We start from the raw sequence: 72,089 nt of genomic DNA, 5'->3' as shown, positions 1-72,089 counted from the left end.
GGGGGGTTGGGAGAAGGGGGGTGGGGTTATGGACATTGGGGAGGGTATGTGCTTTGGTGAGTGCTGTGAAGTGTGTAAACCTGGCGATTCACAGACCTGTACCCCTGGGGATAAAAATATATGTTTATAAATAATTTAAAAAATTATTAAAAAAATAAAATAAAAAATCTCTGAAAGCAGAAACCAAAGTAAGAGGACTTTGAAGGTAACAGAATATGTCATCCCAAAGTACACCATTCTGGCATAGGATTGTTTTGAGTGGATAAGGTGTTCTCAGGTAATAAAATTGCTATAGATAGCTTGGTGGTCAAAGAAGGAGTCTGTGCTATACCAAATACCTTCTGCTGCTCCTGGATCCACACTGGCTGATATTATAGAGACTCAAATATGATAAATTAACAAGCAAACCTTTTGGCTCAAACACACAATTAAGAACTGGTCTGGTTCATGGGAGTCCTGACTAAGAAGCATTCTCCTGATAGTGAGATACTGTCCCCAGTATTCTCCTGATAGTGTTCACTCAAGGGTCTCAAACAAACCCTCACAGCCATTAGCAGTATTTCAGATGGTCTCACTGAGCTTGGAGAGTTAAATATGACATGAACAGTGAGGTGCAAACACCTTTTTTTCCCTTACTGAGCATATATATAATAATATTTAATAAAATATTAGCAAATTAAATCTACAGTACATAGAAAAGAATAGTTAAGTACATCATGACAAAACAGGCTTTATGCCATGAGTGCAATATTGGTTCAACATATGAAAATCTAATGTAGTTTGACATACTAAGAATATAAAGATTAAGCCTGATGATTCATAGACCTGTACCCCTAGAGCAAATAATACATTATATGTCAACAAAAATAATTTTAAAAATATATATAAAGATGAAAAACAATATAGTCATGTCAATACAGGCAGAAAATGAATTTCTCAAAATTCATTTTTAAAAGAACAACCAGGGGAGCCTGGGTGGCTCAGTGGGTTAAAGCTTCTGCTTTCAGCTCAGGTCATGATCCCAGGGTCCTGGGATTGAGCCCCACATCGGGCTCTCTGCTCAGCAGGGAGCCTACTTCCCTCCTGTCTCTCTCTGCATGCCTCTCTGTCTACTTATGAGCTCTCTCTGTCAAATAAATAAATAAAATCTTTTAAAAAAAGAACAACCAGTGGAACACCTGGGTGGCTTGGTCATTAGGTGTTGGCCTTCAGCTTAGGTCGTGATCCCAGGGTCCTGGAATCAAGACCTGCATCGGGCTCCCTGTTCAGCGGGAAGCCTGCTTCTCCCTCTCCCACTCCCCCTGCTTGTGTTCCCTCTCTCACTGTCTCTCTCTCTCTCTCTCTGTCCAATAAATAAATAAAACCTTTTAAAAAATAAAAATAAAAGAACTACCAGCAACCAAAAGTAGAAGGTGACTTCCTCACTCTAATAAAGACATCTGTGTCAGTTTATTTCTAGATTTTCTAATCTGTTCCATTGGTCTATATATCAGGAAGTATGATGCCTCCCATTATGTTCTTCTTAAGGTTGTTCTGCATATTTAGGTTCATTGTGATTTCTATGAAAAACCCACAGCAAACATCATTATCAATGGGGAAAAGCTTCAGATTCCTTTAAGATCAGGAACATGACAGGGATGCCCACTCTCACCACAACTGTTCAACATAGTACTAGAAGTCCTAACCTCAGCAATCAGACAATGAAAAAAAATAGAAGAATATAAAAGAAAGAAAGAAAGAAAAGAAAGAAATAAGAAATAAATAAAAGAAATAAAAGGCATCCAAATTGGCAAAGAAGAAATCAAACCTTCTCTCTTCACAGATGACATGATACTTTATGTGGAGAACCTAAAAGACTCCACCCCCAAATTACTGGAACTCATACAGCAGTTTGCTGTGGGTTTGTCATAGATGGCTTTTATGATATTAAGGAATATACCCTATCCCTACCCTGTGAAATTTTAATCAAGAAAGGATGTTGCACTTTGTCAAATGCTTTTTCTGCATCTATTGAGAGGATCATATGGTCCTCGTCCTTTCTTTTATTAAATGTTGTGTATCACAATGATTGATTTGCGGATTTTGAACCAACCTTGCAGCCTAGGAATAAATCCCTCTTGGTTGTGGTGAATAACCCTTTTAATGTACTGTTGGATCCTAATGACACACAACAACACAACAATCCTATTGTTGGTGGGAATTTTTGCATCCATGTTCATCAGCGATATTGGTCTGTAGTTCTCTATTTTGGTGGGGTCTTTGTCTGGTTTTGGGATCAAGGTAATGCTGGCTTCACAAAACGAATTTGGAAGTTCTCCTCCCATTTCTATGTTTTGGAGCCATTTCAGAAGAAATATTAATTCTTCTTCAAATGTTTGGTAGAATTCCCCTGGGAAGCCATCTGGTTCTGGGATCTTTTTTTTTTTTAATAAACATATAGTGTATTATTAGCCCCAGGGGTACAGGTCTGTGAATCGCCAGGTTTACACACTCCACAGCACTCACCTTAGCACATACCCTCCCCAATGTCCATAACCCCATCATGCTCTCCCTACACCACTTCCCCCTTCCCCCCTCAGTTTGTTTTGTGATATTAAGAGTCTCTTTCGGTTTGTCTCCCTCCTGATCCCATCTTGTTTCATTTATTCTTTTCCTACCCCCCAGCTCCCCCACCAAATGTATCTCCACTTCCTCATATCAGGGATATCATATGATAGTTGTCTTTCTCCAACTGACTTATTTCACTAAGCATAATACCCTCTAGTTCCATCCACATTGTCGCAAACAGCAAGATTTCATTTATTTTAATGGCTGCATAGTATTCCATTTTATATATATATATATATATATATATATATATATATATATCACAACTTCTTTATCCATTTATCTGTTGATGGACATCAAAGTTCTTTCCATAGTTTGGCTATTGTAGACATTGCTACTATAAACATTCAAGTGCACGTGCCCCTTCAGATCACTATGTTTGTATCTTTAGGGTTCCTCAAAAAGTTGAAAATAGAGCTACCTTATGACCCAGCAATTGCACTACTGGGTATTTACCCTAAATATGTTGGGAGATTTTTCATTACTGCTTCAATTTCCTTGCTGGTTATGGGTCTGTTCAGGCTATCTATTTCTCTCTATTTCAGTTTTTACAGTCTATATATCTTTAGGAATGCATCCATTTCTTCTAGATTGTCTATTATGTTGGCATATAGTTGCTCATAATTGTTTGTATTTCTTCAGTGTTGTTTGTAATTTCTCCTCTTTCATTCATGATTTATTTGAGCCCTTTCCCTTTTCTTTTTGATAAGTCCAGCCAGGGGTTTATCAATCTTATTAATTCTTTCAATGAAAAACTCCTTGTTTCATTGATCTGTCCTACTGTTCTTTTGGTTTCTATTTCATTGATTTCTGCTTTATTTATTATTTATTATTTCTCTTCTCTTGCTGGGTTTAGGCTCTCTTTGCTGTTCTTTCTCCAGCACCTTTAGGTTGAGGGTTAGGTTGTATATTTGAGACTTTACTTGTCTCTTAAGAAAGGCTTGTGTTGTTATATACTTTCCTCCCAGGACCCCCTTTGATGCATCCCAAAGATTTTGAACAGTTGTGTTTTCATTTTCACTTGTTTCCGTGATTTTTTAAATTCTTTTTTAATTTCCTGGTTGACCCCATTCATTCTATAGTAGGATGCTCTTCAGCCTCCATGTATTTGAGTTTTTTCCAACTTTCCTCTTGTGATTGAGCTCCAGTTTCAGAGCATTGTGGTCCAAAAATATGCAGAGAATGATCCCAAGCTTTTGGTACCAGTTGAGACCCGATTTGTGACCAAGGATGTGAACTCTTCTGGAGAATGTTCCATGTGAAATAGAAAAGAATGTGTATTCTGTTGCTTTGGGATGGAACGTTCTGAATATATCAGTGATGTCCATCTGTTCCAGTGTGTCATTTAAATCACTTATTTTCTTGGTGATCTTTTGCTTAACTCATCTGTCCATTTCTGTGAGGGGGGGTATTAAAGTCCTGTTAGTGTTGATGTGTTTCTTTGATTTCGTTATTGCTTGGCTTATATTGTTGGCTGCTCCCACGTTAGAGACATAAATATTTACAATTGTTAGATCTTCTGGTTGGATTGACCCTCTATGATATAGTGTCCTTCCTCATCTCTTATTACAGTCTTTGGTTTAAAATCTAATTTCTCTTATACAAGGATTGCCACCTAAGCTTTCTTTTGATGTCCATTAGCATGATAAATGGTTTTCCACCCCTTCACTTTAAATCTGGAGGTGTCTTTGGGTCTAAAATGAGTCTCTTACAGACAGCGTATTGGTCTTAGTTTTTTAATCCAATCTCACATACTGTGTCTTTTGACTGGGGCATTTAGCCCATTTACATTCAGAGTAACTATTGAAAGATATGAATTTATTGTCATTGTATTGTCTGTAAGGTGACTATTACTCTATATTGTCTGTTTCTTTCCAGTTTATGTTACTTTTGGACTCTCTCTTTCCTTAGAGGACCCCTTTTCCTGGTTCAGTGATTGCAAATTCTTTTAGTTTCTGTTTATCTAGAAGGTTTTTATGATTCCTATTGTCAATGACATCTTAGCTTGATAAAGTATTCTTGGCTATATATTTTTCTCAATTATATCATGTCAGTCCTTTCTGGCCTGCCAGATTCCTGTGGATAGGTCGGCTTCCAACCTAATGTTTCTACCCTTATATGTTATGTACCTCTTGTCCTGAGCTGCTTTCAGGGTTTTCTCTTAATCTCTGAGATTTGTAAGTTTTACTATTAGATGTAGGAGTGTTGACCTAATTTTACTGATTTTGAGGGGATTCTCTGTAACTCTTGGATTTTGATTGTGTTTCCTTCCCCAAATTAAGGAAGTTCTCCACTATAATTTGCTCCAAAATACTTTCTACCCCTCTCTCTTTCCTCTTTTTCTGGGATCCCAATTATTCTAATATTGTTTTGCTTTATGGTATTACGTACCTCTTGAGTTCTCCCCTTATAATCCAGTAGTTGTTTATCTCTCTTTTTCTCAACTTCCTTATTCTCCATCATTTGGTCTTCTGTATCACTAATTCTCTCTCCTGCCTAATTCATCCTAGAAGTTAGAACCTCCATTTTTTATTGCACCTCATTAACAGCCTTTTTGATTTTGACTGTTATATTTTAGTTATCCAGAAAGGGATTCTCTAGTGTCTTCTATGCCTTTCTCAAGCCCAGCTAATATGTTTATATTCCTTATTCTGAACTCTAGCTCTGACATCTTACTAATGTCTGTATTGACTATGTCCCTGGCAGTCAATACTGCCTCCTATTCTTTTTTTTTTTTTTTCAGGTGAGTTTTTCCGTCTTGTCGTTCTGTCCAGAGAAGAATAGATGAACAAGAGAACAAAATACTAAAAGGGCAACCATGACCCCAGAGAAAGATACACTAAACAAATCAGAAGATACCCAAAACTTGGGGCGGGGGGCAGGGCAGAATATAGCAGGCAGAATATGTTCAGGCTGGTGAATAGAATAGAGCCGATTTTGGCTGTATTTTGGTCTGTTAGAAGAAACTGTATCCCAAAAATTTTAAAGAAAGAAAAACTTATACATATACAAAAATAAGGTTAAATACAATAAAGGGATGAAAATTAAAATTATTTCTAAAGAGGAATTAATAAGAAAAGAAGTTGGTTGAAAAAAGAAAAATTTTTTAAAAATGAAAATTTAAAAAATTAAAGTTGAAAAACTGAAGAATCATGGGGGAAAAGCTATGAATTCTATGTTCTGTATTCCCTTAGCACTGGTGTTTTGCAGTTCTCATTGATCAGTAAACTTGGTCTTGGCTGGATGTTCTTGCTGGTCTTCTGGAGGGAGGGGCTTGTTGGTGTTACATTAAACTGAGATGAAGGATCAGCAAACACAGAATTTCAACAAGGAGTTAGAAGATATAAGAAAGTACCAAATAGGGGCACCTGGGTGGCTCAATTATTTTACCTTCAGCCTTCAGCTCAATTGTGATCCCAGGATCCTGGGACCAAGCTCTGCATTGGGCTCCCTGCTCAGTGGAAAGTCTGCTTCCCAGTCTCCCTCTGCCTTTCACCTTGATCATGCTCTCTCTCTCTTCCTCTCTCTTTCTGTCTCTCTCTCTCTGATAAATAAATAAGAATCTTATTAAAAAAAAGAGGTAGAAAATAGAAGCTTTTTGTGCTCAGCATATTTTGGGGATTCATCCATGCTTTCACATCAATCATTTGTCCTATTTCATGAGGTGGCTATACCAATTTGTTTAATCATTCACCTATTGAGAAAATTAAGGCTATTCATAGTTTTTAATTATTACAAGTAAAGTTACTATAAACATTTACATATAGGGTTTTGTATGAATGTAAACATTCACTTTTCTTCCATAAGTGCCCAGTACTGCAGTCTCTGGATCATGTGGTAAGCATTCATTTTGGTTTTGTTTTGTTTTGTTTTGTTTTGTTTCAGGTTTTTGTTGTTGTTGTTGTTTAGGGTTTTTTTTTAATTTTTATTTAAAATCCAGTTAGTTAATATACAGTATATTAGTTTCAAGTGTACAAATTTATTGATTCAACACTTACAAACAACACCCATTGCTCATCACAAGAAGCATATCCCTTAATCCCCACTATGTATTTCACACATTCCCCCCTCACCCACCTTTTTTCGGGTAACCATCAGTTTGTTCTCTATAGTTAAACATCTGTTTCTTGGTTTGCCTCTTTCTTTTTTTTTTTTCCTATGCTTATCTGTTTTATTTCTTAAATACCACATAAGACTAAAACCATATGGAATTTGTCTTTCTGTGATTAACTTATTTCACCTAACATAATGCTCTCTACTTACTCACACCATTGCAATGTGGAAGATTTAATTCTTTTTATGTCTGAAAAAAAAAAAAAATATATATATATATATATATATTTGCCACTTCTCTCTTATTTGTTCATCAGTTGAGGGAAATTTGAGATGTTTTCATGATTGGGCTATTGTAGATAATGCAGCTCTAAACATTCCCTTCAAATCAGTATTTCTGTATCCTTTGGGGAAATTCTTAGTTGTGAAATTGCTGGATTGCAAGATAGTTTTATTTTTAACTTTTTGAGGGCCCTCCATACTGTTTTCCATACTGGCTGCACCAGTTTGCATTCCCACCAGCAGTGTAGGAGTGCTTCCCTTCCTCCATATCCTTGCCAACAACTGTTGTTCCTTTTGCTGTTGACTTCAGCCATTCTGACAGGTTTTGAGGTGATATCCAATTGTAGTTTAGATTTGTATTTCCTGATGATGAATGATGCTGAGCATGTTTTCATATGTCAGTTGGCCATGAGTTTGTCTCCTTTGGAAAAATGTCTATTCATGTCTTCTGCCCATTTTTTAATTGGGTTATTTGGGTTTTGGGTGTTGAGTTTTGTGTTTCTTTACAAATTTTGTGTACTAGCCCTTTATTAGATATGTCATTTGCAAATATTTTCTCTCATTCTATAGGTTGTTTTCTGTTTTGTTAAAAAGGCAACATTCCATTTAAAACAAACAGGCAATCTATTTATAGAGTAGCTATACAGTTTTGAATTCCTGCAACAGACTTTGTTACACCACATCCTTACGAGTATTTTGTATTTTCATGATTTTTTAACTACTTAAATAGGTATAATGATTGTGTACTGTGGTCTTAATTTACAATTCCCTAATATTTGTGATACAAACAGCTTTTCACATGTTTTCTTGTCATTCATATATCCTCTGCAATAAGATTCTGTCCCTTGGTCCATATGTCCATCTCTCTGCCAATACCACACAGATTTACTTGGTTACTATAACTATAGGATAATAGTTATATAATCTATGACTTGTAAAAAAATGTGGTAAAATATTCCTTCATAAACAAACATTCACCTTTCCCCCCCCACCTGATTTCTCCAGAATTTGGAAACTCTCAGTGACTATTCTTAATTTCATAGCAATTATATTTATTAGCAGAGGCTCCATAAGAACTTATTTGCCTTGTAACAGAAAACATTGCTCATATCACTACAGCATTGACTGAAGTGTCATATTTAAGAAAGATATACATAAACTCAGATATGACCAGACAGCTTTGAGGAACTAAGGTTGACTTTGGACTCAGTGAGGCCCCTTGAAAAATCACCTTCCAGGGTTCGTGTAGTCTTAACAGGTATGTAAGATACGGTGTAAGAGAATGGTCGAGTTTCATTCTTCTACATATAGCTGTCCAGTTTTCCCAGCACCATTTATTGAAGAGACTGTCTTTTTTCCACTGTATATTTTTTCCTGTTTTGTCGAAGATTAATTGACCATAGATTAATTGACCATAGATTAATTGAGGGGATATATCTGGGCTCTCTACTCTGTTCCACTGGTCTATGCATCTGTTTTTCTGCCAGTACCATGCTGTCTTGGTGATCACAGCTTTGTAATAAAGCTTGAAATCAGGTAAGGTGATGCCGCCAGCTTTATTTTTGTTTTTCAACATTTTCTTAGCGATTCGGGGTCTCTTCGGATTCCATACAAATTTTAGGATTATTTGCTCCAGCTCTTTGAAGAATGCTGGTGGGATTTTGATCGGAATGGCATTAAAAGTATAGATTGCTCTAGGCAGTATAGACATTTTAACAATGTTTATTCTGCCGATCCAAGAGCATGGAATGGTCTTCCATCTATTTGTGTCTTCTTCAATTTCTTTCATGAGTATTCTGTAGTTCCTCAAGTACAGATCCTTTACCTCTTTGGTTAGGTTTATTCCCAGGTATCTTATGGTTCTTGGTGCTATAGTAAATGGAATTGATTCTCTAATTTCCCTTTCTATATTTTCATTGTTAGTGTATAAGAAAGCCACTGATTTCTGCACATTGACTTTGTATCCTGCCACATTGCTGAATTACTGTATGAGTTCTAGTAGTTTGGGGGTGGAGTCTTTTGGGTTTTCCATATAAAGAATCATGTCATCTGCGAAGAGAGAGAGTTTGACTTCTTCATTACCAATTTGGATACCTTTTATTTCTCTTTGTTGTCTGATTGCTGTTGCTAGGACTTCTAATACTATGTTGAACAAGAGTGGTGAAAGTGGGCATCCTTGTCTTGTTCCTGATCTCAACGGGAAGGCTGCAACCTTTTTCCCATTGAGGATGATATTTGTTGTAGGTCTTTCATAGATAGATTTGATGAGGTTCAGGAATGTTCCCTCTATCCCTATACTTTGAAGCGTTTTAATCAGGAATGGATGCTGGATTTTGTCAAATGCTTCCTCTTACACCGTACACAAAGATAAACTCAAAATGGATAAAAGACCTCAACGTGAGACAGGAATCCGTCAGAATCCTAGAGGAGAACATAGGCAGTAATCTCTTCGATATCAGCCACAGCAACTTCTTTCAAGATACGACTCCAAAGGCAAAGGAAACAAAAGTGAAAATAAACTTTTGGGACTTCATCAAAATCAAAAGTTTCTGCGCAGCAAAGGAAACAGTCAAAAAAACAAAGAGGCAACCCACGGAATGGGAGAAGATATTTGCAAATGACAGTACAGACAAAAGGTTGATAGCCAGGATCTATAATGAACTCTTCAAACTCAACACACACGAAACAGGCAAACATATCAAAAAAATGGGCAGAAGATATGAACAGACACTTCTCCAATCAAGACATACAAATGGCTATCAGACACATGAAAAAATGTTCATCATCATTAGCCCTCAGGGAGATTCAAATTAAAACCACATTGATAGCCATTTGTATTTCTTGATTGGAGAAGTGTCTGTTCATATCTTCTGCCCATTTTTTGATGTGTTTGTCTGTTTCGTGTGGGTTGAGTTTGAGGAGTTCATTATAGATCCTGGATATCAACCTTTTGTCTGTACTGTCATTTGCAAATATCTTCTCCGATTCCGTGGGTTGCCTCTTTGTTTTGTTGACTGTTTCCTTTGCTGTGCAGAAGCTTTTGATTTTGATGAAGTCCCAGAAGTTTATTTTCGCTTTTGTTTCCTTTGCCTTTGGAGACGTATCTTGAAAGAAGTTGCTGTGGCTGATATCGAAGAGATTACTGCCTATGTTCTCCTCTAGGATTCTGACGGATTCCTGTCTCACGTTGAGGTCTTTTATCCATTTTGAGTTGATCTTTGTGTACGGTGTAAGAGAATGGTCGAGTTTCATTCTTCTACATATAGCTGTCCAGTTTTCCCAGCACCATTTATTGAAGAGACTGTCTTTTTTCCACTGTATATTTTTTCCTGTTTTGTCGAAGATTAATTGACCATAACAAATGGCTATCAGACACATGAAAAAATGCTCATCATCATTAGCCCTCAGGGAGATTCAAATTAAAACCACATTGAGATATCACCTTACACCAGTTAGAATGGCCAAAATTAACAAAACAGGAAACAACATGTGTTGGAGAGGATGTGGAGAAAGAGGAACCCTCTTACACTGTTGGTGGGAATGCAAGTTGGTGCAGCCTCTTTGGAGAACAGTGTGGAGATTCCTCAAGAAATTAAAAATAGAGCTTCCCTATGACCCTGCAATTGCACTCCTGGGTATTTACCCCAAAGATACAGATGTCGTGCAAAGAAGGGCCATCTGTACCCCAATGTTTATAGCAGCAATGGCCACAGTCGCCAAACTATGGAAAGAACCAAGATGCCCTTCAACGGATGAATGGATAAGGAAGATGTGGTCCATATACACTATGGAGTATTATGCCTCCATCAGAAAGGACGAATATCCAACTTTTGTAGCAACATGGACGGGACTGGAAGAGATTATGCTGAGTGAAATCAGTCAAGCAGAGAGAGTCAATTATCATATGGTTTCACTTATTTGTGGAGCATAACCAATAGCATGGAGGACAAGGGGCGTTAGAGAGTAGTAGGGAATTTGGGTAAATTGGAAGGGGAGGTGAACCATGAGAGACTATGGACTCTGAAAAACAGTCTGAGGGGTTTGAAGTGGCGGGGGGGTGGGAGGTTGGGGTACCAGGTGGTGGGTATTATAGAGGGCACAGCTTGCATGGAGCACTGGGTGTGGTGAAAAAATAATGAATACTGTTTTTCTGAAAATAAATAAATTGGGAAAAAAAAACCATATTGAGATATCACCTTACACCAGTTAGAATGGCCAAAATTAACAAAACAGGAAACAGCATGGGTTGGAGAGGATGTGGAGAAAGGGGAACCCTCTTACACTGTTGGTGGGAATGCAAGTTGGTGCAGCCTCTTTGGAGAACTGTGTGGAGATGCCTCAAGAAATTAAAAATAGAGCTTCCCTATGACCCTGCAATTGCACTCCTGGGTATTTACCCCAAAGACACAGATGTCGTGAAAAGAAGGGCCATCTGTACCCCAATGTTTATAGCAGAATGGCCATGGTCGCCAAACTATGGAAAGAACCAAGATGCCCTTCAACGGATGAATGGATAAGGAAGATGTGGTCCATATACACTATGGAGTATTATGCCTCCATCAGAAAGGACGAATATCCAACTTTTGTAGCAACATGGACGGGACTGGAAGAGATTATGCTGAGTGAAATCAGTCAAGCAGAGAGAGTCAATTATCATATGGTTTCACTTATTTGTGGAGCATAACAAATAGCATGGAGGACAAGGGGAGATGGAGAGGAGAAGGGAGTTGAAGGAAATTGGAAGGGAAGGTGAACCATGAGAGACTATGGACTCTGAAAAACAATCTGAGGGGTTTGAAGTGGCGGGGGGGTGGGAGGTTGGGGTACCAGGTGGTGGGTATTATAGAGGGCATGGATTGCATGGAGCACTGGGCGTGGTGAAAAAATAATGAATACTGTTTTTCTAAAAATAAATAAATTGAAAAAAAAAACAGGTATGTAAGGAAGTTCATTGCCTAGCTGCTCAGGGAATTGGGATATTTGAGGGACCTGCAGAAGAGAGGAACTGACTCAAATCTATAGGTATTGCAGGTAACTCTGATGGGAAGTATTTGGCTTGACTCTTAGAGTCAAAAGGCTATTGAAATGTCAACCTGAAATTCCTTGAAATTCCTTGTGAAAAGTTCTGGCGATGCAGATTTACAAAAAGCTTATATGACCAGTCACTATTCTTACTATACTTAATGTAAATAGTACATGTTTGTTATAACTGAACTTATTTTACATAAAAATTTATCTTAATTTGGCTACCTTTATGGAAATGAGGGTGATTTTAGTGAGAAAAAACTATGTATCAGTAATATACTTTCATGGGTCTTAAATTCTAGGTTTTTTAAAAAGATTTTATTTGTTTACTCAAAAGAGAGAGAGACAGTGAAAGAGGGAATATAAACAGGGGGAGCAGGAGAGGGAGAAGCAGGCTTCCTGCAGAGCAGAGAGCCCAAGGCAGAGCTCAGTCTCAAGACTCTGAGATCATGACCCAAGTGGAAGGCAGACACCTAAAAACTGAGCCACTAAGGTACCTCAAATTCTAGTTCTGATGAATTGTCTTTGAGAGTTTGCCACTTATCTATACAACTGGGTTGGATCCTGAATTCTTCTGGTTTCCTGAATAATGGATAATTTTCCAACTGATATAGGCCTAACTTTGAAAGCCCACCTGCAGGACTACTTCCTCAAATGAGACAACTGTGTATCTGAACTGATCTAATTTACCTTGTTATAAAATGTAGAATAAGATGTTAAGACTATACATGAGAATTCCAAAATAATGGCTCTAAGAAGGATGGTGGCTGTGTTGGTACTAGGGAATATCTGCAACTTGGTGCAAGGCAAGGCACTTTCATTCCAGAAATCCTGATCTACGCCCTTTTTCAATAGGAAGTAGCTAAAGTGATCATTGTCCTATCCCTCAAGAAAGAACAGTGAGAAGAGAGTAGGGATATGAAGCCAGAGTCCATCTTGTCAGTCGAAATAGAAGAATGAAAACTAGAAGTCATATCCCCCCTCAGGCATGGCTATAGGCCGGGAAACATATAGACCTAGACTCAAGGGGTAGGGATGCTTGCTTATCTTTCAAAGGGACCTGTAAAACAAATAGTTCACCAGCACTATGCTAGAGAGTAATCATTTGATGTAATCCCCTTAACTTAAAATAAAGAATATATTAAAGACTTTCTCATCAGCTAGTTTCCTCCAGGGATGGTTTCCACATCTAAGAGAGGTAATTTGACTCCTGACCACATCAAGAGCAGCAAAAACATTAATAAAATGAACATCTAACAAACAACACATCATAGCTGGGCACGGTGCATACAGATACTGTCCGGAGGCTAGAGGCATTTCCAGTGTTGCAGAAGGACTCATTTTGCATTTGCCACAAGATCCCCCACATGGTAAGACTTTAGTTCATTGGAAATTGGCTCACAATGCCTCCCTCCCATCCCTGGTAGCTTGGTATCCTAATCCATTGGGACCAAGGGCTCACATCCAGTTCTGCCTTTGATCTCTGAATTTATATTTGTCAGAACCCAACATGTACACAAATAACTGCCTCTGGACCTCTGACACTTGGTACTGAGATGTGACTATTATTATAGGTCCCACTCCAATGCCCATGTATAACAGAGACACAGTCTCTGATAATATTAGGGACAAAATATCTGCTATTATTCCCTCAGGAAAGGTACCTAAGCCAGGATATTGGCTCATGGGGACGAAACAATTACTGTGTTGTTGCTACATGAAGATTTGCCATATGCATTGTCTTAAAACATTTGTCTTATTGTCCCTGCCCTCACTGCTGATGTCCCTCCCTGTTCCCTCAGGAAGCATCTGCTTGTCATAGGTCACCAGTGAGCTGAAATTCACAATTGTTCCAACTGCCAGGTCTGTGGAATACTGAACGTAATATCTCATAAGCAAAAGGTTATTAATCATTTAGAGAAGATCTCTTTTACTGATTCCCTCAGTACATGGCTTATATCTTCTCCAGTTTGCTGGGAAACTATACTTTTAAGTACTCTATTTTGTCCTATACCAATTTCATGTTGCTATTTATATTGTTTCTGGGATATAAGGATGCAAGTCACTTCCTTGTATCTGGCTCTAGGGCAATCATGGAAGAATGGCATGTAAAAGATTGTCCAGGTTATAAAGCTGCTGGGGTGGAGGGCAGGAGTGCTGACGGTACCGATCCTTCTTTGGCCTGCTATCCTGTCCATGTCGTCTTGACGACTCCCTCAGGGCTCCATGCCCCAGGCCCCTTGGAAGTTAATATTCCTTGGGATTGTAGGCCATGAGCAGAATGCAGGGAGGTTTATTCCAGTCTTCCATATATCTGTTTAGATAACCGTTAGAAATAACAGCTCCCCTTCTTCTTGCACACATGGTGTCACAAGGTCTGTTAAATATTGACTGTTAGTTAACTTTATTAAGCCATTTGATCTCACTACAATGCACTCCTGCATATTCTGTCCCACCTATAAAATCTGTATACTAAGTTCCAGACCTTGGAAAGACTGGCTGCCTAACTGTATCACCATCTGCCCAATCCTCCCTGCCGGTAAAGTACCCTGAATAAAATGCTATAAGCTGTATGGAATTGCTTGTTTTTTTTTTTTTTTCAATTTCAAAGTGCCATAGCACTTTGCAGAATATTTCACAATCTCTCCACCCTCTAACATTCCTGAAATTGTTAGTCTGTATCATCTCTCCTTTCCTTCTCAGTCTTCCTAGAAGTTTGTCAATTCCATCAATCTTTTCAAGGAACAAGCTATATGTGTCATTGATTTTTTTCTATTGTTTTGTTTTACCAATTTTGTTCATTCCTGCCATATGTACTATTTCGTTTCTTCAGCTTGCTTTAGGTTATTTTACAGCTACTTTTTCTATGTTATTCAAGTGGGAACATAGATTAAGCTTTTAATACCATACATTTTTTTCTGATTATTGCTTTAATTATGTGTCACAAATTTAGGTATATTTTTAAGATGTGTTGTTGTGTTTTCACTTTCATTTGGTTCAATATATTTTGCATTTTCCTTAAGACATTATTTCTGACCCAGAAGGATGTTGTTTAATTTTCAAGTGTTAGGAGTTGTGCTGGTTATCTTTCTACTACTGATTTTTTTTCTTTTTCACTTTCCACACCCAGAGTGGAGCCCAACATGGGTCTTGAACTCACAACCCTGAGATCAAGACCTGAGCTGAGATGAAGGCTCTGATGTTTAAACGACTGAGACACTGAGGCACCCCACTATTATCAATTTTTAGCTTAATTCCATTGTATCCAAAGAACACAATCTGTGGGATTTAAGTTCTCTAGCATTTGTTGAAGTTCTTTATATGGCCCCTGAGACCATCTATCTTCTCAAAGATTCCACGGACACTTAAAAAGAATGTGTAATCTCTTCTTGTTTGGTGGAATGGTCTATAAATGTCAATTAGATCATGTTGGTTGATGGTGTTGAGTTCTATAGTCTTGCTGAATTTCAGTCTAGTGGTTTCATTAACTGTTCAGAGAAGACTATGAAAGCCTTCAAGTATATTTGCATATATGTATATTTCTTCTTTCAGTTCTATCAGTTTTTGTTTCACCTCCTTTGCAGCTCTATTTTTTTAGTGCATATACATTTCAAACTGCTTTGTCTTCTTGGAAGATTATCATTATGATTATTACATATTGTTTCTCTGAATCCCTGACCATATATTTTGTTGTGGGTTTTTTTTGTACTTTCCATATTATTTTCTTTCTTTCTTTTTATTATGTTATGTTAGTCACCATATAGTACATCATTAGCTTTTAATGCAGTGTTCCAAGATTCATTGTTTACATAAAGCACCCAGTGCTCCATGCAATACATGCCCTCCTTAATATCCATCACCAGGCCAACAAATTCCCCACCTACTCCCCCAAAACCCTGTTTGTTTTTCAGAGTCTACCATCTCTCATGGTTTGTCTCCACCTCTGATTTCCCCCCCTTCATGTTTCCCTTTCTTCTCCTAATGTCCTCCATGTTATTCCTTATGTTCCACAAGTAAGTGAAAACATATAATTGACTTTCTCTGCTTGACTTATTTCACTCAGCATAATCTCTTCCAGTTCCAACTATACTGATTCAAATGTTGGCCATATACTTTGATTGGAGTCCTAATTTAACTCATACAGCCATCTCTACTTTGTTTTATCAATTGTTTTATTTTTTTTAAGATTTTATTTATTATTTAATTTGACAGAGAGAAAGACAGTGAGAGAGGGAATACAAGCAGGGGAGGTGGAAGAGAGAAGCAGGCTTCCTGCCAAGCATGGAGCCCAATGCCGGGATCTATCCCAGGACCCTGGGATCATGACCTGAGGGGAAGGCGGGTGCTTAATGACTGAGCCACCCAGGTGCCCTAATAAAGAAAATAAGTCCATTATGCAAAACTTTTCTGCAATTGAACCCCAAGTTTAGCTCTCCAGTAAATTCTTCAAAATATTTAAGAAAGAAACCACCCTAATTTATACAAAGTTCCAAAAAAGTAACAAGAAAGAAAACATTTGCAAATACTTTCTGTGAGACCAGGATAACCTTTATTTGAAAATCTGACAAGGGCATTGTAACCAAGAGAAATACACAGACTCATCACTCTTATAAAGACAAATGCAAATTTTTTTTTCAAGATTTTATTTATTTATTTGACAGACAGAAATCACAAGTTGACAGAGAGAGAAGGGGAAGCAGGCTCCCCACTAAGCAGAAAGTCCGATGCAGGGCTCAATCCCAGGACCCTGGGATCATGACCTGAGCCAAAGGCAGAGGCTTTAACCCACTGAGTCACCTAGGCACCCCCAAATGCAAAATTCTTAAGAAAAAATTATCAAATTGAATCCAGTGATATTCAAAAAGTACAATTGCAACTGCCCCTCAGAACAATGTATTATTTAAAATATAACCCCTGGGAGATTTTATTAGTTACCAAACACATTTAGATATAGCTTTAGAAAAACATATACTGGCAACAGGCCTTTGGGGGAGGGGATGATATACGGCCTTGAAGATGAGCAGTTGGGGATGCGGTCTTGCTCAGGGCAGAACGCTGCCTGCTTCATTTTTCTGTTATCTCCCCTTTCTCCTCCCAAAAGTGCCTGTGGCTAATTGGATAACTATAAACTGCCTCGTTCTTGTTTATCTACAAGGTATATGACTGTTTGACCTTCATCCGCTCTTCTGTTGGTCATTGTTTCTAGCTAATAAAAGTGAGATGGAGGAGTTAGAAACTGAGGGGCAGCAGTCTTTTCGACTGTTGTCCCTTGCTCCCAATCTCTTGCAGCCGACTTGTTTGCGCCTCATTCTTCTCCCGTTCGCTGACTGGAAGCGGCACACAATACATCATGGCTATATGGATTTTACTCCAGGACTGCAGGATTGTTTTAAAATTTGAGAATTAATTAATGCAATTTATCACATTAAGTTAAAGAAGGAGACAAAAAAATATGACCATTTTGGTAGAATCATAATATATCATCTGACAGAATTCAAATCCTATACCTAATTTTTCTATATCTAGATTTTAAGATTTCTATTAAAAGGGAATTTTCTTGATCTAAAAAAGAATAGCTACCTACTACACACATCAGACTTATTTTATCACCTTCAGCTTCCCACCTTTGGTGATCACCCTATCTTCTCTGTATTGGTGAGATTTTCTATTTTGGCGTTTTTTTTTTTTTAATCTTTTGGTTCAACATATAGATGAGATCACTCTAATTTGCCTTTCTCTGTGCAACATATTTCACTTCCTATAATGTTTTCAAGGTCCATTCATGTTGTCACAAATGACAAAACTTCATTCTTTCTTATGGCTGAATAATATTTGTTGATGTATGTATACTATATTTGTTTCCATTCATCCCTTGATGGACACTTAGGTTATTTCCATATCTTCACTATTATAAATAATGTTGCAATAAATAGGGGGATGCAAGTATATTTTCAAGTTAGTGATTTAATTTGCTTTGGTTAAGTACCCAGAAGTGGAATGCTGGATCAAAGGTCTTTTTAAAATATTTATGAGGAAATTCCACACTGTTTTCCAAAGGGGCTCCAGTAACTTACATTCACACCAACAGTGCACAAGGTTTCATTTTCTTCACATCCATGCTAACGACCCCTGTTATTTCTGTTCCTTTTGATAAAAGCCATTCAACAAGTGTGAAGTGATATCTCTTGTGGATTTGATTTTCTTTTTCCTGATGATTAAAGATGTTGAGCATCTCTGCTTGTGCCTGTTGGCCATCTGTTGTCTTCTTTGGGAAAGCGTCTTTTCAGACACTTTGCCCAATTTTTAATTAGATTGGGTTTTTTGTTTTATTGTTGTTTGGTTTTGTTCTGTTGCTATTAAGTTGAATAAGTTGGTTCTTTATGTATTTTGGATATTAACCCGTCACCAGATATATGATTTGTAAATATTTTCTCCCATTTCATAGGTTACCTTTTCATTTTATTGATAGTTTCTTTTGCTGTGCAAAAGCTTTTTAATATAATTCAACTTTTCAGTTTTATTTGTGGTCTTTGCCTTTGGTGTCCAACCCAAAATATCATCACCAGGATGGATGTCAGGGAGCTGACTGCTTATGTTTTCTTCCAGGAGTTATATGGTTACAGGTCTCACATTTAAATCTTTAATCTATTTGGGTTAATTTTTTTGTAATATTAGATAATGATCCATTTTCATTTATTTAACAGGTACTGTCCAGTTTCCCAGCACCATTTTTTGAAGAGACTGTTCATTCCCCATTGTATATGCTTGAAATGCTCTATTTTAAACTAAACCTCAACTCTTCAATCTAATTATGGACTCTGCTGTACTGACATATTTAATCAATAGGAAATCAATTCCTATAAGATTGCCTATCAAAATTTATATTTATATATATATATATATATATATATATATATAAAACAGGTTTTAGCATTTTATCAAACTTCACACATTAATTGTCCTTGGAAATATTCTGAGAAATATATTTTTCCTTATAAAATTAAGTATCAGCATGTTAAGTTCTAAGAACAAACAAATAATCCTCTTGCTTAGCTGTTGTCTTTAATTGTAATTGGGTTTATAGCTGCCATGTAATACTCCACATTTAAAAAAAAACCCTCAGAACCTTGAATTGATGTTGCCCCTCAACAATCTAGCATCTTTCATGGGGAGATAACAAAAAATACTAACACTCTAATAGTACCAGATACTACAGTATCCTCATCTAAAATTGTTCTCCTCTACCCCCTCTAACATTTCTTTCTTCCTAAACAAGATTATGTGCTCACATCTTTCCAGTCCATCTATCCTGCCTCCAGGTGAGGCAGGCCCAACCCACAAAGGGTGGAGCATGGTTTGTCGGAGAATACCACAGTCATCCCATGGTCCTCCTAATGTGTGGGGAAGTACATCTAGTAGGAATACTTGAAGATGTTTAGTTCCCTCTTATAAATGCATATGAGGAGAAACAGTTCATTTTCCTACCTTTGGAAGTTGTAAGAGAAAATGAATCCTGAAGCTTCTCCAGGCAGGCAGCCTACTACCATTTCCAGAACACTGATGTGGAGTGTATGATAGAGAAATGAGATACAAAGTCCCACGATCACTGGCAACATCACTGGCCTGATGACTTGACCAGTTCTGGAGATGAGCTACACTGGGTCTGTCTGCCATGTGAGACAAGGAGTTAAAGAAAAATAAAGCAAATTAAATTGGTTTTTCTCCACTAGCAACAGAAAGCATCTCCACTGAAATATTCCTGCCATGCATTTTAATCCTACATTATAACGTCAGACCACAGATCTAAGATAAATAAGACAACTCACGTCTTCGTCTTAGAGAACACAACAAAAGTAACATTGCAACCCTGAGATCAAACAGGGTTTGATAAGATCATATCAATGTTGAGTACATGACAGTTACCTTATTAAACTCCCACAGGATGATAAACTGCTTCACATCAATAATGCATGATAGAACTAAAATATACATAAAATAAACTTTGAATTGGCTTGATAATTACAGTTGTCTCTAATAGTGGAGAAATCGTGTTGAAATCACTATAACCATGAACTTCTGAATCTACTGCCTGCTCTTTAGATTTGATTTATATTTCAAAGTAACTCTTCAGACAGAATATGACAGCAGAACTCATCATCTCCTTAAGCAATTTAAGGGCATTTGTCTGAAACCTTTCCAACTCTTATCTCATTGAAGTCTGAGGAATTTAGAGCTATATATTCACTTACAATTCAAGTTACACAGTGTTCTAAGAACCAAAAATATTTGGTTTAATTTCCTGTTTGTTTCCCACCATATACTTTTTGTCATGTTTGTTTCATCAATAGTTTTGTTTTTATATATATTGTCTTTTTAAACTTTTTATTTAAAGTTTTTATGACATAAAATATTTGAAGTGTCCTCATATTAAAACTATTAAATAAGATATATTCAGAATAGTACAGGTTTCGTCTCTGTTCCCTTCAACCTATTCATACAGTTTGACTGAGAGGCAACAATTTTTTTAAAAAATCCTTCTATTATAGTATGTAGATTAGATAGATGATAATGATAGATGGGTGATATAGACAAAATGAGTTGATCTAGGTATATATTCCTATTCTCTTCTTCTATCTCATTAAACAAAATATTGTGTGCTTTACAAACTTTTCTGTACCCATACAAATGCCTTTGAGAGATTATTCTATAGCAGTGCGTTATTTTTCCTTCCAGCTGCATAACATTTCATTGTTTGTATGGACGTCTGAATATTCATAATTTCCCCCTTCATTTCCCAGCACTGCTTCTTGATATGCTAAGATATTATCCATCCAGGATATTCCTGTAGACAGTAAGAATACACACAGTCTGGAAGGTCTCAGAATTATATTTTTCCCCTAGAGTTGTGGCTTTGTCCTGATGGTCTGAGACTTAGTTATGGGGAAGGCTGCATCCCAAGCCAAAGTGTTAGCATGCCACTAAGTTTATCTGAGAGACAGAAAAAGATGGAAGGGTAGACAGAGATCACCATCAGTATAATGAAAGGGGTTTACTCAGGTTAGGATACTTTCTATAAATAATCAGGGAAAGGCTCACCTGGCTGGCTCAGTCAGTGGAACATTCAACTTGTGATCTCAAGGTTATGAGTTCATGTTCCATGTTGGGCATGGAACCTACTTTAAAAATAAAATGAAATAAAAATATAAAAAATAAGAAATCAGGGACAAAATGACAAAAGAATGTTACAAAAAGTCTAAGGGCATCACCTCTGTAAAAATTATTTGCATTACATTGCAGGAATATTTTTTTGTCCCCTTTCCTTATCCCATGGTGCAAAAGGACTGGTGTGTTTGTGCTTCAGAACATAGGCATGTAGGACATTATCATCCTATGGGTCATTAAGGGCTTCCTCCAAACTCCAGAAAATGTCTAATTACAGAACTTGTAAAGCCCAAGAATAAATGGGAATGAAACAAGGATACCTTCAAGATCCCCACATCTGAGCAAAATTCTGGGATATAAATAAAAACCATTATTTTATTGTGGTGGAATCCTCCCTTTGTCTCTTTTTTTATACCTGTTTTTTTTGAAACTATCTGAAGCAGATTATTTTAACCCCATGTTTATTTGAGAAAAGCTTATGAAGATACATGAGAAGAAGTTCAGTTCCCATGCAGGGAGGCAGGAAAGGCGATGCAGAAGGGGACCAGAGAGAATGCAGAGGAGGTACTGAAGTCACACTGGGGCTTCCAGGTCAAGGAAGGGGCAGACAGAGCCACAGAAAGGACAAGTGCTGCAAGGTCACTGAAGCCAGGCCAACCACATCTGAGAAAGCACTGTAATTGTGGAGGAGTGAGAGCTGGAAGCCTTTCACTCTAAGAAGCTGGGAAGGAAGGTTCTTCCTGGAGTGTCACCATCTCCACATCAGTTCAGGAGACCTGCAGAGACAGAGCAGAGTGTTGTTTCCAGACCCACCTCTCCAAGCAGCAAATTCTCCCTTTCCCAGGGCCTTGAATTAAAGCCCTGCAGTAAGAAGAGCATATTCTTAGGTCTTCTTGATCTGAAGCTATTTCACAGCACAGGCCTTTTACTAAATGGAGAAAGGAAGCTTCAGGGTAAACTGTCCAATCAGAAGTCAGATCCAAAGTCTTTCCCATTTTTTCTGTCTTTCACCATTACCACTTGTTCTGGAATAACCAAATCTATCACTAAAGAGGATGACAGAGCATTACCTGTTGGCTGAAGTCCAGAGTGTCCTGGGAAAGAGAAGGGAAGACATATACTTAACAGATACGGAGGTAAATCTGTCCCTACACACAAGGTCCCGGCCCCAGACCCGCCTCCTTAGATTTCTCTAACATCACAACCCACATGACATGATGCCAGAGTGGAGAAAAAAGTGAAAGATGTGACCCACGAAGCTTCCGTCACACAAATACAGTGGGATTTCACTAGCTTTAGTGCCTCTTCCTCCATTTGGCCCAGGATCCCAAACCAAGATTCCCACACTTGTTAAACTCTCTCTTATCTCAGCAGGCCATAACCTCTTATACTCAAACCCAGTAACCATGGGCTGTTGCTTTCTAGATTTCTAAGAAATCTGAAGTCAAATTGGGAAAGAAAGGCTTCATACAGGGTCACTGGTACACAGAGACCTTATTTGATCAAAGCTGTATTTCTCCCCCACAGGGTCTCTGTGGAGACTCATCAACAGGCACCTTACCCTTCTGATTCCTGAAGTAGATGAACAGCCCCACCACGAGGAAGAGCAGACCCAGAACAAAGCCTCCAGTTCCACTCAGAATCTTGCTCTGTGCAGACCCAGTCTGTGCCCCTGAGAGAAGAAACAGTTTTAGTGATTTTTATCCCAACTCTAACATCTCCGATAAAGACTCTGAGATTGAAAACTCTGAGAATGAGGAAGGCAGACTGCCTTGAAGAAATCGAATAATTTCAATTTCTGGAAAAGAAATTTAAAAATCGTATTGCAGAAATGCAATGTTTAGTCACTGAACTTTTTAAATATCACAGCTCTGACAAATCCACTACTTCAGGGACGCCTGGGTGGCTCAGTTGGTTAAGTGGCTGCCTTCGGCTCAGGTCATGATCCCAGCGTACTGGGATCGAGTCCCACATTGGGCTCCTTGCTCGGCAGGGAGCCTGCTTCTCCTCTGCCTCTGGCTGCCATTCTGTCTGCCTGTGCTTGCTCACTCTCTCTCTGACAAATAAATAAATAAAATCTTTAAAAAAAAATCCACTACTTCAGCATCAAAGCATGAGAAGCCTGGATGGAGTCCATGGAGCTCAACAGATTGTGCAGAGAGACACAGCTAATGAAAGGCAGAGTCAAGATTGGATTCCCCTCAAGTCAGGAAGGTCCCTACATTATGGAGGATGTGCCTCTTCTGAGACCACAATCAACAACTCAGAGCAACAGTGCTTGAAGCACAAGCCCAACACGAACCAGGGGACTGGTGCCCAGTGTGAAGAGGGAACCATGACCTGTGAGCCATGGAAAATGTCAAAACATGGACAACCTCTGTTCTGCCTGCCAGACATAACTGCCTCACCAGGGAATACAGGATCTGTACAAATGATCACAGGATATCTAGAAACTATCAGAGGATTTCTACCACAGGATATCACTCAGCAACCCCCAGTGATCTGTGCTGAAGAGAAGAGACCATGGAACAAATGAAAACATGGTGTAAAGAGAGAGAACCCTGACACTCAGGAAAAGGAAAGTCCCCTCCTTAGTGGGTGAGGAACTTAGGAGATCAGAAAGCTTCTCACTCCATTCCACGGTGACAGGGCTTATCAAACTGGGGTGCTCCACTTGGCAGGTATAGACCTCTCCACTCTGAGGAACTGTCTCCAGCATCACTAGGGTCTGGAAGGTCCAGTCTCCATTACAGATCAGGCCTGTGGACACAACCCCAGACTCCTCTTCCTGGCCATTCCGGAACCACCTGACTTCAATGTGGCCTGGATAGAAACCATTCACAGAGCAGACCAGGAGGTTGTGGTGCTTCAGGGGCTGGGTCTTCGCAGGATACACAGTCACTATAGGCTCCACTAGAAGAGAAGAGGTAGAGGGACTCAGTGAGGATGACCGACTCAGTCTCCCATGTTGGCTACCTCTGGTCTCTGGTCCTTGGCTGAGTCTCAAGCAGGGTCTCCTAAAGCTGACCATGTAGCCCAATTAGACCAGTATCGTGAACCTTGAGTTTAATCCTGACAGCATGGGTCCATTCGATTTAAAAGCTATTGGGGAAATTTGTGGGATTCATTTTTTGTAGTATGAAGCAGTTATTCCTTGTAGAAGTGTTTCCAAGTTTTGTAAGGCATAAAGTGTCTTAAAAACACAGTTTCTGGAGCAGGCTGACTGGGTTCAAATCCAGACTCTGCTACTTTACCTATTCATCCTGGGAGAATTTTGACATTCTTCTGTGCCCCAGCTTTCTAAAATATCAAGGGGAATAGTGATATCAACTTAGCTGTTAGAGTTATGTGAAGATTAATGTACCGAAGGATGTAAAACGGTAGCTGGAATTTAGCCTTCAGTATGTGTTAGCTACTTATTATCTTTGTTTTGTTGCTCAAAGCAGGGCGGGTAAATTGGGGAACAGCTTGAGATAGATGGGGAAAGAGAGTGTGAAATCCTGGGAATGCTATGCTCACACCTTAGAACAATCCAGACATAGTTCTACCCTGGGAAGCAGGAAAGACAGAGCTGGTTCTCTAGCTCTGGGAGCTGAGTCCAAGAATAGCGAGAGTCCTAAAAGAGGAAAAAGAGCAAGGAAACTCACTTATTTAAAAAAAAATTCTCATAATTCCACCAGCTGATCAGTCCTTCTTTTTTGCAACATAAAAATATCTATTATTAGAATTGTTATCATTTTATAATTTTCTCCCTTTTACAACTAACATTTGAGTTCAGGGCAGGATCTGAGACTCACTAATAGGTATCCTTAGTGCCCAAGACCATCCCTGACACTACAGCCTAAATAAATATAATTTCTGTTTTGGTAAAAGGAAAAATACAAGAAAAGCTTTTTAGAATACCATAAAATGGTAGATTCAAGATTGAAGAGAAACCACTGCTAAAAATTTTGTAGTATATTTCCTAAAATAAAAATGTTTCCATCCCTAGCAGGAGAAGTCATAAACAGAATCAAAATACAAACCACAAACTAGGGAAAATGCTGGATCAAATGTCAGCAAATGTTAATAATCTTATTTACAGAGCATGTATATAGTCACTGAGAAAAACGCCAAAACCCCGAGATAATAGACAGTAGATAATTTTTAAAATGGTAAAAACCATTAGCCAAATAATACATGAAAAAAATGTTCAATAATCTTAGAAATCAAAGGAATAGAGATTAAAAATTAACAAGATAAATTCTCAACTGAGCATGTGGCAGTATTCAAAAAGGTGAATTGTTACAACTATATCAAAAAATCATATGCAACTCCTTAAATACTTTACTTTCATCATTATATAAACAGCAGTATCAATATGTTTTGTAACAAAAATGTAATTAAAAATGCAGTTTCAAAATCATAAATAAATAAGGGTCTCAGAGGTCTCTTGGACCCATTAAAAATTAGTCTGACACTTTTTCTCAATGAAATGGCCCCACACACAGACAGGCACACTTACTTCAGGGGTTCAGGATTAAGAAGGGTGAGTGCCAAGAACAGAGGGTGACTGACCTCCTCACATTCTCCCTAATCTTTTAATCCTCCCCTCCCTTCCCCTAAACCTTCACCCCAACCAGGACACCCTCCACTTTCCTCCCCAGGACTCCACCACCTGCCTAGTGTTCCCTCCACTTGCAGCTCCTGAGCTCCCCTCACCTCTCCCTCAGGGGCCACCAAGGATGTCAGGTGTCCCCTCCTGTGTCCTCCCCTCACACCCTCTCTCCCAGCCCATCCCCACATCCAGGCCCACAGCCCGCTCACACTCATTCTCTGCCCCCCTCACTTCAGAGCACACCCCTCACACACTGTCCGCACAACCACACAGGGACACAACCATACAATCACCACCACACACTCTGCACAGTGACACAAACAGACCACAGTGTCCCTGACAGGGCACTCGCACAGGGATCCTTCTAACCTGTACTTGCTCAAGACCCTGTGCACTCACCCCCAGACGAGTCTGTCTCACAGTGTCCGTCTGTCTGTCTGTCTCTCTCTCTCTGTCTCTCTCTCTCTCTCTCTCTCACACACACACATACACACACACACACACACACACACCCCTACCTTCCCTCAATCTCCGTCCCTGCCGCGCTCACCTCGCCGCTGCACCGTGAAGCTCTCAAACACCCCGTAGTTGTGTCTGCAGTACGTGTCCACGGCGGCCCGCGCCCGCTCCATGAAGTCCTTCTGGCTGTTCCAGTACGGAGCGTCCGGCCGCCCCAGCTCGGTCACCGGCCGGAACTCCCCCACGTCGCTGTCGAAGCGCACGTACTCCTCGCCGTTATAGAAATACCTATCCAGGAACCGCACCCGCTCCGTGCCGTTGGTGAAGTAGCATTCTGACGTCGTCAGGAGCAGGAAATGTGCTGTGGGGACAGAGACGATCCGGTCACCCGCGGGCTCCTGGAAGACACTGACGGCGGCTCCCTCGCTGGCTCTCCCCGGCGCCCCCAACCACCAGCACACACAGCCCGTCTTCCCTCTGCGGGCGGCGGGAGAGGCGGCCACTGGGTCCCGGGCTCGGCGGCGGACCCCCAGCCAGAACAGCTAGGACACTTGCCCCTCACCGCCTCCTCCTGGACGCCTGCCGCTGACAGACACCGGCCTCCCTCCTCGCCTCCCACAGCCCTTTCCCCCGCCTTAAACACGCCCCACCTGCTTCTCCCCTCGCCCACCCCAACACTTGGTACAGGCTGAGCAGGCTCAGGCCACTGCCACCCCTGCGAATCCAGAGAAGGAAACAGAAGCGTCCCCTCCCCTCCCGGAGCTGAAAATGCAGGGAAAGCGACGCACAAAACCCAGCCAGGCCAGACTTTGTGCGGAGTGAGAAACGTCACAGGAGACCTGTGCAGTTCTAGAGCCGAGAATAATTGGATGATCTCAGTTTCCTTGGAGTGCCAGAGAGGTGGTCTCAAGGGTGACATTCCAGATGTGACATGAAAGATTAAGCAGATGTGAGCTGGAGGGTGTGTGTGGGTGTGGGTGTGGGTGTGTGTGTGCGTGTTTGGGGAAGAGGGAGCCACACTTCAGGTCAAGGTCATGTAACTGTGCAAAAGCTTGAAAGAATTGAGAAACTTCCTTAAGAAACCAGAGAAAACAGTTCACTGAAGCAGACAGTGAGAGGAAGGAGAAAGACCTTTAGAGACACCACATGCAGTGGATTCTAAAAGCCTATGGGTGCTGGTAGTATTTGACTTGTATACTGAATTCAAAGGCATATGAGTGAGGAAATTTAAGGAGATTAAACCCATGGTTGTAATATAGTTCCTCCATTTTTACTTACATTTCCAAATTCAGAAGTCTCAGAAAACGGGATTGCATTAAAAACTTTGATGCAGAATCTATTTGGCAAATCTAGTCTAGTGAGGTAAATGGTCAAGTATGTCAGAGCTCTCTAATTAGTCAATCGGTCACATGTGCTCCTGAAAGTTTCAATATATGTAAACATACACACATCATAATATATGTATGCAAATATATGCATATACATACACACATATATGCATAGATGTATGTGTAAGGGTCTGCCCCTCCCAGAGGAACTTGCTTGTGGACCCTGAATGTAAGGGTGGGGCAGACTGAGTGGAGACATCCAATCAGTAAGCCCTATGTATATCCACTGGGAAAATTGGAATTCAATTGGCCACCTGTGTAGGGGCGGGGCTTAACCACCCCCATAAAGGTTACTCTGCCAGGCTGTCAAAGGGGGGCTGCTGCTGGAGAGCAGCTGCTGCTGCAGGAGGGATGGAGTCGGCGGAGAGCAGTGAAGTCCGCGGAGAGCAGTGAAGTCCTCAGAGAGCGGTGAAGTCGGCAGAGAGCGGTGAAGTCCTCAGAGAGCGGTGAAGTCGGCAGAGAGCGGTGAAGCGGCGGAGAGCGGTGGAAGTCGGCGGAGAGCAGGGGAGTCAACGGTGAATAGAAGAGCTGTAACAGCTCTTGTAAGAGCTACAACCGCGTTTGCAGTCTCCAGCCTCCCGCCGGCCCCAAGCTGCCGCCTGCAGCCTCGAGCCGCCTGCAGCTTCCAGCTTCCGGCGGTCTAGCCTCTGGCGGCGGCCCAGCGCCGCCGCCTCCAGCCTCCAGCCTCCCGCAGCGGCCCAGCAGTCCAGTTGTCAGCGGTCCCTCGACGCCTGCGGTCCTGAGACATCTGCGGTCCAGTTGTCAGCGGTCCCTCGACGCCTGCGGTCCTGAGACATCTGCGGTCCAGTTGTCAGCGGTCCCTCGACGCCTGCGGTCCTGATGCCTACAGACCCTAGATGCCAGCAGTCGGTCCTGACACCTGCAGCCCCTAGATGCCAGCGGTCTGGAGGTGTAAGCAGCCCTGAGATGCCTACAGACCCTAGATGCCAGCAGTCGGTCCTGACACCTGCAGCCCCTAGATGCCAGCGGTCTGGAGGCGTAAGCAGCCCTGAGATGCCAACGGCCCCTAGACACCAGCAGCCTCACTGCAAAATGCCTCGCCACCCCGAACCACAAGTGGCCTTGTCCGCAGTGGTGGCTTCCTCCGGGTGGAAGCCTGGTCAGAGTAGCATTGTGGGGAGCAGAGTCTGTGTCATCTGGGTTGTCCTCCTTGTCATTGTTGCTTCTTCGTCATTGGGAGTGGCCTCATCCAGGAAATGGTCTTGTCCAGAACAGCCTCTTCTTGGGAGCGGCCTTGTCCGGGGAGCAACTTCATTGAGCAGTGGCCTTGTCTTGGGAGTGGCCTCTTCTTGGGAACGGCTCCAATCATGGAGCGGCCTCATCTGCGGAGCAGCAGCGTCATCTAGAGCGGCCTCGTCCAGAGTGGCCTTCTTGGAAGTGACCTTGTTGGGTTCATCGTCACCGCCTTTTCGTAAGAGGTAGCTCTGACCAGTAGTTTGATTCCTGATGCTTGGCACGAAATAAAGTTTTGCTTGACCTTCGCTTTGTATCAGTCTCGTTCCTTTGATCACGGACCCTAACAGTATGTATATATGGATATTTCTATTTCATGTTTAATCAAACTAAGAAAAAAATTTTTTAAGATTTTATTTATTTATTTGACAGAGATCACAAGTAGGCAGAGAGGCAAGAAGAGAGAGGAGGAAGCAGTTTTCCTGTTGAGGTGGGGCTCGATCCTGGGACTCTGGGATCATGACCTGAGCCGAAGGCAGAGGCTTTAACCCACTGAGCCACCCAGGTGCCCCAAGAAACATTTTTTATTCAAGTATGATTAACATGAAACATTTAAAAATAGGAGAAAAATACCTCTGTATTTAAAAAGGAGACCAAAAAAAAAAAAAAACCCAAAACAGGAGCATTTGACATTATCAATATAATAGAATGTAGGATTACTACAACATTTTGATATATTTTACTGAAAAATACTTGTGGCAGCCACAATTCATGTCTTATAAAGGCACGTTGTTGAAAGTTAACAGAGAAGGTGATTGTCCAGGAATCACAGAATATTGAAAAACATTGTATAAGGCAAAAAGTAAAAAAAAGATCTTGGCTTGCATTGATTCAATGGTCTCTACAAGAAATTGATGAAGGTATACAACTTTATACTTTATTATTTCCTTATTTAAACAAACTAAAACCACAAAGACATGAATTGGAAGGTGAGTGTGTGTATAAAGTGTGAGTCTACAGTTTTGAGAAGCAGCACAGTATAAATCAGTATTTTCAACCTCAGCACTGTTAACATTTTGGGGTTCTGTTTATTTGTGTGAAATGATACCCCATATATTTTCCAACTATAATGGTACAAAACTAAAAATCAACAGTAAAACAAGCTGGAAAATCTACAATGTAAATGTTAAATATTTATATGTAAATATTAAACAACACACTACTGCACAAGCAAAGGGCCAAATAGGAAATCAAATGGCAAATCAATATGTCTCAGGACAAAAGAAAAAGAAAACACAATTGAAATGTATGCTGTAAATTCTTGTATTAAGAGAAAAAATTCAGCTCTCTCCACCAAGATGCTGAAAGGAAAGGAGGCTGAGGGATGGCTCTGGACTCTGGTGAAGAAGCAGGACGCCAAGAAGGTGGTCAATCCCTTGTCTGAGAAAAGACCCAAGAATTTTGGCAATGGACAGGAAGGATATCCAGCCCAAAAGGGACCTCACCCACGTTGTCAAATGTCTTGGCTACTCCTGCTGCAGCAGCAAAGGGTTATTCTATATAAATGTCTAGAAGTACCTCTCACGATTAGCCAGTCCCTAAGCCTTTGACAGCCACACAGCTACTCAATGGCTTAAGCTGGCCCACAGGTTCAGACCAGAGGCAAAGCAAGAGAAGGAGAAATTGTTGGCTCGGCTGAGATGAAAGCTGCTAGTAAAGGGATGTCCCCCTAAGAGGCCAACTGTCCTTTGATCTAGGTTCATCCTGTCACCACCTTGGTGGAAAACAAGAAGGTTTAGCTGGTAGTGATTTCATATGACATGGATCCCATTGAGCTGGATGTCTTCCTGCCTGCCCCGTATCCTAATATGGGAATTCCCCCACATAATCAAGGGGAAGGTCAGGCGGGTGTCTGGTCCACAGGAAGATCTGCACCATAGTCGCCTTCATACAAGTTAATTCAGAAGACAAATGAGCTCTTCTTAAACAGTTGGAGGCTATCAAGAGAAATTACAATGACATGTGGTGAGATCCTCTGTCTCTGAGACAATGTCCTGGGTCTAAAGTCAGTGGTTCACATTGCCAAGTTGGAAAAGGCAAAGGCTAAAGAATTGACCACCAAACTGGCCTAAGTGTGCACTATTGAATTTTCTGTACATTAAAGCAATAAAGAGTTCTCTTTCAGCCAGTGTCAAGGGGAAAAAAAGAAAAAAGGAAAAAAAAAGTTCAATCAAACACATGACACCTGAGGGAACTAGAAAAAGAAACTTGGGGGAAATTCAGTGGAGGAAGGAAATAACAAGAAAAATCAGAAATAAAATAGAGACCAGAAGACACAATCACATAACATTGAAAGTAATGACCCAGTTTTCGATCAATCAATAAATAACTGAAATTAGCAATTCTTAAACTACATTAAGAAAAAAAACAAAAACAAAAACAAAAGACAGAAGACTCAAAACCCAAAATTAGAAATGGGGAGGTGAAAACAATACAATTGATAACCACAGCTGTGGACATTTTGGACAAGATAATTGTTGTGGGAAGGCTGTTCTGTGCATTTTAGGATGTCTATCAGCATCTCTAGCCTCTACCCACTAGATGTCAGATGAAACCCCAGTTTTGAAAACCAGAAAATGGCTCCAGACATTGCTCTATACCTCAGGGGTAGAGGGTGTTGGTAAAAATGTCCCTGGGTAAGAACACTGTTAGACTACCTGAAATATATGTGATGAAAAAGCTTCTGTTGTTTGAGAAAGCTGAGTATTGCATTGAAAAATTTGCCAATATCATATCTGACCAAAAAAAACCTTATCCTGTGGATGAATTTTGCTGAAAATAGCTCAGCACTGGCATCAGATTCCTAAGAAACATTCATAGCGCTTAATAAGAGATTATCAAAAGATACTAAGAATTCTAACCAAAAAATGACTGTTCTTGGTTGTGCTAAGGCTTCAGGCTCAACCAAAACAAAGTGAACAGTGACTGGAAAGACTAAAATTCAGGATGTCTGAAAGATGTAATGATTATCCCTGTGCATTATTTTCAAAAAAAAATATGTATAACCAGATATATATTTCCTGACTGACTCAATCACCACTTTGCATCAGTGACATGTTCCTGACAGCCAAGCTGGACTGTGAAAAGCCTGTAGTGTCACTGTCCTTGGGTAATTGTTCCACATGATGCTCCTCTGAGCTTCTTGTAAAAACTAAAGCTTTTGGCTTTGAATATGCCACAGTATGACGTCTGTGTTGAAATCTTATGACCGAAGAATTTTTGTCTCATCAAGAGCAGGTATAGTTTTTAAATTCCATTCTTGTTACAGTTTACTGAGAGAAGCCTACAAATCCACAGCTTTCTGAAAGAATCAGTTACTAGTGCCTGTTATGAAGATAAAAATTAATAAAACAACTTTAACAGGTGTTTGGCACAGACTTTGGGCTGTGTTCATGTTTGCATGAAATAGCAGATAAACATTTTGAAAACTAGTATGTCATTAGTAAAAGAAAATCATATCAAACTTCAATACAAGCTGAAGTTAATCAGATAAAAATCTAAATTAAAAAAAAAAAAAAAGCACCAACAATGAGGTCATGGTGGGCATTCCCCTAGTGATAGAAACATGCTAGTGGCAACCCGGAGAGCACTCCTCAGCTTACTCCCCACTACTCCTTCTGTCCCTTCAACTCAGCAAACATCTTCCCACATTTTGGTCTTTATCCTGTTCTCTCTCTCCAGAACACCTGTCCCTCAGATCCTACACATGACCAGTTTCTTCTCATCAGTCACGTGCCAGCTGAATGTCACTCTCTCAGGGAGAGCTCCCCAGCCACTGGAACTGAGGTCAGGTGAATCCAAATCTCTGTCACAATACTCTGCACTGTTGTGTTTATACTGCACTTACTGCTCTCTGAAATTTCTTTGTTAAATGTTTACTGGGCTTTCTACACTGTTGTTAGGTAAGTTTTTAATGACTTTGATAGTCATGGACATTTTTTCATTGAGGTATAATTAGCATACTGTGTTCTACTAGTTTCCGTTGTACAGCATAATGGTTCCACCATCCTGTACATGCTCAAGCTCATCACAGAAAGTGTGCTCTTCAACCTCTGTCATCCATTCACCAATCCCCCACTCTCTCTATTCTGGCAACCACCGGCTTGTTCTCTGTATTTAAAAGTCTGACTTTTTGTTCGTCTCTATTTTTGTTGTTGATTTGCTTTGTTTTTTAACTTCACATTTGGTGAAATATTTTAGTATTTGTCTTCTGGTGTCTGACTTACTTCACTGAGCATTATACCCTCTAGGTCCATCCATGTTCTTGCAAATGGCAAGATCTCATTTTTATGGCTGAGGAATACTCTACTGTATATATATACCACATCCTCTTTATCCATTCATCTATTGATGAACACTAGGTGTGCACTGTATACAAATGCTGCAATATATATGAGGGTGCATGTATCTTTTTAATTAGTGTTTCATTTACTTTGGGTAAATATCCAGCAGTGGGATTACTGGATCTTATGTGACTCTATATTTAATTTTTTGATGAAGTTCCATACAGTTTTCCATAGTTGCTACACCAATTTGTTTTCCCACCAACACCCATTAGGCTTCCTTTTTTCTACATCTTTTCCAATACTTAGTATTTCTTATCTTTTGATTCTAGCCATAGGACTTTTCTATCTTATCCAAACAGTATTCTCAGATCCTCAAACAGAGCCCAGAAATAATAATAGTTGCTAAGAAAATTATTTATAGTTTAAATGAATAAACCCAGGGTTCTGGGACTTGGATCATTGTAGAGATCCTGGAAAGCAAGAAGGGGCTCAAGCTCCAACACTCTTTTACTCTGATAACACATTAAATCCCTTCTGCATCCTCTGAGAAATTCAGACAAATTTTCTCTCTCTCTCTCTCTCTCTCTCTCTCTCTTTTTTTGTTGTTGGAAGAAATAGTCACAGGTAAGGGAAAGATGATTTTATGATGGAAAATGTCATCAAGTTTCAATTCATCTAATGGATCTATTGTAGTGCTAAAGTTTTATGCAAACATTGGTGATTCTCCATAATGGTGATGACATAGAAGAAAAAGAAAAGGGCTAATTAGCCTTCCCCAAACTGGCTAACTGCGGAAACCAGAGGCCATGATGAATTAGTCCATGATTTGAGGACCAAGACCCAAGGAAGCCAATGAGTTCTCTAGACATTTAGCCCGATAAGATGGATGTAAACAACCTTCACACACTCTGTACCCTGCTCAGTGTGTTTAGTTTGAAACATATGAAATTCTTGATATTTGAATATTTTTGACCAGAAATTTGTAAGACCAGAATTTCATAAAACTTATACTATTTGAAGACCTTTTGTGGGTCAGAAAAAGGAGACATGTGGGAGAAACCAGTAGTACAGAAAGGTTCAAAATAAATTTATAATAAGCACTATACCCTGTGAGGTTTTCAGAATATGCCTTAATTTCTTTAAGGCATCAAAGAACTCCCCATAATGCTCCTTATCTACAGCATTATTTCAAGTACTAAGGATCTCTGCTTCAGATTCAGGTTGCTTTCTATGGGAGAAATAGAAAACAAATCCCAACTTCTGTCAGAAAACCTACAATATAGGAATATAGGTTTTATAAACATTGGAGTTCAGGAGGAAGAAGAGGAAATAATGAAGGAGACCTCTTGATACATCTTCACTTCTCAGGGAGAGACACCAACATCACTGATCCTGTTGAGGATATCACACAGGCTTTTCTAGAAGAGACCTTTCTAAGTTCTTTCCCCACCCCAGAAATTTCCCCTTTACCAGGTATAACTCAACATAATAAAGAAAACAACTCAACAAAAAATTATATTGAAATCATTATTTCCACAGACCTCAAGGAAATGGGATGTAAGCCTGGAGATGTTTCATTGGAGAAGAGTTGAGACTGAGTGATGGATATATGGAAACTCCATTACCCTCTCTTGTAGAAAGGACAAGCATAGAAGTTCCTTTTGTTGAGAAAACCAAATGATAAAGATCAGTGGACACTGAAGGAAATTTTACAACTTTCTAAGGGAAAGTCTGAACACAGTGACAGAATTAACTCCCTTCCTTCCCTCATCCCATAATAGCTCACCACCCAAGGTGCGCACTTACATGGGGTATCCCTGGCCCAAGCCATGGGAGGGCTCAGCACCATCAGTATCACTGTCAGAGCCACCATCCAGAAGCCTCTAGGGAACCACAGACATGCCATGCTGGAAAATACAGAGGACAGGGTTCGTGGAGGCAGGCAAATCTAAATCAGTGAGACCAGCTAGCACCATCCTCCATGCACATACCAAATAATACTAACCAAGGAACTCATGTCTGTGCTCTTGGATTGGATGATCTACAAGTCGAGAACCAGCATCATTAATTGTCGATCAGAGATTCAGTATGAAGATCCTCTTTCGTAACAGATTGCCTACATTTGAACTGTTTTAAGTTGAGTACTTTAAAGGTTTGATCTAGTTGTTTGTGAAACATTTTTATAACACCCGTACTGTGAGGCAGCTCCATATTGGGCATGATGCGCACACATCTCTAAGACTTTTGGGACAAATGTATGTCTGAGCATGTTTAGGAGCTGAGGGAGTGGAGTGAAGATGATTATAAATTAATCTGGTCCTTATTACATCACAACTTGTTGTTGTAGATTTGAAGGAATTCCTTTACCTCTCACCACTGAAATGAAGGCTCTGTGATCTTACGGTTATTTTAATTCTGAACAATGCTGTCATTCTACGGACAGCTCAGGCAGCAGCATCTCCTGGTAACTGATGATAGGCTAGAAATACAGCAGTTGATTGGAGAAGTAGTCTGCATAGTCTTATAACTAGAGATGCCTTTGATAAAGTAAAGGGAATTGGAATTTAAATTTTATTAAATTTAGAATTTAATTAGCCTGAATGAAAAGGTTTTCAGGATTTGGCACCTAAATCTAGTGGCATCTCCAGAATACACATAGAGAAAGGGACTTAGGGGCTCCTGGGTGGCTCAGTGGGTTAAAGCCTCTTCATTCAGCTCAGGTCATGATCCCAGGGTCCTGGGATTGAGCCCCGCATGGGGCTCTCTGCTCAGCAGGGAGACTGCTTCCTCCCTCTCTCGCTGCCTACTTTTAATCTCTCTCTGTCAAATAAATAAATAAAACCTTTAAAAAAAGAGAGAGAAAGGGACTTAGAGGACATGATCTTTGTGGATTGATGGTCTTGAAAATTCCTTTGCATAATACTTAACCTAAAAATGTGATAGAGCCAACTGTCAAAATCAAAACATTCACAGAGCTGAAAGATTGATTAAGGATGCAAAGTCAGCCTTGGAACAACCACTCTGCTTTAGAATAATTCATATTTTATGTGAAATGGTGTTCAATCACTTACTTCTGGTACCCTATCTGATTTCCTTATTTTATTCAAGAAATAGCCCTTTATTATTCATCTTCTCCTGCTTTATCTGAAGAGGAGATATGAGAAAACTTGGCTAATGAATACATCATAGGTGTCCAGGAAAGACACACTGTAGTAAAACGATGAGTTACATCCTTTCATGTAACCATATTTTTTAAATATATAATCCCACTTTTAGATAATTATTACACATTATATTAGATAATTTTTAGATAATTATTACACATTAAATTAATACTTTTAGATATTTTTAGATAATTATTACACATTATATTAATATGACTCTAATATCTCAGGTTCAGAATAGATCTTAAAGCACAACTATCTAAAATTCTGTATTAATTCACAACCAAGCCTTGCTGATAAGCAGTCTTTCTTTATATGCCTTAATATTTCTCCTGAGAGAGTACTCACCGTGCTGCAATGAAATGACTAAAATTTATTGGGCAATTCTTGAGTATTTGAGTTTGTACCTAGGATTACACAAGGGCTTTTATATGTCCTAATTTTATTTAATTCTCACATTATCTCTGTGATTTGAGTACCCTTTTCATTTCTACCAATGCAGGGAATTAAATGATGAATGGAAGTTAAACTTTGGCAAGGATGCAAGGTGAGTAGATAATGCCTTCCAGGTTGAGCCAAGTTATATGAAGTCCAAACTCCAGAAGGTTAGTTCTTACATTACACCTCACACTCAGTTTCTGAAGAAAGTAATGCCCTTATCATGGAACTGTTTTTAGAACCTTATGCATAAACATGCAAAGCAATGGAACCACTTTTAAGAAATGACAGCATTTTACATAATTTGTGACATCTACTGTGTATGAATTCTAGATCCTCTAGAAGATTCCTTTCATCATCATCCTCAATTTCATCTGGAAATGAAAAAAATTGTATTTATCTGATGTAATGGCTCCCACATTTCCCACACAAGTATCCTTCCTATTAAAATGAACAGTGGTTCCAAATTCCTAAATCCAAATTATGTTCTCAATATTTATCTTACATTCCTTAACATAAAGCAGTACATGTTTGAACATTTCAGAATAGCACAAACATGGTATCTCACGTTGGAAAAACATTTCAACTAAACAGAAGTTTAAAATTTTCTGGTAGAGTTGGGGTAGAAGTCATTGTTGTCCCTGGATCTGAGAAGAAACTATGTCCTAGATCCAGTTACAATTCAGTGCCATGGGAAGTTGTGAGATTGCAACTTATGTTTAACTTGAGAAACAGTAAATCATAATTTATTCAGAAACTAACTGTGGTGTGTGATATTCTGTGAAAACCAGACTCAGGTTCACCTTAGATTATGGGATAAAAAGAAAGTTATTCTATGTCAAGAACTTTCTGAAATACAAAAAGAATGCTATCAAGATTTTCATATAAATTTGACATAAAACTTACAAATCATACAAATTAGTTTTAAAAAGAATGAGACAATGACTATGACCTAAATTCTGCCTGTTGTATACAGGTACGAGTAATAAAAATGTATTGCTGGATGTATTACATATATTGCACTTTTTGTGAATATTACTGCCATATACAGAGAGCTCAGGTAAAGCAAGGTAACAGCTGTCACCTAGCCAGCAATCCTGCAGGTGATCTTGAGGATGAACCTCTTCACTGGAAGCAAGAGGAGAAGGAATCCTGCTCAACTTCTGCTCTGTCAAGGAAGGTCTTATTTCCTTGGGAAAAGACAGTTAAATTAGTTTCCAGAAGAATATGTTGATCATACAGAACTTCAACAGTCTCTGCTCGTGAGGTATAAGACCACAGATTTGTTTTTATGGAATGAAATCAAAACACTCTCGACAATAAGCAAGTGACATCGGAAGTAAGGACTTTTGTTGGACAACAAACAGGTTGAAATTTGTAGCATTATGGAATGAGTCCTACCAATTTTCACACAATGGAACTCATGTGTAGTAAGCCTGAAATGTTGCAATACATCTGGGAAAAATGGGTTCCTCACTATCGGTAAGTCATAGTTAGCATAGTGTCTGTCACTTGTCCAAGTACTCTCAAAATCTTCTCTGTAGTTCTCAGAAAGCTACCACCACTAATATGGAACTAAGGGGAACAGCAGGTCAGTGGTCCCTTTATCTAAGGAAAAATATAAGTAACTAAGTAAATAAATAGTACTAATTTCTTCTTACCGGAATACATTTTTTCAGAGGACCTGTGCTACTTAGAGGTCTTATGAGCACAGAGCTGACTTGATAGGACGTTTTCCAGTGTAATCTCCGTGATGTCCACCAATGACAAAGTGTGGATGGAGTCAGGCTTCGCCATGGTGCTACCATCATTCTACCATGTCTACCAAGTCCGTTGACACGGCTTCCACAACTCCTAAATGTCCCTCTTTGACTCAACTCATCTGTGTTTTATAATACTTTTTTTTTTAAATAACAGACATTTATTTTCTGATTTCTTTAAAACAACCTTTTTTTAAAGAAACAGAATGTTTAACATTGAGTGGTTAGTGAGAATAATAGAAATGCTCATAGTCTCTCCATAATAGTACATATAAGAAATGTTTTTAATTTTCTTTCCTTTTCTCTAGGCATAAACTGTGCTGTGGCAAAGTAATTTTTTTATATACTACAAGCACTAGACAGATTATTTTTCAAAATTCCAACTTGATTTCCACTAACAACTGCCTGGTCATTCCAAGATGTGTGCTGGAATGTTGTCTGTTTTTTTCAAAATAAAGAGTAAAACCTGCTAGCAATTATTTTACTAATAATCTACTCTTACAGTTAATTAAGTTTATACCTGAATATGTAAACTTACTATATACCCTTACTATATATTAAAGTAAATTTACTCTACCCTTTGTCTTGACATCTTTTTCTACAGGGTGTGCCTGTCAAACAAAGCAACCGTTTCAACAATGTAGACCAATTTGGAAAACTTTGGAGCATACATCCCTCATTAATATCCCTAGCATTCCTTTTTCGTCATACATTTACTTCATAGGTTATACAGGAAAGATAAAGGAGTGAAAGTTGTCAGTACATATTCATCTAGAGATGCAAAAGAAGATCTGGGTGCTACAGGTAATCTGTCAGTGTCCACAATTCAAAAGAAGTCTGGTCAGTTGTTTAAACAACAAAGAGGCCAGTTAAAAAAAAGAATATCTAAACTGTGGCTACATTATTAACTGTAGGAAAATGCTTTCTAATAACCACAACAAAAAATGACATTAGGGCCCTTAGAAAGGCTAAGCTTCTCCAGAACAGCTCCTTATTGCTTATCTAAATTATTTTTTAAATTTAATTCAATTAGCCAACATATAGGACATCATTGGTTTTTGATACAACATTCAATGATTCATTAGTCATGTATAACACCCAGTGTTCATCAAAATTTCTAACCTATGAAAAACACAAAAGCATAACAAGAACCATCTCTACAGGCAATTGGTTCTCCCACATAAACAAAATACAGACCAGCTGGTTTATTTTCTTTCCAGAATGGGAGTTTAACATTCAATTAGTTTAACTGTCCTAATTTCCTTCACTACTATTGCTGGTATTAATTATAATATCCTTAAACATGACTGTGTTCTTTTCAATGATAGTTTTATGGCCTTGTCACTTTAGCTCCTCAGAAACAAACTTCTTATTGTTTTCTTACGCAGACATTTCACTGGACTGTTTACCTAGATAGGCTTGGAGGGTGTTTCTGGTTGCTCTGTTTATGACTTAATGGACAGAGTCACTATCATGACAAATAGGTGTTGGTGAGGATGCAGAGAAAGGGGAACACTCACGGACTCTTGGTGGGATGCAAACCGGTGCAGCCACTCTGGAGAACAGAATAGACGTTCCTCAAAATGTTAAAAATAGAACTGCCCTATGACCCAGCAACTGAACTTCTAGATATTTACTCAAAGGATATAAAAATACAGATTTAAAGGGATATATGATGTTTATAGCAGCATTATTAGCAATGGCCAAACTACGGAGAAGCACAAATGTCCATTGACTGATGAGTGGACAAAGAAGATATGGTTTATATAAACAATAGAATTTTACTCAGCCTTTGAAAGTATGAAATCCTGCCTTTTGCAACAATATAGATGGATCTAAATATATTGTTCTAAGTAAAATAAATCAAAGAAACACAAATACCATATGATCCCATTCATATGTGAAATTTAAGAAAAAAAAACAGATGAACATATGGGAAGGGTAAGGGGAGAAAAAAAGGACAAAGGGAAACAAACCATAAGAGACTCTTTTTTTTAAGATTTTATTTATTTATTTGACACACAGAGAGAGATCACAAGCAGGTAAAGAAGCAGGCAGAGAGGGGGTGGGGAAGCAGGCTCCCTGCTGGCAGAGAGCCCGATGTGGGGCTCGATCCCAGGACCCTGAGATCATGATCTGAGCCAAAAGCAGAGGCTTAACCCACTGAGCCACCCTGGTGCCCCCATAAGAGACTCTTAACAATAGAGAACAAGCTGCAGATTGATGGAGGGATATGTGTGGAGCTGAGCTAGATGGGTAATGGGTATTTATTTAATATAATACTGGAAGTCCTTTCCTGAGCAACCAGACAACAAAAGAAATAAAAGACATCCAAATCAAAAAGGGAGAAACCAAACTTTCACTGTTCACAGATAACATGATACTCCATATAGAATACATAAAAGACTCCACCAAAGAACTGCTAGAACTAATACATGACTTTAGTAAAATCACAGGATACAAAATCAAAGTACGGAAATTTGTTGCATTTCTATACACCAATAATGAAGCCACAGAAAGAGATATCAGGAATCAATTCCACTTACAATTGCATTAAAACTGTAAGATACCTAGGAATAAACCTAGCCAAAGAGGTAAAAGATCTGTACTCTAAAAACTATAAAGTACTGGTGCACCTGGGTGGCTCAGTGGGTTAAGCCTCTGCCTTTGGCTCAGGTCATGATCTCAGGGTCCTGGGATCGAGCCCCGAATCGGGCTCTCTGCTCAGCAGGGAGCCTGCTTCCCCTTCTCTCTGCCTGCCTCTCTGCCTACTTATGATCTCTTTCTCTCTGTCAAATGAATGAATAAAATCTTAAAAAAAACTATAAAGTACTAATGAAAGAAATAGAAGATGACAGAAAGAAATGGAAAAACATTCCATGCTCATGCTTTGGAAGAACAAATATTATTAAAATGTCTATATTACTCAAAGCAATCTATACATTTACTGCCATCCCAATCAAAATAACACCAGCATTTTCACAAAGCTAGAACAAACAATCCTCAAATCTGTTTAAACCACAAAAGACCTCAAATAACCAAAGCAACCTTGAAAAAGAAAAGAAAAGCTGGAGGCATCACAATTCCAAACCTCAAGTTACATTACAACGCTGTAGTGATCAATACAATTTGGTACTGGCACAAACACAGATACACAGATCAATACAACAGAAAAAAATACCTAGAAATGAGCCCACAACTCATAGTCAATTAATCTTTCACAAAACCAGAAAGAATATCCAATGGGAAAAGAAGTTTCTTGAAAAATAGGTGTTGAGAAAACTGGATAGCCACATGCAGAAGAATGAAACTAGACTACTTTCTTGCACTATACACAAAAATTAATTCAAAATGAGTGGAATGCCTAAATGTGAGACAGGAAACCATCAAAATCCTCGAGGAGAACACAGTCAATAACCTGTTTGACATTGGCTGTAGCACCTTCTTTGTAGACACATCGCTGGAAGCAAGGGAAACAAAAACAAAAACATAATATTGGGACTCCATCAAAATAAAAAGTTCCTGCACAGCAAAGGAAACAATCAACAAAACTAAAAGGCAACCTATGGAATGGGAGAAGATATTTGCAAATGACATATATGATAAATGATTAGTATCCAAAATATATAAGAACATACACAGTCAACATCCCAAAAACATATAATCCAGTAAAGAAATGGGCAGAAGACATGAATAGACATCTTTTCAAAGAAGACATACAGATGGAAGATAGACACATGAAAAGATGCTCAACATCACTCAACATCACGGAATTACAGATCGAAACTACAGTGAGATATCAGCTCACACCTGTCAGAATAGATAAAATTAACAACATGAAGCAAGAGGGATTGGCAGGGATGCAGGATGTTGGTGGGAATAAAAATTGGAGCAGCCGCACTGGAAAACAATATGGTTTCCTCAAAAAGTTAAAAATAGAAGTACCTTATGATCCAGCAAATGCACTAATGGATATTTACCCAAAGAATAGGAAAATACTAATTTAAAGGGATACATGCAAGCCAATGTTTATAGCGGCATTATCAACAATAGCTAAACTATGGAAGAAGCCCAAATGTCCATTGACCCATTGACTGATGAATGGATAAAGAAAATATGGTATGTATATACTTTGTGGTATATATATATATATATATATACACACACACACCCCATATATATTTTTTACATATATTCCATTATGTATCACACATTACATATATCACACTATATATATCTATATACGTATAGATATGTAGCTTCATATGTATATATGTATATATATCTATATACATATAGATATGTACATATGTATATATATCTATATACATATAGATATGTATATATGTATATATATCTATATACATATAGATGTATCTATATACATCTATCTATACAGATGTATATATGTATACATCTATATACATATAGATGTATCTATATATATATACACATACACATGCATACATATAATGGAATAGACTCAACCATAAAAAAGAATGAACTCTGGCCATTTGCAACAACATGGTTGAAGCTAGAGAGTATTATGCTCAGTAAAGTAAGTCAGTCAGAGAAAGACAAATACCATATAATTTCAATCATATGTGGAATTTAAGAAACTAAGGAAATGATCAGAGGTGAATAAAGAGAGGGACAAACCAAAGAATAGACTCTTAACTACAGAGAATAAACTTATGGTTACTGGAGAGGACCTGGGTGGGTGGATGAGCTAAACAGGTGATGGGGATTAAGGAGGACACTTGTGATGAACATTGGGTGTTGTATGTAAGTGTTAATAAACTCTACATCTGAAACTAATATTAAACTCTATGTTAACTAACTGGAATTTAAATAAAATCTTTTTTTTAAAGGTAGTGGATGAAAGAAAAAATGTTTGGAAGAAAATACTGATAAATACAATAAAGCCAAAGATAATAGAATTACTGTGCATACCCTTACCTTTAGGTCTGAAGTTTTCGGGGACTGATTAAAAGAAGAAAGTATAATGGATCATGAACGTTCTTGTATCTTATCAAGAAAAGCACATTAGTTATCCAATAGATTCCTTATATGCTTTGAATTAAAATTTTCATGGGTCTTTATTATGGTCACAATAATAATATGGAAATGTTGAAGGGCCACACAACTGTTTTGGAGAAGTGATAGAAACATTTCACAATGGTCATATCTCTTATTAGCCCATGACAAAAGATTAGCATATGACATGAAAATGTAATTCAGTGAAGACATGTGATAGCATATTCTATTTTCCCAAGTCTGTGATGAAGAGATAATTTTCTTCTATAAGGATGACATTTATTAAGGTATTCTATTACTTTTAACATTATGTTACATGTGTATTGCCATACAATTTAATGAGATCCAAAACTAAACCTTTCAGTAAAATATAAATTTTGAAACATAACTGTGATTGGGCTCCATGTCTATGATTATCTTATTAGGTGGGTTACATCCCAATTAATACAGTATGTGAACCTTGATTACAATGAAATACCTATAAGTGGGTGAGAAAAGAAAAACAAAGCAACATATTTCTCATCTATTTTTCTGTATGTGATAGCATTTTTCCTTCAGTTGAACACAGGTTTAGTGTTATATTTATGTTAAAAAGTAACAGCCATAGAATTAAACTATATAGTCTTATTATGATAGTGAATAAAATCAGTTCAATCTTTTTTTAGGTCAAAAAGAGAGAAATTCATTGAGAAAGAAGTGCTAGGCAGGGAGGAGCAAGATGGTGGAGACCTAAATATCATCAGGTCCCAGGAGTTCAGCTGGATAGTTATCAAACCATTCTGAACGCCTACAAACTCTACAGGAGATTGAACAGAAGAAGAGCAGTAATTCTACGAACAGAAAATTGACCACTCTCTGGAAGGTAGGACAAGTGGAAAAGAGAATCAGAAGCGATATATGAGAAGAAAGACCACAGGGAGAGGGGTCAGCTCCCAGCAAGCTGTAGAGCAGTGGAGCACAAAATCAGAACTTATAAACATTCGAATGCACATGCCTCTTTGGACTCTACATTTGTATCTTTAGTGTAATACCCAGTAGTGTGATTGCTGGGTCATAGTGTAGTTCTATTTTCAACTTTTTGAGGAATCTCTGTACTGTTTTCCAGAGTGGCTGCACCAGCTTGCATTCCCACCAACAGCGTAGGAGGGGTCCCATTTCTCTGCATCCTGGCCAACATCTGTCATTCCCTGGCTTGTTAATTTTAGCAATTCTGACTGGTGTAAGGTGGTATCTCACTGTGGTTTTGATTTGTATTTCCCTGATGCCGAGTAACATGGAGCACTTTTTCATGTGTCTGTTGGCCATCTGGTTGTCTTCTTTGCAGAACTGTCTGTTCATGTCTTCTGCCCATTTCTTAATTGGATTCTTTGTTCTTTGGGTGTTGAGTTTGAAAAGTTCTTTATAGATTTTGGATACTAGCCCTTTTTCTGATATGTCATTTGCAAATATCTTCTCTCATTCTGTCAGTTGTCTTTCGGTTGTATTGACTATTTCCTTTGCTCTGCAAAAACTTTTGTTCTTGATGAAGTCCCAATAGTTCAGTTTTGCCCTTGCTTCCCTGGCCTTTAGCGATGTTTCTAGGAAGAATTTGCTGCAGCTGAGGTCAAGGAGGTTGCTGCCTGTGTTCTCAAGGATTTGGAAGGATTCCTGTTTCACATTGAGATCATTCACCCATTTTGAGTCTATTTTTTTTTTAAATTATTATTTATTTATTTATTTATTTTCAGAAAAACAGTATTCATTATTTTTTCACCACACCCAGTGCTCTATTTTTTTGTGTGGTGTGAGGAAATGGTCAAGTTTCATTCTTCTGCATGTGGCAATCCAATTTTCTAACACCATTTGTTGAAGAGACCGTCTTTTTTCCATTGGACATTTTTTCCGGCTTTGTCAAAGATTAGTTGACCATAGAGTTGAGGGTCTATTTCTGGGCTCTTTATTCTGTTCCATTGATCTATGTGTCTGTTTTTGTGCCAGTACTTTACTGTCTTGATGATGACAGCTTTGAAATAGAGCTTGAAGTCTGGAATTGTGGCGCCACCAACTTTGGGTTTCTTTTTCAACATTCCTCTGGCTATTCAAGGTCTTTCCTGATTCCATATAAATTTTAGGATTATTTGTTCCATTTCTTTGAAAAAACTGATGGTATTTTGACAGGGATTGCATTAAATATGTAGATTGCTTTAGACAGCGTAGACATTTTCACAATATTTGCTGTTCCAATCCATGAGCATGGAACATTTCTCCATTTCTTTGTGTCTTCCTCAATTTCTTTCGTGAGTACTTTATAGTTTTCTGAGTATAGATTCTTTGTGTCTTTGGTTAGGTTTTTTTTTTTTTTTTTAAGATTTATTTATTTATTTGTCAGAGAGAGAGAGAGGGAGAGCGAGCGAGCACAGGCAGACAGAATGGCAGGCAGAGGCAGAAGCAGGCTCCCCGCCGAGCGAGGAGCCCGATGTGGGACTCGATCCCAGGACGCTGGGATCATGACCTGGGCCGAAGGCAGCTGCTTAACCAACTGAGCCACCCAGGCGTCCAGGTTAGGTTTATTCCTAGGTATATTATGGTTTTGGGTGCAATTGTAAATAAAATCAACTCCTTAATTTCTCTTTATTCTGTCTTGTTGTGATATACAGAGATGCAATTGATTTCTATGCATTGTGTTTATATCCTGCCACTTTCCTGAATTCTTGGATGAGTTACAGCAGTTTGGGGGTAGAACATTTTGGGAATTATACATAAATGACCATATCATCTGCAAAGAGTGAGAGTTTGAGAGTTTGACTTCTTTTTTGCTGATTCAAATGTCTTATTTCCTTTTGTTGTCTGATTGCTGAGGCTCATCCAAATATCTTTTGATGATAGCTTTAAAATCCTTGGAAGACAATTCTGACATACATGTCATCTCAGCATTGCTGTCTGTTGATTATCTTTTTTATTAATGTTGAGATTTTTCTGGTTTGTGTTATGGTATATATTTTCTTATTACATCATGGACATTTTGAGCTTCGTGTTAAAGGATTCTCTATCTTATTTATATTTGTTTTACCCTGATGTCATGATACCAGTCCAGGAAAGGAAGTGGGATGCCACCACCTCTTTATTGCCAGATATGTTTGAAATTCCAGGTTTTCCACCTGGCTCCAGTGGTACCCATGTGGGAGGAGTGCCTTGGGACCTCAGGGTGGATACAGAAATTCAGGCTTCTTACTAGCCCTCTGCTTGCACAACCATGGCTGGATAATGAGGGCCACCTTTTCACTGTTCAAACAAATCTTTCACTAGCATTAGTATAGTAGGAGTGCCTCATTATAGCTAGGTGGGTTGAAAGTCTCAGCTTTCCATCAGGTCTCTTCTTACCAACCCTGGAAGTGAGGAGAGGGCTGTGTCATTACAATCTTGTTCGGCAGAAATTCAGGCCTTTTGTAGAGATTTCCCTAGTGCCACAATGTGGATGTGACCTACTCTCAAAAGACAGTGGTTAAAGACTTGCGTCCCTAGTAGGTTTCCTCTGACACACTCCCAGTGGGTTTCTGGGGTGCCTCCTTACAGCCAAGTTGGGTGGTAGTCTATGCTCCTCACTCAGCATTTCCTGCTTAGGTCAATCGGGAGGCACAGATTTCTCTGTGCATTTGACTAGTGTAGTGCGGTTATTACCTACATGTTCTGCCTTGCTAGGCCTGTCCTTCACTGTTCCTTTGGGTAAAGAAAACATGCTTTTTTTAAGGGTATTTTTGTCTGTGCTTCTTGGTGTTTCCTGATTTCCAGTTTCTCTAGCAACCACTCCTGGATATATTTGTTAAAATATACACACACACATGGAAATTACCACTATATTACTGATCAGTTCCAAGGTCTGTAGCTAATCTGCCTTCTTTTCTCCACCTTTTCCAGTCTTCTTCTCTTTGTCTTAGCTGTACCAATCGGAGGAATAGGAAGAATTGTATCTACTCCATCTTTCCCTAGAACCAGAAGTCTCTCACCACAATATTTTAATATCTCTTTGACATATTTGAAAATACTAGGCACCTATCCTGGGGTATTTATGACAGGTTTATTTCATGTAAATTAAATTTGGTAACAAAAAAGCTAAAAATGGGGGGGCAGATAGGAGTAGAGTAGGGGTCCCTGGCTTGCCTCAATCTAGATAGCTATTAAGTTATCTTAAATACCCCAGGAATTGGCCTGAAGACAGGCAGAACACACTCCACAACTAAAGGTAGAGAAGAGGTCACATCAGAGAAGGTAGGAAGTGGAGGGATAATGCTTGGGAGAGAAAAAGGCTGTGACTGCTGTGGAGGGGACAGAGCCCCACTCTCAGAGAAAGTTTAAAGACAGACTAAGACCCAGGGAGCACACAAGGAAAACAAATCCCTATAGCAATTGACTTGGCAAGCAAGAGTGCCCAGGGCTCCTGAATTTCTACAACTACTGAAGACCTGAAGGGACTTTAAAGTCAGTAGTCATGACTGGGAAATAAATCCAAATAGATCACCAAAGAAAATCAACAAGCCATGAAAAAAAGAAAGGAAGGATCAGAGAAAAACTTCAGAAACAACTGCAAAACAAATAACCAAATGACAATAAAAACATATTTGTCAATAATAACTTTTAAAGTAATAGAATAAATGTTCCAATCAAAAGACATAGGGTGTCAGAATGAATAATAATAATAAAAAAACAAGTCCCATCTACATACCACCTACAAGAAACTCGTTTTAGACCTAGTCACCTGCAGACTGAAACTGAGAGGATAGAGAAATATCAACCTTGCAAATAGAGTCAGAAGAAGGCGAGAGAAACAATACTTAAATTGTACAAAACAGAGTTTAAAACAAAGTCTTTAACAAGAGACAAAGATGGACATTATATAATAATAAAGAGGACAATCTAAGAAGAAGATATATCAATTCTTAAAATTTATACACCCAGCATAGAAGCATCCAAATATATAAAACAGTTAATAACAAACATAAAGGAATAATTGATAATAACACAATAGTAGTAGGAAACTTTACCAAACTACTTACACTAATGGACAGAACATCAATGAGAAAATTGTTCAGCAAGAAAGCGATGGCCTTGATTGACACACTGGACCAGATAGACTCACCAGGTCTATTCAGAACTTTCTCTCCTAACACCAGAATACACATTATTTTGAAGGGCTCATGGAGCATTCTCCAGAAGAGGTCACATATTAGCCCATAAAACAAGTCTCAACAAATTCAAGAAGGTCAAATCATACTATGCATCTTTTCTGACCACAACACTATGAAATTAGAAATCAGCCATGAGAAAAATTCAGGAAAGACCACAAAGACATTGAGATTAAATAACATAATAGTTAACAATAAGTGGGCAAACCAGGTAATCAAAGGACAAATTAAAAAGCACATGGAAACAAATGAAAATGAAATCACAATGGCAAAAAATCCTATGTGATGGAACTTCAGTGCTTCTAGGAGAGAAGTTTATAGCAATACCTATCTACCACAAGAAGCAATAAAAATCTCAAAGAAACAACCTAACCTTACACCTCAGAAAGCTGAAACAATAACAACAAAGAAAACCTAAAAACAGCAGAAGGAAGGAAATATTAAATGTTACAGTAGAGGTAAGTGCTACAGAATGTAAATAAACAATAGAACAGGTAAATGAACCCAGGAGTTTGTTCTCTGAAAAACAAATTGATAAACCTCTAGCCAGATATATGAAGAAAAAGAGAAAGGACTCAAATAAAATCAGAAATGAAACAGAAGAAACAATCAACACTGCAGAAATACAAACAATTAGAATATAATGCAAAACTACATGGCAACAAATTGAACAATGTAGAAGAAATGGATAAATTTACAGAAACATATGACCTACCAAAACTGGAATAGAAATAGGTAATAAATTTGAACAGACTGATAACCAGCAAAGAAATTGAATTGAGAGAAAGAATGAAAGAAGAGAGAAAGAAAGAAAGAGAGAAGAAAGAAAGAAAGAAAGAAACGAAGGAAGGAAGGAAGGAAACAAACAATGCTCAAAAGTTCAGGACAGATGACTTCACAAACACGAAAAAATATTTAAAGAAATGTTAATGCCTATTCTTCACAAGTTATAAATATTCACAAAATATAAAAGACAAGAAACCTTCCAAATTCATTCTATGAGGCCAGGATCACTGGCCTCAGGATCACCCAAAAAGAGATGAAGACAACACTGAAAAAGAACTACAGGCCAATATCCCTGGAGAGCCTGATGCAAAAATTTTCTACAAAATACTACCAAATTGAATTCAACAACACATTTAAAAAAATAATTTGCCACAATCAAATGGGATTTATTCCTGCGTTGCAAATTTGGTTGACTACTTGCAAACCAACAACATGATACATCATATCAGTAATGGAAAGGATAAGAACCATCTCAAAAGATGCAGGAAAAGCATTTCACAATATCCATTCCTGACAAATACTCTCAGCAAACTAGTTCCAGAAGGAACATACCTCTATATAATAAAAGTCATTTATGAAAATCCACAGCTAACATCATCCTTAATGGGAAAAACTAAGACCTTTCCCCTAAGATCAGGAACAAACCAAGGATGTCCACTCTCATCACTTTTGTTTAACATAGCACTGGAAGTCCTAACCACAGCAATCAGACAACAAAAAGAAATAAAAATATCCAAATGAATAAGGAAGAAGAAAAACTTTCACTATTTATAGATGACGTATTACTACATGTAGAAAAAAACAAAAGACTCCACCACAGAAATTGCTAGTAAATTTGCAAGATACAAAATCAATGTATAGAAATCTGCTGCATTTTTATATACTAATAATGAAGCAGCAGAAAAATAAAATCAAAGAATCAATTCCATTTGCAGTTGCACCAAAAACAATAAGATGCCTAGGAATAAACCTAACCAAAGAGGTAAAAAGCCCATATTCTGAAAGCTCTAAAACACTGAAGAAAACAATTAAAGACAGCTCAAAGAAATGGAAAGACATTCCATGCTCATGAATTGGAAGGATAAATATTGTTAAAATGTCTAGACTATTAAGGCACTTGTGAGGCTCAGTCATTAAGCACCTGCCTTCAGCTCTGGTCATGATCCCAGGGTCCTGGGATCAAGCCCTGTATCAGACTCACTGCTCTGCAGGAAGCCTGCCTCTCCCACTCCCCCTGCTTGTGTTCCCTCTCTCTCTATGCCTCTCTGTGTCAAATAAATAAATTCTTTTTTAAAAAAATGTGTACACTATCCAAAGTAATCTGCACATATTATGTGATTCCTAACAAAATACTAAGAGTATTTTTCACAGAACTAGAGCAAGCAATTCCTTAAATTTATAGGGAACCACTAAATGTCCCAAACTGCCAAAACAATCTTGAAAAGAGGAAAGCAAAGCTGGGGGGCATCACAATGCCAGACCTCAGGATATATTACAAACTTGTGGTGACCAAAACACTATGGCACTGTCACAAACATTGACACACAGATCAATAGAACAGAACATGCAGAAATACCCAGAAAACCGAGGAATAAATCCACAACTTTGTGTCCAGTTAATCTTCAACAAAGCAGGAAAGAATATCCAATGGGAAAAAAAGACAATCTTCAAAAAAGTGTGTTGCAACATGCCAAAGAGTGAAACTGGACTGTACCATACTCAAAAATAATTTCAAAATGGATTAAAGACCTAAATGTGAGGCTTCAAAACATTAAAATCCTAGAAAAGAACACAGGCAGTAACCTCTTTGACATCAGCTATAGCAAATTCTTTCTCGATATGTCTCCTGAGGCAAGGCAAATGAAAACCAAAACAAAAGTCTATTAGGACTACATTAAATGAAACCTTCTACACAAGGAAGGAAACAGTCAACAAAACTAAAAGGAAACCTACAGAATGGGAGAAGTTATCTGCCAATGACATATGCAATAAAGGACTAGTATCCCAAATTTATAGAGAACTTATGCAACTCAGTACCCCAAAACCAAATAACCCAATTTTTAAAAATGGGCAGGAGTCATGAATAGACAGTTCTCCAAGTAAGACATCCAGATGGCTGAGAGACACATGAAAAGGGACACCATCGGAAATGCAAATCAAAACTGTAGAGAGATATCACCCTCACACCTATCAGAATGGTTCAGATAAACAACATAACAAACAATTTGTGTTGGACAGGATGTGGAGAATGGAGAACCCTCTTACACTGTTGGTGAGAAAGCAAACTGGTGCAGCCTCTGTGGGAAACAGTATGGGGTTCCTCACAAAGTTAAAATAGAACTACCCCTGGGATCCAACAATTGCACTACTGGGTACTTACCCAAAGAAAACAAAAACACAAATTCAAAGGGATACATCCACCCTGATGTTTATAGCAGCATTACCTACAATAGCCAAATTATGGAAGCAGTCCAAGTGCCTACCAACTCATAAATGAATAAAGAAGATGTGGTATATATAAAATGGAATATTATTCAGCCATTAAAAAGCATGAGATCTTACCATTTACAACAACATAGATAGAGCTAGAGAGCATAATGCTAGGCAAAATCAGTCAGAGAGAGACAAATACCATGTGACTTCATTCATAATTGGAATTTAAGAAACAAAACAGATGAGCCAAGAGGAAAACAAGAGAAAGGGAGACAAACCAAGAAACAGACTCTTAAATTTGGAGAACACATGTGTTTACCAGATGGGGGTTGGGAATGGGTTAAATAGGTGGTAGGGATTAAGGAGAGCACATGCTGTGATGAACACAGGTTGATGTACGGAAGTGTCGAATCCCTACATTGTACACCTGAAACTAATGTCACACTGTGTGCTAACCAACTGGAATTAAATTAAAAAAAAAATAAAAGCTAAAATAAAACCGTAAACATGAGACTGATTATATTAAAGCTGTAAAAATATGCAATTTGTTTGAAAAATGTCTTGTAAAATTATACATTTATTTATTTATAAGATAACATAGTTTATACGTGTAATATATACACATTCCCAATGGACACACACACACCATTCACGTACACACGTATGTGTACAGAAATAAAAGAAATAAAACAAAAACTGTTCAAGAGCCAGTGGATGTACTTACATTGAACATTCAGAGTCCCATGATTATCCTGGCCACACTGGCTCTCAGATTCACTCAGTAGGATGACAGACAGGAATCAAAGCGTGCCAAGGGAGAGGCATCAGAGGTTTCTCTTCATGGGACATATTCTTGAAAAAGTCCATAATGCAGTCCAGGTGCTAGTGTCTGCCCACCCATTCACAAGTGACGGTTTAGGTAGAAGGAGATGAATTTACACCTATGGGAGTGGAGTCTCCCTGGTTTAACACCCTCATCTCCCTTGGAGCCAGTCCCTCTGATCATACCTCCATGGGCATAATTTCCAGATGTGATTACAAGGGGTCAGAGATGGCCATACTGGGTTCCCACCATTAGCTATAGTTCATCAGGCATTCCTCCCCAGCATGTCACAATTTACCAAGCAAAGGCCAATTTTAACACAGGCAATATTGTCTAAAAATCCACCTGACATTCTTCTTTTAAATTTGTCTTGGCGGGGGCTGGGTGGTTCAGTGGGTTAAAGCCTCTGCCTTCGGCTCAGGTCATGATCCCAGGGTCCTGGAATAGAGCCCCGCATTGGGCTCTCTGCTCAGCGGGGAGCCTGCTTCTGCCTTTCTCTCTCTACCTGCCTCTCAGCCTACTTGTGATCTCTGTTTGTCAAATAAATAAATAAAATCATTTTTAAAAATTGGAAATGTAAAAAGGGTATTAAACATATACTTGTTAGAATGAAAATGATTTATAGTGATTTTTTTCTTTTTTAAACATCACGTCATTTTCCAAATTATAGGATTTATTTTATGTATGGAATCTAAAACAAATGAACACACAGGAGTAACAAAAGGGGAGAAACAGACTCATAAACACAGAGGAAAAACTAGTTGTTGCCAGAGGAGGGAATGGGGAGCTATGGGTGAAATAAGTGGGGGGATTAACAGGTACAAATTCCGGTTATAAAATAAATAAGTAACAAGGATGAAAATTACAGCATAGGGAATATAGCCAATAATATTGCAATAACATTGTGTGGTTGCACGTGGTTACTACACTTCTCTTAGAGAGCATTTCCTAATTTATATAATTGTCAAATCACTATGTTGTATACCTGAGACTAATATAATATTATATCTCGACTTCAATTAAAATTTTGTAATTAAAAATATTTTAAAATTCTCAAAAAACAGATTATTTCCTAAAAGAACATTCCATTTTGTGTGCTTAGCAAGAAACAAACAACAACAACAAAAAACAAATAAAAGCAGAAAACATGGGGATACTTAAAGGTTTTCTATTGCAAACCATTTAAACAACCTAATTACATCAAGCACACCTGGGAATTTTTCAGTATGTACTTGTGGAAAATATTAGTTAAAGCTTCTTGAATTAAGATCTTTGATTTTCAACAAGGTCAAAGTTCCCTTAGATACTATTGACCACAGAGGGAAGCCTAGTACCACTTTCACTGTGCTTTAGGGAAAAAAGGGGAAGGGCGGGGGAAGACATTTGAGAACATTTGAAATATCCCCCTATAAGCAGTGTCAAGAGAAAACAAGTGTCTTCCCCTCCTGAGACTGCATTTCCTTTTGGAGTGATTTTAATGTTTTCAATGGGCTTATTCTTGGCCCTACATATTGACTGCAGGGTGCAAGACTTGTTTGAGAGCACCACTGTACTCACTGCTCATGGGGGACCTTGACCTAAGGGGTTTTTTAAAACCCAGGTTTCCTAGAACAAATTGTTAATACTGTTATTATCTAGAGAAATTGATGGTACAATTTAATATACCCATTATTAGTGGTATTTTTAATTGGTGAGAGAGAAAGACTATACCAAAAAAACCTTTCAGTAAAACCAATAGCAATCTTCTGGCCTATTTCTATCTTTTCTTTCTACCTTAAAACTTTTAAAGTTTTAAGAAATCCAAGGTATGTTAGTTTATTCTTTGTCGTCACTCCTGGTTTTTCAAAAGCATTTTACAGTATTGACTCCTCATCATTATCCCATCTGCCTTTGACGTGCCATTTATCCACTCCTGTACCCCCCTGTCCCACTGTGTTCACGGACCTTGCCCCCTCACACTCCATGCTGGGCCATACTCACTTCCTCCTTACAACTTCTATTTTCATGTAAAAATTTCCTTCATTCAGTTAGGACATTCAGACTTGAGACCTTAAATCAGTACGTTTTTTTCATCATTTTCTAGTACCTTACCCAAACCTAGCCCAACAGCAGGCCTAGTGTTTCATTCTTCACTTTCTGAACTTCTCATCTTCATGCTTCCTGTCTCTTCTTAAATTCTCTGAGAGTTTTGCATGTCCTTGGCTAATGATTGCTAACCAAATACATTAAATAAATCATCTTCAAGTTTCAGTTTCTTACTATGACTCACACCCATTAGGAGAGAGTGAGTGTCAGACACGGTGCTCTGTAGACATTCTAACGCTCTGCACACGTGAGCAGAGATCACGCTCAATGGGTCCACATTTCTACAGAATGCTGCATGTGCCCAGAGTCATGGTGGCAGGAACTCGTGCACTATTGTCTGGACTCGGTCAGTTCTCTAAACCCAAACCCTAAATTCCTTCCTGACAAGAAGCAGGGTCCCCACAGAAAGCTGGGTATGGTCCTCCGGAAGAACAGTCTTCAGTGCTAACCGGTTCTATGTGGCACATGTCCCAGGAGTCGATGTGCTTTGTTAACTTAGCGGTACACAAACTACTGTAAGCACAACAAGAGCACAGGCCTGGCTGATCCCTCTAATACCAATTTTCCTCAGGAACAAAGCAGGAGACTTAAAGTTTGAAAAAAAAAAACTCAAGTTTTAACAGACAGACTGTTGCATCATGCTTGCTCTAATAAGAGCCATGTTGTGGGCGCCTGGGTGGCTCAGTGGGTTAAGCCACTGCCTTCGGCTCGGGTCATGATCTCAGGGTCCTGGTATTGAGTCCCACATCGGGCTCTCTGCTCAGCAGGGAGCCTGCTTCCTCCTCTCTCTCTCTGCCTGCCTCTCTGCCTCTCTCTCTGTCAAATAAATAAATAAAATCTTTTTAAAAAAAAAACAAAAACAAAAAATAAGAGCCATGTTGTAAGTCTACTCTCTCTATGACTCTGGAAGAAAAATTGGGTGAAGAAACATAGCTCACATTGCTGGTTCTATGTTCATTTCTTTCACTGTATTAAAGTTATGGTACATGTGGCTAATGGAGGGCAACGTTCTATTTAATGTCTATCTTCTTTCCTTAATCTCACCTAAGGGGACTTTAATACAGAGACAGCTATGGACTTATGAAACGAGTCCTTACCTGTTTTGCAGAATTTTAAAGTGAGAAAAATACGTTTCCATTATTCTCATTCCACTGACCAAATGGTGGTCAGAGAGTCGAGGAGACAGCTTATTCATGATACCTGTGGATAGATCTGTGCTTAATTATGAATTCTATCCTCTTTCCCTAAGATATGTGGGAAAGGGAGGAACTTACTTGCCTGAAATGTGGTGAAATTATTTTCTAGGAGGACCAAGAGTTTGCTTTACCTGCCAGGAAGTTGGGTGACTGAGGACAATGGAATTTGTTCCTGACCCCGTGCAGGAAACCAGAGGGAATGGCAGATGGACCTGCTTGTTGGTGGCAGATCCTGGAAAGGGTGGCCATGTGGGGAAACGGTCTGCACTTCCCGAGCTATAGGCACAAAGGATCTTTCAGTGTCTCCTACACACAGACAGAGGCTGTGAGGGAATTTGAAGGGCCTGAATAACCTCACATAACAGGAAATCTCTGCTCTGAACATCATTCAGTCTCAGAGAACAAATATTACCTCCACTAAGACATCTCCTGTTTTCTCCTCTTCCTCCCTCTCTCTGAATCCACCCCAACTAGAACTGAGTAAGAAGATGCAAACTCACCTCTGCCTGCAAAAAATTCCAGCAGGGGATAGAAAAGGATTTATCTTAAATCAGATTGGGACTATTGATGATTACACTGTTCCAAACCATCTAATTGCTGAATTCAGATATGCTTGTGCAACTTACAGGAATTTTAGAATGGTCTGTTCATTAAAATTTAATAAATAAATCATGCGGTATGCTATACTGCCTGTATACCAAGGACAATAGTTCTGCTAATGAGTGTGTGTGTGTGCACACACACGTGTATCTGCATGTTCTTACTCACAAACATTACCCAAGCAGTGAAGGATGATTTCACAACTCCAGGGCCTGTAAAAACAAAACAAAAGACAAAACCCTCAGAGCTTTCAAAATTCAGGTTTCAGATCTAGGTGAAGAGAGAACAAATAAAATTCACAAACTGCCACTCTCCCAAGTTAGAGATGAACCCAAACACTCCAGTCCCTTCATTTACCCACAACAGGTTAGAAAGGCCAATGATCCTACCACTCTAGAACTTTTCTTGATAACAGCAGTTGATACTTTTCACTCTGATAGAAATTTATTTCTGCAAGACTAGCTTCTGTCTGCTCTCAAGATGGGAAGGAGAAATGAAACAGAACAAGTAAAGCTTCTTATAGGGAGCTTTGGGAAGGAAATATCTGGATCAGTATCTCTCCCACCCCCCTTCCCCACCCTAACACCCTAGCAGCTCTGATAGGAAGTTCTGAGGGCTATGGGGGGAAAGGCAAGGAAGAGAAGCAAAAGGAAAGAGCTGGAGGTTCCTGAAGTGAGGTCCCAGACATGCCCTGGGTGCATGTGAGAACTATCCATTTCTAAGGCCTCATCAAATACCCCAATAAGTATTCTCTCTGGGTTTGGTGTGCCCCTGCGGAAAGAACCTGAGCGAACCATGGTGGACAAAAATAGATGATATAGATAGAGGATATTAAGATATAAATATATTTTCATTTAGCAACTTAAAAAATTCCCATTAACAAAGAGCCTGGGTGGCTCAGCTGGTGAAGAACCCAACTCCTGATGTCGGCTCAGGCCAGGATATCAGCGTCCTGGAATCAAAGCCCATGTCTGGCTCCCCGCTCAGTATGGAGTCCACTTGAGATTCTCTCCCACTCTCACTCCCCTTCCTCCCTTCATGTACATACTCTCTCTCTGTTTCCTTTATTTATAAGTAAATAAAATTATTAGCTTCTCTGTCTTCTCTGTATTGTAGGGAATAGAAGTTAAGAGTATTACAGTTCCCTGGCTCTCCTTCCCTCAGGATGGGGACATGCCTTATCCACTGCCAGTGAAAGTTAGTATTATGGGATTTGGGAGGTGGCAGGTAGGCTGAAGCCATCTCATGCAGTGGACACAAGGGCATCACAACAGGAGTCTTGGCAGCAGCCTTGTGTTGCCAACACAGTCCTTTCTCTGGGGCTCTGGAGGAGATGGGATGTTGGTAGTGCCTTCCCACAGACTGCTGACCTCTTGGAGATAGGGGACTGCATTGATCTGTGCTCCTCCAGGCTTCCTAACAATTTAAAGGTATAATTCCCCAAAATGCAGGCAAATTATAACAAACAATTCTATGTAGAGTGTCTTACAGGATCTTCTATTTTCAGACTGAACTCTGACTAGTACAGTGGCTCCTCTCCATCTGATGTCACTGAGAAGGTGACATCACAGGTGCCCTCAGAAATCCCCTCTGACTTAAGAAGCTGGAGTATAGGGACAGGGGACCATGAGTAGTTTCTGGACAGGAAATTCTTTCCTGTCACAGAGAAAGAGAAATGAAAGTACTTTCTATTTTCCCAAATGTAGTAATTTTGAAGAGAACCAATAACTGCTTTAAAAATAAGCCATATCATAAGTTACTAAACACCACCTTGGGTTGAAGCTGCTATTACAACATATTAAAAGTTTTCTATAAAAGGCCTCTATGTGTACCATACATTTACTGAGAGCACCTTTTAAGAGCAACAAGCCTAAATCATAGGACCAGATTCTCAGCAGAGACTGATATTGTAGAGCCCATTCCTTTGCCTCAAAGAATTGTATTCTTTAACAATCTTAGCGCAAAAATGTGTTGTGGGTCTCTTCCAAGTGACCTAAAAGTCAGTGTCAGAGAATCTTCAAAGCCCTTGGAGGTGATCAGTCAATAATGTGCAATATTTTTCCCCCTCATGATTTGTGAGGGCAGCTGTGGGGCAGGATAAAATCTCAGAACAACAGTGTAGAAAATGAGCATATGTGTCATGACCGATATTAAGCAGTGAACTCACCATTTGAACAGCTGCCTTGCTGCCAGGTCTCTCTGTATTTGAATTATTCAGATTCCAGTGCTTTCTATGTGTGGTTTAATTTTCCTTTTTCCTGCAGTGTTCCTTCAGAAACATGAAGGTCAGAGTAGCTTAACGTTCAGTTTTTCAATAATGAACACCAAATGAATTCTTAGGATCAGAACTTCAGTCATTTGTGACATGAGGAGAACTTTCATAATGTTATGACATGTGGAAAGTTATGATAAAGCCCTCTTGCAGGTTTTAATCTCTAACCTTCCCAATAAAGTGAGCTCTGCCCAATTTAGTCCACCCTATTCATCGATCTGTGACCTCACATGAGATATGTCCCCAGCAGTCTCCTCCAATCTCTGGTAATACTTAAGATGGTAAGGATTACAGTCCACTCTTTCCAATAACCATTACCTATGGTGTATCTACCATCTTTCTCCAGCTTTGGGAGTGTTGACACTTAGAGTTTCTCCTCTGATGTTCTCTCATATAGCACAGTGCCAGGAATACCCAACTTTTGGGCCGAATTGGCCATCTGGGATCCTAGGACACTGGAGGACAAACCTAGAGCAGTAAGAAGCTTCTGACATGAAACTCTGTCATCCACTGCTGCCAAGAATCAGGCATTCTCTAGAGCAGGACAATCTATCTTCTCTTTAGGTGATTTATTATTCCTTATTTCAAGACCACAGCTGTCATAGCACATAGGAATGACCTGTCATTAGCTCTCACTTTTGAGTGTTTCTATCATTCTATTCTCACTATTAAGTTTCAAGTACATTTCTATCTAGAACTTGGGCTGGGATGGAAGAGTTGGTGAGTGACTTCCCAACCTCCTCAAGAACATGCTTTTCTGTGTTTTTATTTGGTTACATGTTTATTTGATTGTTTAAGAACTTTACTTCTTTATGTAATGCCTGAAGTAGTTCTGATCCCGAACCACTTATAAGAACCCTTTCCTTAGTAACAGATGTGTCATCTCAAACCTTCTTTCTGATTGGCTGGAGCTCAACTGATTTGAATTCTAACATCAGATTCTATTCTCTTTCCTTCCAGTTTTGTCAGTTCTACCCCAGTCTTATGCTCTACTGACCCCCATCACAGCACTCCCCCCACCCCCGCAAATAGCCAGAAATGGAGTCCTGGGGCCAGGATTATTTATCATGGCTTTCCTGATGGGTCCTCAAGAATCCTGGGCTATCAAAGATAAGTGCTGAGAGAAGCAAAGCTAGGGATGTAAGTTCTGAGAGCACTGGAGAGCTGAACTGTAGATATTTGCAAAACAATCTTTGGAGTTGAAATAAAAGAAAAGTGTGACAGGTATTGTGTGTATATAATCTGAAAGTATAATAAACTATAGTCTGGAGGAGTTCTGCCATTACAAACTAAAGTCAGTCACATTTAGTTTAGAAGAGTGAGAAATGATTTCATTGATACAATTGACTTTGAATAAGCCAAATTTGAGGTGGAAATATTTTCTGAGAAATATTATCAAGCTACCCACTGGGTTTCAATTTCTCGTTGTGGAAAATTAGTGTAATAAAAAATGTAAAATCTTTTGTGGGCATTAAATGATAAAAAGTACAACATTCTCTGCTCCTTTCTGAGCTGAATACATGGTAGTTGATTTTTGGCATGTGAATCCTGTCAGCATATTTTGAGCACAGAGTTTATGTTTGACTTCGACGGTGATGAGATTTTCCATGTGGATATGGAAAAGAAGGAGACGTGATGGCTGGAAGAGTTTGGATGCTTTGAGAGCTTTGAGGCGCAGGGTGCCTTGGCCAACATAGCTGTGGACAAAGCTAACCTGGACATCATGATAAAGTGCTCCAACCACACCCCAAACACCAATGGTACCTCCTGCACTCCTAGACTAGGGAATCCTAACTTTGAAATAGATGCTTCAGCTGGTTGTGTTACATTATTATAACTGACTTCTCCTCCCAGGGGCCTAGCCTATCCATAAGCAAGTGCCTACTTGTCATGTCACAGACTCAAGAACTTTATATGAGTTTGTTCCTTTCCTGATGGGCTCACACCTTGTCCCTGCCACCAACAGTCACTCACACAGTCATTGCCCCTAATCAATGCTGGAGGAACCAGGAATGAAATCATCTCCAGTACCTAAAATATCCTTCTATCTCTTATACCATAACACTGGTTCCAGTTCATGTGAGAGAGCATCAGAGATAGGCCTCTGAGACCATGGATGGCACAGATTCTCAGGGCAGAGTTTCCACTGCTTTTTCTGCTTCAGTGGGAGGGAGAGGAGCTAACCTAAGCAGAGAAGGCTAATTGCTGTCCTCTGTCTCCACTACCTCCAGAGGTGACTGTGCTCTCAAACACTCCTGTGGAACTGGGAGAGCCCAACACCCTCATCTGCTTCATTGACAAGTTCTCCCCACCAGTGATCAATGTCACGTGGCTTCGAAATGGAAACTCTGTCACCACAGGAGTGTCCGAGACAGTCTTCCTGCCCAGGGAAGACCACCTTTTCCGCGAGTTCCACTATCTCCCCTTCCTGCCCTCAGCCAACGATGTCTATGACTGTAAGGTGGAGCACTGGGGTTTGGAGGAGCCTCTTCTCAAGTACTGGGGTATGGACCGTTCTTCATTCTCCTTTCTTTTATGATTTCCTCCTGTGACGCATGGGTCTGATGCTTTAGGACCCAAAGTCCCCTAACTTGTCCATAACAATTGTTATAACTTCTATTCCCTGTCTTCTCCCATTATTCAGCTCTCCCACTTTTTTTTTATAAATTTTTTTATTTTTTATAAACATATGTTTTTAACCCCAGGGGTACTTAAGTGGGTAGGAGAAGAATAAATGAAGCTCTCCTGCTTTTTAATCTGTGTTCCCTTAAGGCATCATTCTGTCTTCCTCTTATTTAATTGATGAATGACTATTCTTTTGACTATGTACTCTACATTTGGTTCCAAGTGCTACTCCATACCACAGTCATTACTTCCATACTGTAGTCTGTATTATTTTTCCCCAGAGTTTGAACCACCAACCCCTCTCCCAGAGACAACCAAGAATGTGGTGTGTGCCCTGGGCCTGGTTGTGGGTTTGGTGGGTATCATTGTCGGGACCATCTTCATCATCAAGGGCATGCGCAAGGCCAATGCTGGCGAACGCCGAGGGCCTCTGTGAGGCACTGCAGGTGGGTTTGATGTGGTCAGAGGAAAACATGGATGGAATTACCCAAAGGAAGGAAACACATTGGGAAGAAGGATGTGTGATGTCTTTAAAGGAAAGTGACAGGAACTCTTGATTTATCTTTGCTAGGACAGAATCGGACATTAGCATCTAGCTTCAAGGTCCCACATACATTCCCATAAGGGTGTTCCTACACCACAACTTCAGTCTCCACACCTAAGACCATTATTTCACATACCACTACTGAATCAATGATCTAGGAAAGGCTTGGTACTTTCTGGTACATATTTTCTGAAACAGTACCTCGGTTCAGAAATATTTCCAGAGTTTGGCTTTTTGGGGTTTAGAATAAATTAACTGCATCAGACAAAAATTCCTTGAAGGCAAATGCTTGTTTCTGGTTCTCTAATCTGAAACTTGGTATTGAAACTTCTGAGAGAAGGCAAGCCATGGTCTGCTCATTCATGCTCAGTTAGAAAGAAGGGGATGCAGTTCATTTGGAAAGGTTGTATTCACTAGGCAGAGGTCAGATGAATATTTAGAGACATTTCCAAAGTCAAAGGTTAAAGGACGAGAAGGAAGGAATCTGAAAAAGAGTAAAATATTCATCTTTACTCTTGATAACTATGTCTGTCCTATTATAGGCAATGGAGTTCCCTAAAGAAATCAGTGAAGAAATTTGTGCTTCATAAACTTTATAAACCTGGCAGTACTCCAACCATTCACCTCTCTGAAGACAGCCATTCTTCCACATTTTTCAGACCTTTCAATAATCCAAAAATAATAATGTCCTCCTGATCTGTCCAGATTCTGTTATTTAGTCATTCCTTGTTTGTTGTCCCTTCTTGGGACTGTTTTCCTCTGTTTTTATATCAACATGCAGTGTATCTGGAATAGACCTCATTGGATTTTTCTCTACTATGGAACCTTGCAAATGTTCAACACAGACATCCCTTCTACCCTTAATTGATTTTGTTTCTTCAAATTGTGATTGTGATTTTTTGAACACAATAAACCATTGGATGGGTCTGAGATGAAGTTTTGGTGTCTAAGCCAGTTCTTTGCAGGGACTAGGGAATAAATGTGATTCTTTCATGATGAAATGTGTGAATGTTTAATGGATGTTGTAAGTTCTGTAAGCAATCAGAAATATCTAAGTTTGCACCTGGGAGGCCCAGTTGGTTAAGTGTTTGACTCTCAATTTCTTCTCAGGTCATGATCTCAGCCTCCAGAGATCATGCCCTGCAAGGGCTCCACATTCATTGTGGAGTCTGCCTGAAATTCTCTCTCCCTCTGCCCCTCCTCCTGCTTCCTAAATAAATAAATAATCTTTAAAAAAAGAAGAAGAAGAAGAAATACCTAGGTTCATTAATAACATGCCGCAGGATGCCTGAGTGGCTCAGTTGGTTAAGTGTCCGCCTTCAGCTTGTGTTACAGTCCCAGCATCCTAAGAAGGAGTCCTGCATCAGGCTCCTTGCTCAGCAGAAAGACCCCTTCTCCCTCTGCCTGCCACTCCCCCTGCTTGTGCGCTCTCTCTTTCTTTCTCTCTCTCACATACACAAACAAATAAATAATTTTTTAAAAGATTTTGTTTATCTATTTGACAGATCCCAAGGAGGTAAAAAGGCAGGCAGAGAAGGAGGGGGAAGCAGGCTCCCTGCTGAGCAGAGAGCCCAATGCAGGTCTTGATCCCAGGACCCTGAGATCATGACCAAGGCAGAGGCTTAACCCACTGAACCACCCAGGTGTCCCAAATAAAACATTTTTTTTAATTAAAAAAAAAAAAAGACCATGCCTCTTTCACAGCATCTGCATGTAATCAGTTGCTATGGTCTAGTGACCCTATGAAAACCCTAAAAAGTAGAGTTGGTTTGTTGGGAGATCTCTGCTTAGGGATGGTTTCACAATCTGGTTTTGGTTCTCTAAGTCAATGATACTTCTGGATCTTAGTAGAATAAATGTTAAAGCATTGAGTTTAGTCACAGATAATGAGTATGACTGATGATGTGGAGTAAATGGGAGTGGAGAAGGTAGCAGAGTAGGGAGGATTTATATATATTATAGGATTTACATATCAATGACACCCACTTCAGTTTTAATGCAAAATAGGATTGGACCCTGTGGATCAGCATTGCCCATTTTATTAACATGGTCTTGGATGCCTGTTTTATTACTAGGAGAATTGTTTGACCTATTCTTGGAATAATAATTAATATTTTATTAATTATTAATTATATACTAATTATTTATTAACAAGTATTAATATTTTATTGAGTATGTACCCCTGGGTTGAAAACCAAGTAAAAAGTCAGAACTTGGGCAGTATATGAGGTAAAAATGGAATGAAAAAGTGTTTGAAACACAGGAGGTGCTTGCTTCTTTATCTGTGAAACTATTACTTGAGATTTATTTCTAACTGGATACAAGAGCCTACCCTAAACCATGAAGATCAATTATCCTGACAAATAAGAGCTGTTGAATGGATGTCAAACTGGGCTTCATCTTACTCTACATTTGCCAGCTGTGTGTTCATCGATACCTTACTTAACTCAATTTACCTGATTCCTTTCATGAAAATACTGAAGGCAATTTTTACCACATTGAGTTATTATAGGAATTAAAGGACAAATACAAGAAGCGTAATTAAGTACCATGCTTAATGAAGACAAAAATGTATAAATTCCATTATTTTTTCTCAAAATTTTATTCCCAGATGATAAAAATCTCAAAAAAGCATAAACCAAAGCAAGAGGACTTTGAAGGGTAGCAGAATATGTCATCCCAAAGTACACCATTCTGGCATAGGGATTATTTTGAGGGGATAATGTGGTCTCAGGTAATAAAATTGCTGTAGATCGCTTGTTGACCAAAGAAGGAGTATGTGCCATACCTGATACTCCTGGATCCACACCTCTGGTATTATAGAAACTCAAATACAAGAAATTAACAAACAAGCCTTTTGGTTCAAACACACAAATACCAACTGCTCTGGTTCGTGGGAACCTGACTAAGAAGGATACTCCCCCCGCCCCCTGCTTGGTAATCTCCCAGTAGTGCTCTCTAAAGGGTCTCCAGCACATGCTCACAGCTCTCAGCAGTACATCACATGCTCTCACTGCACTTGGAGAAGCTAAAACAACACCAACAGTGAGGTGCAAACACCTTCCATGAACCTGACCTTATAACCTATGAGTTTCACAGGGAAACCAGAACAACTTAGTCCTAATGGTGACTGAGAGTGGCACTAATATCAAATTTTTGATCCATCTCTCATGTGTGCACAGATGACCAAAAGGGGAGAATTGTTATAGTAATTTTCCTAGGGGCCATAGGTGTGGAGGCCAAGAAAAACAAGGCTGTACCCACCTCGAGTCTAGCCCTGACATAAACACAGCCATCTTGACAAAGCAAAAGCTGGCACCTTGCACGCCCTCTCCACCTGCTCCCTTCGGTAATATGTGTGACATTCCTCAGCCACCCCTGGCTGCCCTAAAAGAAAAACAAATAAATAAAATCTTAAAAATAAAAAAAGGGGGGTGCACCTGGGTGGCTCAGTGGGTTAGGGCCTCTGCCTTAGGCTCAGGTCATGATCCCAGGGTCCTGGGATCGAGCCCCACATCGAGCTTTCTGCTCAGCAGGGAGGCTGCTTCCTCTCTCTCTGCCTACTTGTGATCTCTGTCTGTCAAATAAATAAATAAAATCTTAAAAAAAAAAAGAAAAGAAAAACAAATAGTTAACTTGCAGAGATCACAATCCTGCAAGATAGGAGTCTCCCTTGGTTTACAAATGTCCTAATGATTAACAACAAAGAAGCTATCTTAAAGTTAAATTTCTTCTAACCCTAAATCTCACTAACAAGGATGCTTGATAGGAGGAAAGTGACATTCCACCAGAAAACTCCCAATAGTCTTCATTTTAGTGCCTCATTAGAGGGAAAAATGGCCTTGGCTTGATAATAACCAGGCCTCCAATATCCTGACAATCGTCTTTACCCTGATAGCCCTTCTGAATATCCCCTTTGTCCTCACCCACGGCAGAGTCCGCCCCTACTCTGCCTTTAAAAACTCTTGACTACAATCTGGTTCGAGGTCCAAGTCCCTACTCCGCTGTGTTGGGTATATGTGGGACCAAGCTTAAGCTTGCTGAATAAACCCTTGTGTGTTTACATCAGTGTCGGCTCCTTGGTGGTCTCTCAGACGTGAAAACTCGGGCATAACAATTAGACTGAGATGGCTCTAACATCTTAGCTACTTACATAAGCAAACTGAAACCTAACCCAGACTCAACTTCTGTAAGTGCACAGGTATCCCTGCAAAATTCACCAATAGCCAACTGGGCTTTCCAAGTAAGGCAAGTGAAGAGGATAAGCCAGTCGGGGAGTTTCCATGCTTTGCTTCTGCATCTGCTCTGCCAAAGCCTGTCCCCTAGCTCATGTCACAGAACTCTTCACCATTTTGGGGTTGGCATTGCCAGATTTGAATAATGTTCTCAAACATATGAAAATTGTCTTATGCCACAATTTATCACCTTATAACTTTTAACACCTTCTAAGACTTAGTAAGAAATCGCAAGTTTCTATACCTATAGCTTAAAAAAATTAAAGCCATGTCTTTATAATCTTGAAAAGAGGAAGAGCTGTTTCTTTTACATAGCTCCAATATTTTATTACAAAATAAATACATGGACAACAGAAAATACACTAAAACTCAGACGCATATAGAATAAAAAAAAAGGAAACATCTCTATCTACCATATAAAAAGACACATTTTGAATACTTTAGTTTTTACCAGTGATTTTAAGGTTGCAGAAAAATTTGGAAGGAAGTACAAGAGTTCCTGAATTTCCCCATCTCCTCCCCCTCTCCCCCCAGTCCCTTCCACATACAGTTTCTCCTACTATTAACATTTGTCAGTAGTGTGATACATTTGTTACAATTGATGGACCCATAATGATGCATTATTATTAGCAGATGTCCATAGTTTAGAATAAGGGTTCATCTTTGTATTATACAGATCTCTATAATTTTGCCTTTTCCAGAATGTCATATAGTTGAAATCATATAGTAAGAGCTTTTTTAGTCTAAAATAATTCTTTCACCTCACTATATGCATTTAAGGTTTCACCACATCTTTTCAACTCTTAGAAGCTCTTTTAAAAGTTGCTGAAATAATACTTCATCGTATGGATGTTCCACAGTTTATCCATTTACACATGAAAGGACAAGGTTGCTCCAAGTTTCACAGTTATGAACAAAGCTGCTATAAATATTCCTGTGCCTTTTTTTGTGTGGACATATGTTTTCTTTTTTTTTTAAGATTTTATTTATTTATTCAACAGAGACAGATCACAAGTAGGCAGAGAGGCAGGCAGAGAGAGAGAGAGAGAGAGAGAGAAGCAAGCTCCCCGCTGAGCAGAGAGCCCAATGCAGGACTCGATCCCAGGACCCTGAAATAATGACCCGAGCCGAAGGCAGCGGCTTAACTCACTGAGCCAACCAGGTGACCCTGGACATATGTTTTCAATTCATTTGAGTAAATACCTGCAAGTCTGATTGCAGGATTCATAAGATCATGTTGAACTTTGTAAGAAATCACCACAACCAGGTTCTCTGCATTCTCATCACGAGGCAGCCTTGACACTATTTCATATTTTAACTGTTTCAATAGGTATGGAGTGATATCTCAGCGTGGTCTTAATCTGTATTTCCTACTGGCTAGAGAGGTTGAACATCATCAGTCAGCTGATTTTCCATGTGAATTATTATCTCCGATAAATGTCTCTTCACATCTTTTGCCCAATTGGTAATTAGAGTAGGGGTGTGTGTGTGTGTGTGTGTGTGTGTGTGTGTGTGTTTATTGTCGAGTCCTAAAAGTTCTTTAGATTCTAAACATGTGCTTTTTGTGATATTTTCAGTGTGCAAATATTTTCTCTTTGTTTGTAGGTAAACTTTTCAGACTCACAACAGGATATTTATCAGAATAAAAGTCTTTAATTTTGGTAAAGCCAATTCATTGATGTTTTTCTTTTATGGATCATGCCTTTTATGTCATGTCTAATAACTCTTCACCAGGCCCAAAGATTTCGTCCTATTTTCTTCTGAAAGTTTTAAACGTTACATTAAATTTAAGATTTCTTTTGAGTGTGTGATTGTAGAAAGTGTGAGAATTGATCTCATCTTTTCCCTGTTTTTCTTCTTCCTTTGATTTTGCTCATGTTTTGTTTCTGCCTATAGATATCCATATGCTCCAACATCATTGTTTGCAAGGACCATCCATCTTCCATTGAGTCGCATAGCATCCTTGTCAAAAATGAGTTCGTGTGGGGCTATTTCTGGATTCCCCATACTGTTCCATCAGTCCATGTGTCTTTCCTTCAAGAACACTCATTGGACTTTACTACCATAGGTGTATAAAAGCCTTCAATTTGTCTGGAGTGATAGTTCAACTTTAGTTTTCTTTATCAAATTTAGCTTTATCTATCCTAATTTCATGGCTTTTTCATAAACACTCTAGAATAACTGTGTCTACAACTATTAAATTTTCCTGAGATCTGCATATTAATTGCACTGAGTAAGGATATCCATTTGAGGGAAAACTGACATCTTTACTGTGTTTCAGCTGATGAATATGGTAAGTCTCTTCTTATATTTAGGTCTCCAATTTCTTTCATCATCATTTCAGTTAGAAATGCATGTTGTCTTAGAATTCTACTTTAGTTGGTTCTGTTCTTTTCTTTACTTTGAATGATTTTAAATGGTGTTTTATTTCCTCACTTTTGGTTTATACCATAATTGATATATATAGAAAAACAGTTGATGTCTTCTTTGATCTTGAATCCTGCCATCTTATTAGTTCTGTGAGGGTTTTTTTGGTGTGTCATGGGAAGTAATTCCTTGGGATATTTTATGGAGACTATCACATCAAATGAGCTTAAAGATAGATTTATTTCTTCCTTACTGATGTGCTTGTGTTTTGAACACCTCCTATTCATCTGTTGATGAGGGAGCGGTCCCCCTCCCTAAATAGTATGAGATGGCCAAACACACAACACCCAGCACGGACAGATGAGATTAATAGCAGTTTGCTACATGTCCTCAGAGCCTGACGGAGAAGGACACTGCATTCTATATAGTGCCACATGAGGATTGCACTCAGGAACACAGTGAAATATCAGGGCTGTGAAAGGCAGGCTTTGTAGTAATAGGAAAATGAGGCATCCCTTGTCTCCCACAGGAGATGCTGTTGGTTGGTTTGAATAGCTCCGTGGGTAGGCAGGGAACCCAAGCCCTCAGGCTGAGGTTCAGGTGGTGTGCAGCTTTTCAGGCTGATAAGCAGCTGGGTAGAGGTCTTTCCTTCTCGGTTGGCAAAAGATACCTGATAAAAGCAGAGGCACCCATGGTGATGCTCTTGGTGGCCTTTTTGAGGCTTTGCCCAATAATTAGTTCTTTCTGTCCTATTGATGGCAAGGATTAGAGGAGTGCTAAAATGAAGGGCTTTGAGAGAAAAAACATGTTGGTAAAAACTCTAGGGAATTGATGCTCCTCGAGTTGATCCCAGAAATCATCAGCGAACGAAGTCAGAAGAAAGCCCTTAAGAGGACAAATAGAGGATGATTTTAAATGGCTTAATGAGGGTTCTTTAAACTAATTAGGCCTAATTACTCTACTTGCACTCCCAAGTTGAGAAATCTGTTCCTTAAACTAAACAACCTGAATGAAAGCGTGACAAAATTGAGCTCAAAAATATCAACTCCTTCATACTTCCTACTACTCTACTTCCTCTTATCCTTAAATGAGCTGCCAGGGATAGAGGCATTAAAATCAGAATCTTCCTTCTCCTCATCACCCTAAGGCAATGATAGCTCTGAGGTGAAAAGCTGACCAGAACGAAAGCTGAGACTCACAGCCTGATAGGAATTTCTTTGAAGGCCTTCTCCCCTTAAGTTCAAATTAGAACTATGCATCCGGAGGGGAACAAGCAAACTGAAGGTGAAGTGACCAGATGTATAGATCAACCTACAACATGTTTTAATTTGCAACCCAATTTCTTGAGAGATTGAAAGCAACTGTCCTTATCTTGCAAATCTTTTTTTTTTTAAGATTTTATTTATTTATTTGACAGACAGAGATCACAAGTAGGTGGAGAGGCAGAGAGTAGGGGGAGAGGCAGAGAGTAGGGGGAGACAGGCTCCCTGCTGAGCAGAGAGCCTGAAGCAGGGCTCAATCCCAGGACCCTGGGATCATGCCTGAGCAGAAGGCAGAGGCTTTAACCCACTGACCCACCCAGGTGCCCCCTTATCTTGAAAATCTTTGCAAAACATGAACAATGGGTCCAGATACAATTCGAAGTCCTTCAGCCTCTCTGGGGACTCTTATCTAAACCATTCCCTGTTCCTAAACCTGAAGGAAAAAGAGGTGGCGGGAGGGGGCGGGGGTGGTAGATGTGGGGTTTTTTTTTTAAAGTCCAATGGCTAGGGGTGCCTGGGTGGCTCAGTCACCTAAGTGTCTCCTCTCAGTTTCCCTTCAGGTCATGATCTCATGCCCCCTGAGATCAACCCCCGTGTGAACGACTCATTATTCAGTGGGGAGTCCTGAAAGCTAAAAGCTTTCTCTTTCTCTCTCTTTCTGTCTGAAATAATCTTTTTAAAAATATCAACGAATAAAATTCAAATGACTAGAAAGCACCCTTGCTCAGAATCTAACCCACAGCTTGCAGAAGGTTACTTGTCAAGAAGAAATACAAATCTTAACTATAAGGTCTTTACATCTGTGTTTATATATATGTTATAAATATGAGAGATTGTTCTACCAGTGGAGGTTACTGATAAAGTTAATTTGTAAAATAGCTCTATTCAGTTGTTTCAAAGACAAACGATTATAAGAATTAGGTATTCTAAAACTCAGAAAGAAACTAACCCAAATATTTCTCAAGTTCACATGCTCTAGAAAAATATTCAATATCAAAGCGAATTAATGGCTATTGATTTCATTAAAATACACACAGTATTACAATTAAAACATTTATTCTGCCAACATTTACTTAAGTTAAGAAAATTGACATGCTTTCTGATACAAAACATTGTTTTGTTAATATAGTTTAGGAGAATAACTTTGATAGCTTCAAAAGTTTTTATGAGTAATGTAAGCATACATGTCAAGACAAGTAAATTAAATCAATGTCAATAAGATTTTTTAAATTGTAGGTAAATCTTTAAACAGCTTCCAAAATCTTTGTTAACCTGAAACTTCTAAGTTTTGCTAGGTTAAATGATAAATTGAGTTAAATTCATTGGATATTTAAGTTTTTTTCCAAATAAAATAAAATATTGAAATATCAATTACTAAACATAGATTGATCTACTTGTATCTTATTACAGAGAAGCTGTAAGATACATTTGGGTCTGTTAGTAAAGATGTTTTATGCTTTATTGGAAGATTGTACTATAAAGAAGAACATATTTCTAGAAATTACTTAATATGTTAATAAATTTGCTAGTCTAGAGAATTCTGATGTCACAGATAGTTCACAGTTGCTTACTACTTAGTTTTCACAAAAAAAAAAAAATTAAGGCTTCTAAGCACTAAGAGTTCTAACAAAAATAATAAGATGCTTGAAACACCAAGGAAAACATCTCCATATGCACAGAGAATAAGATGTATGCTCTTGGTAAGAAAATTATGAGCGATAGAGATGCATTTGTTAAGGGTAATAAATAATTTTGTTCCAAAATGAAATTGGTTGTTTAGAGAGAGGAAATATTTGAATATTTTTAGAAGGTTGTAGAAAATTGGGAAAAAGGAATCCTTAGAAAAGAATTTTATGAGTGGTCAGGTCTAGGAACGACTCAGTCAATCCCCCTTCCTGCACAGGAGGGGAAAGTTGGTCCCGCCCTAACCAGTTCCCTCTTTCCTATGGCGTCTCTCCTCTTCTGGGAAGTGTATCCCCACATCAGAGCTTCTGTAACTCCTGAGAGTGACGATGAACCTCAACTATGGGACTCTCGCTTGGAATTAGAAGCATTTCCCATCCTTCCTCATACTTCCTCTAGGGCGCTTGGCCTTTCTTGGGTTCAGCAGCTTTTGTTATATCTCATAGTTGCTGTCTGGGCCAACACGAAGTTTTTCCCTTTGAGAATACATCTGATCTGGCCTCTGAT

At 39.1% G+C, this 72,089-nt stretch overlaps 2 protein-coding genes across 2 annotated transcripts; one reads left to right on the top strand and one right to left on the bottom strand.

Moving 5' to 3' along the window:
* Window positions 1-21,652: 21,652 nt before the first annotated feature.
* LOC122904716 (H-2 class II histocompatibility antigen, E-S beta chain-like) lies at window positions 21,653-35,019 on the bottom strand. Its single transcript, XM_044245864.1, has 6 exons — window positions 34,920-35,019; window positions 26,277-26,699; window positions 23,761-24,042; window positions 22,691-22,801; window positions 22,200-22,223; window positions 21,653-21,905 (listed from the first exon to the last, which is right to left on the bottom strand). Exons 1-6 carry the CDS (start codon window positions 35,017-35,019, stop codon window positions 21,892-21,894), a joined length of 954 nt encoding a protein of 317 aa, XP_044101799.1. The 3' UTR covers window positions 21,653-21,891.
* A 109-nt stretch (window positions 35,020-35,128) lies between these two features.
* On the top strand, window positions 35,129-61,927 carry LOC122904655 (HLA class II histocompatibility antigen, DR alpha chain). Its single transcript, XM_044245742.1, is given in 7 exon segments — window positions 35,129-35,217; window positions 36,780-36,824; window positions 39,200-39,279; window positions 59,827-59,980; window positions 60,433-60,626; window positions 61,089-61,370; window positions 61,773-61,927. Coding segments are annotated over 7 exon segments (999 nt in total).
* Window positions 61,928-72,089: the final 10,162 nt, after the last annotated feature.

Source organism: Neovison vison, chromosome 1 (genome assembly GCF_020171115.1).
Source record: "Neovison vison isolate M4711 chromosome 1, ASM_NN_V1, whole genome shotgun sequence".
Classification (NCBI taxonomy): domain Eukaryota; kingdom Metazoa; phylum Chordata; class Mammalia; order Carnivora; family Mustelidae; genus Neogale; species Neogale vison.
The sequence above is the reverse complement of the archived record's forward strand: the minus strand, read 5'-3'. Positions and strand labels throughout refer to the sequence as shown.

Bases quoted from the DNA above. Each gene is read 5' to 3' on its own strand.
- LOC122904716 (XM_044245864.1), bottom strand. From the start codon at position 35,019: ATGGCATGTCTGTGGTTCCCTAGAGGCTTCTGGATGGTGGCTCTGACA. The intron at 24,043-26,276 runs GTGAGCGCGGCA...CTTCTCTTCTAG, and splicing joins CTTCACGGTGCAGCGGCGAG to TGGAGCCTATAGTGACTGTG. The intron at 22,224-22,690 runs GTAAGGTGCCTG...TCTCTTTCCCAG, and splicing joins CTACTTCAGGAATCAGAAGG to GACACTCTGGACTTCAGCCA.